Source organism: Salminus brasiliensis, chromosome 6 (assembly GCF_030463535.1).
Source record: "Salminus brasiliensis chromosome 6, fSalBra1.hap2, whole genome shotgun sequence".
Classification (NCBI taxonomy): domain Eukaryota; kingdom Metazoa; phylum Chordata; class Actinopteri; order Characiformes; family Bryconidae; genus Salminus; species Salminus brasiliensis.
Window position 1 is genome coordinate 5,368,991 of NC_132883.1, and position 71,240 is coordinate 5,440,230.

Here is a 71,240-nt window from a genome sequence, read left to right on the forward strand (position 1 = left end):
TATAAAATAACATAAAATCAACTAAACTAAAACAAACAAACAAACAAATAAACAAACAGCACCACAGCCAGGTAAATGTCAAACATAGGAGAATATTGCACTGGTTAGTTTAAAAACAAAAAATCTAAACCAAAATCCACATTTTAGATCTAGTACAGCCCTCAGATGCTGACCACTGGGTTCCAATGTACTAGAGTTTCAGAGTCATAACTACAAGTAACCTCCACAGACAAAAAAATGTTTATGGTGGCAGTGACTTCAGGCTCCTGCAGATGGCGCTGCACGAGAATGATCGGGCTATAAATGCCTGAGGGATGTGTGACAGGATTTACAGATTGAGAAAAGATAAAGTTAATGATTGGTTAATGACAGGAGTGATTGACTGCATTTACACGTGTAAAAGACCATAGAGTGAAGGATGTAGCTGAATCTGCAGTTGTATGGAAGCTTACGGTCGTACTGGTCTACCAGCAGCGGCAAAAATCCCAGTCTACAGGACATTCTCCTCAGGCAGGCACTGCTGGCAGGTTTCACAGCTTGTGAACGAAAATGGCTTCGCTTCCAGGCACAAATTGCTTCTAGAAGTCAGTGCAGGTTCTTTACCACCAATTTCTGAAAGAACACTCCGCAGGGAAGTGCAGACCATCAACATACAGCAATCATGAGGCCTTTACTCACTTCTGCTCAAGAATGAGGAGAATGTCCTGTAGACTGGGATTTCTGCCACTGCTGGTAGACCCGTATGACCGTATGCTTCCATACACCTGCAGATTCAGCTACTTCCTTCACTCTATGGTCTTTTACACGCCCAAATGCAGTCAATTACTCCTTTTAGCCAATCATTAACTGCATCTGCTTTGTGACCCATTTTCCACACATCCAACGAGACACTCACCACACAGTACCACCTCTTCTCAATCTATGAATCCCATCACACACCCTACAGGTATTTATAGCTTGATCATCTTTGTGCGGCGCCATCTGCAGGAGCCTGGAGTTCCTACCACCTTAAACACACAAAGTGACTCATTTTTTGTCTGGGCAGCTTATGTATTATAATCACAGGAAAAGCTCGGTAAATCCCTAATAATCTCCACCCTCCACCACTGTGATCAAACCCAACCACCCATTCTTAACACTCACACTTCAATACACACATTCGCACAGCAGAGCAGTCCAGCTAAAACACAACAGTCAACCCCATTATTATTATTATTGTTATTATTATTATTAATTATTATGATTATTAATTATTATTATTAATAATATTAGTAATAATAATGTTAAATTCTCTTTTTTTCTTAATCTTTTTCTTATCATTTCAACACATATATGCATAAACAATAAATCCAATAAACAAACTGCTGCTTAAATTCCCAGAAACTCCATCTTTTAATTTGTGAATAATCCCCCACTGCTGAGCCAGATTAGTTTCCATACTCTTCTCGACTGCCTCAGGATCACTATGAAGAAGGTAAGCACTTCTGCTAAACATTAGAGCATCATAATAAATGGAAGTAATGTCTGACAGATACATCAACATATATATTCATACTAAAACCATAATTGTTAAGGAAAAAAAATATTCTCAAAATAATCCAAAGCAATAATGAGGAGTAAACTAGAACCAGGGGTTCTTTAGTTCAATGCAATTCAAAGCAGCACGATCACTATGTTCTGCATACTACTGCATATATGCCTCTATGTGTGTGTATATATATACACCGATCAGCCATCGCATTAACACCACCTCCTAGTTTCTACACTCACTGTCTATTGCTTCAGCTCCACTTACCATATAGGAGCACTCTGAAGATCTATAAGTCCAGACTGTAGTCCATCTGTCCACCTGCATACTTATATATCAGCCTCCTTTCACCCTGTTGGTCAGGTCAGTGGTCAGGACACCACAGGACTGATCACCGCAGAGCAGGTAGTATTTGGGTGGTGGGTCATTCTCAGCACTGCAGTAACACGGATCAGACACAGCAGTGCTGCTGGAGTTTTTAAACACTATGTCCACTTACTGTCCACTCTATTAGAAAACACTTATGTAGTTGGTCCAGCTTGTAGATATAAAGTCAGAGACAGAAGCTCTGTATCTGTTCCTGCACAGTTTGTGTTGGTCATCCTCTAGTCCTTCATCAGTGCTCACAGGACGCTGCCCACAGGACGCTGCCCACAGGACGCTGTTGATGGATATTTATGGTTGGTTTACTATTCCCAGTACAGCATTGAATCTAATGTGTTTGTAACTCCAGCAGCACTGTTGTGTCTGATCCACTCACTGCAGTGTTGAGAATGACCCACCACCCAAATACTAACTGCTCTGTTGTGGTTCTGTGGGGTCCTGAGCATTGAAGAACAGGGTAAATGGAGGCTAATATATAAGTATGCAGATGGACAGATGGGCTACAGTCTGGACTTATAGAACTACAGAGTGCTCCTATATGGTGAGTGGAGCTGATAAAATGGACAGTGAGTGTAGAAACAAGGATGTTAATGTTAATGTTATGGCTAATCAGTGTATATATATGGCTAATATATATGTATGCAGTGTGTGTGTGTGAGCTGCAGTTGCATATGAGCAGGAGTTAAACATCAGGCAAGCTGTTATGATCTAAAGTGGTCCAAATTGGGCAGCTCCTGAGGAGGCCCGTTTATTTTTGGTTTGTAAAGCAAGCAATTAAATAGTAGCCATCACTTCTCATTTATGCGTCCTCCACTCTGCTGACGAAGGCAGACACACACTCAAGCACACACACACACATACAGACACACATCTTTACCCTCTGCACCTCCTTCCTATTCTTGATCTTTCTATCTCCTCGCTGCATTATCACTCCCCCACTCTCACTCACTCTTTTCACGGTCCTTCTATGCAACCCTCCCCCCCTGTTGTATCTCCCCTCTTATCTTTCTCTCGCTCTCTCTTCAGCAGTCCAGGCCGATGTAGTTGAGCAGAAGCTCGAGGGCGTGGAGTTTCTGGTTGGCTTCCTCTATGGCGCTGTATGTCTGAACGTTGCTGCTGATGTGGTAGCGGATTTCGTCCACCAGGGGGATAGAGTCCGTCTCCTGACGGGCAGCTACGCTCCCAGCATCCTCTCTGATCACCTCGGCAAACTCCGCCCTCTCTACCAGCTTAAATGTGCACACACACATACACAAGTGCAGGTCCAGGATCAAAGACAAAACACATACATGCACACACACACACACACACACACACACACACACACACACACACAAAACAACAGTCATTATCTACCATCTTATTAATTTTCATATTCAAAAGAGCAGCAAACCGGTTATGCTAACACACTAACACACACACACACACACACACACACACACACACACACACACCTCTAATATTAATTTCACATTAATATTCATGATCAGGCCTCTCCTGCCACAACATATTCACACTGTTCCTGCCCCGAAATTTCCCCTGCTTTAATTAACCCTTAACCCTTTAAAGCCATGTTTTTGAGAGCTCAGCAACATCAGTGTGATAATTATTACATTTATTTATATATATATATATATATATATATATATATATATATATATATGCTAAATAATTAAATAAAATAATAAATAAGAATGTTTTCTATGTAAAAGATATGCCCCCTGGTGGATTATCCGTGTACTGCATGAACCAGAAAAATAGATTTCTAAGTTTGAAATAACTTAAATTTTAAAGGCTACTCACAGTAAGAGTGTAAACACATTTTTGCTTTCTATATGTTTTAGTTTCTTTAGAAAACCTGCTATGAGCAATACATTCCTGATGTATCAAATGTTATACAAAATAAAAGTCACATCAGCTATGTGTTTTTTTGTCGTTGTTGTTTGTTTTTTTTGTTTTTTTAATTTGCCAGAAGGTCAAATAAACACTCCAGTCTAAGGCACACTCCAGGTACATTTATTTTGATGGCTCAGGCTTTAAAGGGTTAAAGGATGGTCTTATCAGGCACAATGTGGATCTCCAAGGCCAATACTACAAGGGACCATATGAGGATTCAATCAGTCTCTAGTTGGTGGTGGACTGAATCAGAGGCTCAGACAGAACTTTGGTAGGCGACGGACGTGTGTGTTACGCACCCTCTCAATGATCTTTGCCATGAACTCGGTGCACTGGTCCTCCAGGCGTGACAGGCTGAAGAGCTTGGCTGTTTTCCACATGTGCAGAACATTCTCTTCACTCAGCAGCGCCGCCAAGGTGCGCCCGCACAGCCGTTTCAGACCGGGCAGCAGGTACATATCAGCCACACACAACACCTCATACACGTTATCATGGGAGAGCTGGAACATAAACACACACGTAAATGCATATACACAGTGTTGGGAATATCAATCCACTGGATCTCATGTTAAAATAACCTGATCCCTTATACATACCTGTGTGTTATCACTGTATATGTAGTACAGGATTCTGGTGAAAAGCTCATGAGAAACATCATGCAAGGTGATAACAGGCACTCCAGGGAGAGACTGCAGGGTTTCTCCTTCACTGAAATGATCTTCCACTAATGCTTTAAAATAATCACTTCTGCCACAGAAAAATGCCTGCAGACACACACAGACATGCGGACAGAGCAAAACAAGAGGTTTATTTACTGTGGGAAAAAAAAAGCCAAATGTACCCTTAAACTATATATATTAACAATAATGATATCTGTAAAAATTATTAGACTAAGGGTTGCAATGCTGCTCTATAGTATACACTATATGTCCAAATATTTCTGGACACCCTTTCTTATGAATGCATCCAGCTAATTTAAGTAGCGCCCATTGCTGACACAGATGTGCAGATGCAGGTGCAGAAAAGTACTGCCAGTAGAATAGGACTCTCTGAAGCAGATAATCATGACACTATTTGCACCATGCTGCCTAATACCAGGCATGGGCTAGAGGGTTATAAGGCCCCGGCATTGAGCAGTGGAGCACTGCAATGATGGTGCTCCATCCAATATTTTTGGGATGAGCTGGTTTGAGGTTTGAGGTGGGGTGGGGTGGTAATCATCCCACGACCTCACTAACACAGATGTCGCTGAATGCAACCAAATCCACACAGCAATGCTCCTCCAAAATCTAGTAGAAACCCTTCTTCCCTGGACAGTAGAGACAGGATAAACTCTTTTACTACCCTTGATTTCGGAAAAAGCTATGAACAGATAGGTGTCCCAATACTTTTGTCCATATAGTGTATTATCTAACCTAATAAACAAATAAACAGCATTACGTGCTACTTGTAGGGTGGAATGCCCTCGTTAATTTTGTAATGTCTATGAACTAATAAAACAACTACAGCAGTTCCCTCCTGATGCTCACTCACCTTATGACACAGGAAGTCATAATTCTCCACCCGGAAGCAGACATCAGGGTAGCTCGGGAAGCTGTCAGTGAGATCGAAAGGGAGCTGCCCATAACCAACCTAAAAAAACAGAGCATGTATGGTTTACTCAGGCTGAATACAGAGTGGGGTGTAGTGCGTGTACAGCACTCAGACAGCTCTGGCATGCTTAGAAGTGGAAGGCCAGAATGCCCCCCCCCCCACACACACACAGGTGGGGAGTGCAATTCACTTTTACACCATTGCCGTAAATACAAAATTACAGTCAATGGAGCATCAGCATGATTCTGAAGCTGCTATTTTAAGGTAAAAATGTGAGGATGAGGAGGTAAAAAGGTGCCTCACCCTCAGTTCGGCTGGAAGAGCGCTATCTGCTAACAGAGCCATGCCATCCTGCAGCTGCCAATCATGAGGATCCAGTGTCAACACCTTCACGCATGTCCCCGGCTTATTGGATACTGAAGAGCAGAGAGAATGAGGAGGAGTGAAAAATAAAATGACAAAAAAAATAAAAAAAATTAGAAAACATCCAAGGTCGTGAATCAATGAGTGAGTGAATGTGTAGTGCATGCTTGTCACTACGTTAGACCTGTGTGGTGGACAGGAACAGCAGCGCCTCACCAAACTCTTGCACCTGCTTGCACTTGACCTCCAGCTCCTCGATCAACTCGCTGATTTTGCACTGCTTGGCCAGACGCTTGCAGTCCTCAACGTAGCTCATGTCTATATCCAGTCGACCTGAAACCACAGAGCGGACGAGCGCTTAAGCAATGCCACACTTCTGTCCAGTATGGCCTGCCCAAAAAAACTTTATCTCCCCTAACCCTTTTGGGGGGCTACCATAGCCTAAAAGTAACAAAAGTGGGCTTTGGGCAGCAAGGTCGCTGCCTCAATCCCTAGGACCGGCATTTATGGCAGAGGCTCCCCTAAGACAGGCATCCAACCCTCTATCTCTCCATGGGTGTGTGCTCTTACTGCCCTATTCACTGTGTGTGTGTGTGTGTGTGTGTGTGTGTGTGTTCAGGGCCGCAGAGGGGTTAAATGCAGATGTTGATAAAGCATGCTTATTCTTAGTCAATCGGCCAAGGTATGTTTTGCATTGGGGCTTCAAGGTTAATGACTCAAAACGTACACTATATGGACAAAAGTTTTGGGACACCTGCTCATTCATTGTTTCTTCTGAAATCAGGGTATTGAAAAAAATTGTTGGAGTAACTGTCTCTACTGTCCACAGAAGAAGGCTCTCCACTAGATTTTGGAGGAGCCTTGCTGTGGGGATCTGATTGCATTAGGTGACAAGACAAGACGCTGAATAATCACCACATACCTCGTCCCTAACTCATCCCAGAACTACTGAATGGAGCAGCACCATTCCAGAGAACCCAGCTCTTTCTCTGCTCCACACATGGTGCCAACAGGTTTTATGTTTATCTGCTCCAAATAGTCCTATTGTATTGTCAGTACATCTCTCCAGGGACTAGACAAGCTGTGTGTGTGTGTGCATTTTTATAGCAAATCTTTAAGAGATTTAGCCTGGTAGCCTGGAAGATACAAGCTTTTGTGATCTGTATCAACTATATTTGCATACATTTGCTGTTTGGATGAGCCATCACTTTAATAAATGATGCTCACCAGTGTAGAAGTACTGCAGGATGGCAGCGAATGCAGCAGGGTTCACCTAATGACACACACATAATCACAGACACAGCAACACATTAGCATCACAAGAAGTACAAGGTAAAGAAGCCTCACAGCCTTATCAGTGACTAAACCAGCCTCCCACCAGTCTTACACCAAACAACTGTTCAAGTGATTTCACTGTCGCAGACATGAGTCATCACATGACACATCACATGTCGCAGCTCGCTCCCCTCATCCTCTTTTTTCTCATCTTGATATTCCAATAAAATCAACCAAAGGTTTTAGTCTCAGCTCAGGCAGATTGTGAGTCCTTGCAAACTCCAATTCTATTAATTCATTAGAAGGGGTGTCCACAAACATTTGGACATATAGTGTAATTTTTGATTAAATCAATTTCTCACCTATATAACTGACATTAATTTCATACGTTATGAAGTAAGAACAAATGAACAGTAAGAGGCCTGCTGTTTAAGGGGTCGACACCAGAACCGAGACCCCTGTAACACTGTGGTAATGCATTCTGTGTGAAACAGCACTCACCAGTGGATGTTTGAGTGCTATCATGGGCTTCCCCCTCCACTTGGTCTCCAGCATGTGGGCAAAGTACTCAGAGCGGGCGCTGAGAACACAGCGGTGCGTCCGGAACATCTCACCATGCACCATGAACATCACATCACTGTACGAGCCCTGTTCCAACAGCCTGCGGCCGGACAGAAACATATCAGAGCGCCAATCAGGAGGAACAGTTTCTTCACTAAATTATTCATTTAATGAGAAGCAAAGCCTTGGCATAGAATTCAGGTTTGATAGTAATGAGAACCAAAATAAATAGTTTAACAGCTACAAACAATTGAAGCCAGTAGTGGGAAATCTGCACAGCATGTGATGCAAAACAAACCCAGTGATTAATGAGAATTAATGGGAATTTCCCCACTGCGGGACTAATAAAGGACTATCTTATCTTAATGTGCTGCCAATGTGCCACGGGTTAAAAAAACATACATTACAAACGCAGAGGACTGTGTTTTCCTGACAGAATTTAAAACATTGTATTAATTGGATCAATGTGTGAGAGACCAGCCCCCAATATTTCAATTATTTCTGCTGTTTGTCTCAAAAATGCCAGCTTTGCAGAAGAAGGGAAACCCTTCTCAACTCTTAATGAAAGTCAATATAAAAAGGTTTTATCCCAAGTTATTTTGGAGCATTTCCATTCGTCAGCAAATTTTGACACACAGCAAAGAACAGATATGTCAAAAAAAAAAATATTTTGTGTGACTATGTCAATATGTACGAAAATACAAACCTTTACTAGTCATTTTAATAAATCTATATTATATATAGCATGTACCACTTAGACTGAAGAGTTCAAAAGTTTGGATTCACTTGTTTACTAAAAACTTAGACAATGTCAATTTAAATACTTTAAACTAAATGCCATCAAATTATTTATTTTTATTTACTTTTTATTTTTGGCAATTTGGTGCTGCCAATTAACTTACCCGCTTGAAGCTTCCCTTAGTACTAGCAATGCTCTTGACACTAGGAGGATAAGGACTTAACACACATCTCCTCTGATATATGTAAAGTCAGCCACCGCCTTTTTTTAAATTGCTGCTGATGTGACATCATCGGGCGGCCGAACACGTTCGGAGGAAAGCTCCACAGCTCCTCAGCTCCACCACACCAGCTAACAGGCGTTTTCTCTGTTATTTTAGTCACCATTCTTTTGTTTCATTGCTTTACACCTTCTCCCTGATTATTGGAAACCCACACATACACATCACTTTCACTTTCTACTTTCTCTTTCTACTTTCTACTGCAACCAGACTGATTTTATATCTACATAAATAATCTATATCTTATAATCTATATGTCTTCTTATGTTGTTGATTTCTTGTCTTTATTATGTTGTTAATTTCTTGTCTTTATTAATTACTTATTGTGTAAAGCTGCTTTGTGAAACACCAGTTGTAAAACTATAATATTGTGCGCTATACAAATAAATTTGATTTGATATCACTGAAAACACTGATTCCAAACTTTTGAACGAAAGCGTACACAGTACAGTAATGACCTATATTATGCAGGCAGCATTGGCCTGGAACTGGCTGCTGAAAGTTTAGGTTTCTGTAAGTGTGTGTAATTGTGTAAGGGTGTGTGTGTGTGTGTGTGTGTGTGTGTGTGGGGTGATGTTACAGTCCAGGAATGTGGATCGTGAGCATGTGAGAGTGTGCCGGAGGGTGAGAGTGTAGAAGCTCAGTGTGTACTTGTGGGTAGAGTAATTAAATGTGGTGTAAGTGAAAGTTGATGGTGTGTGTGTGTGCGTGTGTGTGTGTGTGTGTGTTTTTGTCTCACGTCTGCAGGAAGTGCTCGTAGTAGTCTCTCTGCATTGCTTTAGCTGTGATGCGTTTGTACTCCTTCAGCAGGCGGCGGATGGAGTCGCTCAGAGCTCCGTACAGACAGCGCTCGCCATCAAACGTATTTGCCTCGCATTTCGCTCCTGCCAGGGGTTACACACATTTCAGTATCGCCGGTTAGACCCGCGGTTCAAACTACAGAACAAAAGGCTCCAAGGGCTCCAATGCATAAACCAGAGAGCACTTCAGTAGTAGCATCACCACAATTCTGCATTTTCCAATATTACTGTACATCATTCCAAACACTGAGAACCTGGACAGCATTTTGTCAGTTGACACAATATGGACAAAAGTATTGAGACACCTGCTTATTCATTGTTTCTTTCGAAATCAAGGGTACTAAAAAAAGAGGTTATCCTGGAGTAACTGTCTCTACTGTCCAGGGAAGGCTTTCACTAATAGATTGTGGAGCACTGTGAGGATTTGATTGCATTCAGAGGTGGGGGGGGGGTGGCTTTATGCCCCTCTAGCCCACACCTGGCATTAGGCAGCATGGTGCCAATAGGTTTGTGTTGATCTGCTTTAGAGAGTCCTATTGTATTGGCAGTACTTCTCTACATAGGCCAAACTGCTGTATGTGTACCCGGCTCCTGTGCCAGCAAATAATACTTAATAAGCGATGGGGGGGAGAGAGTGCCATCTACCCACCCGGAGAGAGCACAGAAAATTGATGGCACAGCGCTAAGGCTCGGAATTCGAACTTGCCAACCCCTGGGGGGCCGCATTAGACCGCCGAGCCGCTCAGAGCCCCAGAACACATTATTCTACTTCAAATTATGTACAATTATTAATTTAATTCATTAATTCATTCATTTAAACCAGACCCACTCTGATCAACTGTGATTACATCTCAATGACTGAATCATGCAAAGTGTAATCCCCCTTTAATAATGACTAAAAGCTAATGGGAAAATGCAAATATTTCACATATGAAATATCTGTGTTCTTATGATCATGTTAACTGGTTCCCAGTGATGAGAGATTCTCTTCATATCAGGCTTTGATAGTTACCGTTGGCCAGTAGGTACTGCACCAACTCCTCATGTCCACAGAGGCAGGCATAGTACCTTCACACACACACAAAGACAGGGTATTCAGGTGACATCCACAGCAGCTAGACTGGCATGTAACAAAGGGGTGCAAGTTCTGACTTACAGAGGTGTACTGTCCCACTTATCTCTAACGTTTAGCTCCACATCTCTCTGCTCGACCAGGTATCTGAGAGAGAAATGGAGAAAGAGAGAGAATTAATTAGGTAATTAAAATACATTATTAATTAAAATGTACTTAAATTGACAATATCTGTGTTTTTCTGAACCAAATAATTCATTTTCACCTCATCATTTTCCATCCTTGCTTTCCTATGCCTTGTTAACAGGTCTTGTAAAACACCCTGATATTACAGTTACTGGCTGCCCTAAAAGCAGCTGCCCTGCACTGTGGCTCAATCATAAACCAGTCCAGGCTGAAACACTCTTTATAGCATTCATTTAAATGGGATGGCATGAAAATAGATACTTGCATGTGTTGGTTCTTATGATTTTATGTATATTTATATATTTTTTAATGGGGCTGTTTTCTTTTTGCTGGAGTAAAGTAGGTCAAAGCAGTCAGAAAACTTCAACTGCTGATGGCCTGTTATCTGTCAATGTCAGCTGCTCGCATTTCTCATTACTTTGGCACAAATTTATATAGCAAATAAAAGACTGTATAACATACAGTACTGTGCAAATTTGTAAGGCAGCTGAGAAATTCACAACTTAACAGCTTTTTATCTGCTCAGTAAATCACTGATATTAGAATAAACACTTATAAAGGTAAAGGTGCACGTATTTGTCACTGTACAGTGTACAGCGAAATGTGTCCTCCGCATTTAACCCATCTGGTAGTGAACACACACACTCACACACACACACGTGTTAGGGGCAGTGAGTACACACACACACCCAGAGCAGCCAACTCCAGCGCCCGGGGAGCAGAGAGGGTAAAGGGCCTTGCTCAAGGGCCCAACAGTGGCAGCTTGCCAAGCCCGGGAATCAAACCCACAATCCCGGCGCTCTAACCGCTGAGCCACCACTTCCCCACATATATAATAATAACAATAATAACACTACTACAGAAGGTGGTGGTGGTTCTCCATCACTGTGTTCATCATTAGAACATCTCCAAAGTTCTCCTCTCTCATGGAGTCTAGTATTATTTAGAGTTCTCCTCAGATCAACACCTGGTTTGGTGGTAAATCAGGGCTTAATGATGGTAAATCAGGTGAGCTGCTGCTGCTGCTGCTGCTGCTGCTGCTGCTGATGGAGTTGAACACATCCTCCACGCTGTGCTGGCTGGACTGGGGGGCGTCCAGGAGAAACCTGGAGGAACCGAGCTCTGTTCTTCAGACTAGCTCACCGACAAGATCTCACTACTTTCTTTCTTCAGAATGAGAAGCTCTTGTTTCTCCTTTTTACTGGATTTATGTTTACCTGCATCTGTTCTAATTATTAATATATATATATATATATATATATATATATATATAGATAAATAGATAGATATAGTTTTTTTTACACCCTGTTTTTCTATTTCAGGAAGGTTTTATTAGTGGTTTAGTAATAGGGTGAAGGCCTGATCCTCTTTAATATTGAATGTTTTATCATTTATTATTTTTAATAACTTTTATTTTGTATCATATTTAATACATTCAGATTTTTTGGCTCAAAATCTAAATCATATTTAACTAAAACATGTTTACCCCTTTATTCTACTTTAGGATTTTACTTAAAACTCAAATTTAGAAATCTGTATCTAATCCACCAGGGTCCACCATGTCTTATTTAGGTAATTATAAACAATATTATTAATTGTTTATTAGTTATATGTTGTTGTTAGTAACAATATATTACTTAATCATTATTTAAGGTTAATAATTATGCAATTAACACACTGACAACTATCTGAGAGTGAAAATATGAGCTAAACAGCCCCAGATGTCCCTCCTTCCTTTCCTACAGCCTGGTAGGGAGCAGGGGTCCTCCTGCAGTTCTGCAGCTGACCTGCAGCTGACCTGCAGTCCTGCTGCTGACCGTGTCTCTGTGTTTATTCACAGATCCGCCTCTGCATTAAAAAGTGACCGACTCTGATCAACAACAGCCGGGCTGGCAGGTCCAGCACACATCGCTACATGAGCAGAAAACGAAGCCTGCAGAAGTTGGGGCTGAAAGCAGACCCAGCACAAACCTCACTCTCGCAACGTCGCCCTTCCTGCAGCTCGAAAACAAATCGTTTGCGTCCATAGCGGCGATAAAGCGGCTCTGAAATGCATTGAAGCGGCCTGCCTGAGCGACAGGGTGGAAGCGCAGGCGCTGGGCGGCGGGGGTTCCTGTTAAAAAGACGTCTGAAGCTCGAAGCTCTACTTCGGAGGCCGCAGTGCTCGCTGTCAGCGCGGTCCGCTGCTTTGCTGAAATTTCACCCAGACGTAAACAAGAGCCACCATCGAGTTTCCCAGCGCTGCTCTTTGTCGCCCCTCTCTGGTGGAATGGTGGTAATGCAGGGGCGCGTCTCAAACGGCGACGTACTTGCCTGCTGAGTGCACTACTGAGAAGGCACAAGTACTTCTTAAAGGTAAAGGTAAAGGTGCACGTATTTGTCACTGTACAGTGAAATGTGTCCTCCGCATTTAACCCATCTGGTAGTGAACACACACTCACACACACACATGTGTTAGGAGCAGTGAGTACACACACACACACACACACACACACACACACACACACACACACACACACACCCAGAGCAGTGGGCAGCCAACTCCAGCGGGGAGCAGAGAGGGTAAAGGGCCTTCCTCAAGGGCCCAACAGTGGCAGCTTGCCGAGCCTGGGAATCGAACCCACAACCTTGTTATCAATATCCCGGTGCTCTAACCGCTGAGCCACCACTGCCATTTAAATCCATGCAGCCCTTAATGGCCAGCACAGAATACAAAAGGTGAACAGTATGAATGCAATGCAATAAGAATCCTTATTATTTATTAACATATACCATAAATATGCTGCAATATAGCTCATATATTTACACTCAGATTTGTTGTTATTTGTCGTAGCCCTACTTTGATAGAGGCAGCGCCCGAAAAGTTATTAGTATTAGTATGATACTACATGCCTGGTATGCAAAATGCCCAGCGAGTGTGTAGGTGTGGGTCTTTTGTGTTTCTGGTACACAAATTAATAAACCAAATGAATAAATAATAATAAATATACAATTAAACAAAGCTCACTCCAGCCTTGCAAGAGTCAAAGAGCACCCTAATGACAGATGATGCAAGTGTTGATTATCCCTTTAATGTGAAGCAAGTATGGCAAGCATGGTCATAAATACAGTATAATCAGCTCTGCATGCATATTTGAAGGATAAGAGTCATGATGAAACAGAGGTGAAATCTCCCAAATCCCATTATTATTATTATTATTATTATTATTATTAACATTGTTATTATTTTCACCTTGGTGTGCACATGATATTGAATCTTCTCAGGCGGTATTTCACAGTATAGCTTACCTGCGGATATCACAAATTATTAAAAAGGCTTATCAATCCATCCTGAATTAAACTTTTTCTTAACTAAAGATTATTTATAATAATGTATGTCGTTTATTACATTAATATAGGCCAGGTTATAGGTCTATTAGGCCTCATTTATCCTAATAAAAGTCGCTATGTTGCAGTTCGATTAAGTGACCAGCAGAGGGAGTCTGATGCCAAAGTTCAGAGGCAATAAAATACAGACTGCAGTCAAATAAATAAAAATACAAAAATAACAAAAAACATGAATTATTCACAATACAGTTTATGTTATTTCTATCTCTTGTAAAAGTAATATGTTAGTGTATTGAATGCGGTATCTATCAGCTATGGTTAATCTCTTTATTAACTGTCATTGGAGCTTTATGTAGCGATATTTAGTTTTATTGAAGATCAAATATGTTAGAAGTGAAGTCTGTGAAGGGTTTTATAATCAGAATGAGTATGTTTTTGAAATTGTTAGCATTCTTAACATAGTTTTCAAGATGTTTCCAAAATTGTTCACATAATTACATGTCTGGAGCAGATAAAGTGTGCCAAGCTAGTTTCCTTTGAGGCCCAATCACTGCAGACTTCAGTTCATTCATACATTATTTGTTGTTTTTTCATCTGTGAACTAATTTGTATAAATTCAGACCTCATTCCTGACTGTAATATAAAAAAATCACTAGGTTGCAGTTCCTGAAATTCCTCTGACACAGCCTGAAGCTAGTTGGCGTGTGTTGGACTCACTGAGAGTGATATTTCTCTCTCAAACAGAAGACAATAATTTAAAAAATGATCAATAATTACACAGCATACAGTCATCATAATTACAGTGATTTTCTTTTTTCCATCCTGTGTTATGAGTAATATGGCAATGTGTTTATTGCTGCACGTGAGATATTTCCTTATTAATTGTAATTTCAGCTTTGCATAATGACTTTTTAAAATATAAAAAAATATCATAAAGTTTCTTCTGTTTTCTCTCACGCTGTAAACTGTGTAAACTAGTCGTGCTGACTAGAGAGAACCGCTCTGGGTTTCTTCGGCTCGCCACAATATTTTTCTGATTAAAACAAATTCCTGCATCTTGATCTCGCTCAAGGTCGCAGTGGGTCCAGATCCTACCTGGAATCATCACACACCCATTCACGCACATCTAGGAGACAATTTAGCAAGGCCTATTGACCATGGGGGGGGGACGGGACTGGGACACCCAGAGGAACCCCACAGGAATCTATGGGAAACACACCAAACTCTCTAGGCCCCAGGCCTGAGGCCCAGCAGTCTGGAGTTGTGCAGCACACATACACTACCTGCTAATGCCTAATGCCAGGTGAGGGCTAGAGGGGTTTAAAGCCCCCCAGCATTGGAGCTGTGGAGCAGTGGAAGAACTGTGTTCTCTGGAATGATGGTCCTCTGTACAATAAGGATTGGAATGAGTTGGAGAGTTGGGGAGTCTGGGATGAGGTGGGGTGGTGGTAATTCAACATCCTGGCCAATCGAATCCTCACAGCAATGCTCCTCCAAAATCTAGTAGAAAGTCTTCTTCCCTAAACAGTAGAGGCAGCTACTCTGACAAAAGCAGGATGTTTCATAAGAGACAATGAATGAGCAGGTGTCCCAATACTTTTGTCCATATGGTGTACAAACCAAATCATGGCAGCTCATAACAACAAAACTAATACAGGACAGCGTTTAACAATACTGAGATTACATCAGTGCTGAAACAGCTTCTAGACACACACTGTAAATGTGTGTGTGTGTGTGTGTGTGTGTGTGTGTGTGTGTGTGTGTGAGTGTAAAAGCATGCATCCTAGATGAATGCACAGTATGTGTGTGAGCTGTGCTATCTGTGGTTGAACTCGCTTTTCCATCTGAGGAATGTGCATACCTCCACACACACACCCCACTGTCTAAGCATAAAAGCTGGCAGTCCACGACTCCGCAGACCTCCTAAACCACCCTCCACAGTCCTCTTCTGCTCTGGAGCAGTCATGAGTAAGCGTGTCAACAGTGTTTCCACCGTGAGGAGCTTCAGCAGCCTCTCTCTGGGCTCATATCCCCGGGCCGGGGTGACCATCCCGCGCACGGGCACCTCATATTTTGGCTTTGGGGATGCTCCTGCACTGAGCCTGCCCGTTAGGGCTGTTACAGTGGACAGGAACCTGCTGACCCCGCTGCAGCTGGACCTGGACCCCGGCCTGCATGCTGTTAGACTGCAGGAGAAGGAGCAGATCAAAACACTCAACGACCAATTTGCCTCCTTCATTGACAAGGTGAGATGGCTAGGCAGCATGTTTCTGGTGTCCTCCACAGGGTACTTTAGAGCAATGAGTTGAGGAACCTCCTTAAAGTTCTCATTTTCTCGTATTTTAGGTCCACTTTTTTAAGTTATGTGGATTTTCCAACATCTCTTCATCCCTTAGAATTGGCTGTTAAGATTGGTATATGCAAATAACCTCTGTTCCGATTGGCTGCCATGTGTTGCGTCTCATTTGAAAAGCAGTCCAGACTGTAACAGCCTTTCACAGTGTGTTTGTGCCTCATCCAAATGCTACATCCAAATCTGCCATAACATTAAAACCATTAAAACAAGTGAAGTGAATAACATTGATTATCTGGTTCCAGTGGCTCCTGTCTGGGGTGGGATCTACTGATTAGGCAGCAAGTGTTGGAAGCTGAAAAAATGGGCAATTTGAGACACTTTAACAAGAACCAAATTGTGATGTCCAGAAAACTGGGTCAGAACATCTCCAAAACATCAGGCAGGTGTTGTGAGGTGGTCCCAGTATGTAGTGGTTAGTAAATACCAAATACCAAAAGTGGTCAAAGAAAGGACAACCAGTGAACCGGGGACAGGGTCATTGAAGGTCTCACCTTGCAACTTAATGTCTTCAGAGGTCTTGTAGAGACAATCTCTCGACAGGTCAGAGCTGTTCTGGTGGCAGGAGGGGAGATGCACTATATTAGGCAGGTGTTTTTAATGTTATGGCGAATTGCTGTCTGTAACTGACTGCACAGATAGCAAAGTGGCATGGAGTCTACGTCTATGTCTTCAAAAAACCTTATACTCAGGTCGCCAATTTGTTCTAAACGATATAAATAAAAACATGCATTCATTTTATTCATGATAGCTGATCACGAAAGCACCATCACCATCTGCACCAGCAGTAGTAGCAACACCAGTATCACTAACTGTTACACCAGAGCGGAGACCAGACCATCAATCCTTCCTCTGTCTGTTAACAGCTCCCACCTGTTCTCTCCCTCCTTCTGTCTTTCAGGTGCGCCACCTGGAGCAGCAGAATAAGTTATTGGAGACGAAGTGGAGGTTGCTGCAGGATGAGAAGTCCAAGGACTCCAAGTTGGAGCCAATGATGAAGGCCTACATCAGCAGCCTGCAGGCCCAACTGGATGGCCTAAAGAGAGACAAGGATCGGCTGGAGACTGAACTCCACAGCACCCTTCTGCAGGTGGATGAGAACAAACAGAGGTCAGGAACTCTGAGCAATCCACAGTGTGGTCCAAAAACCCTGCCAGCACAATATCATGATGTCAATTGATGTGTCAGTTTGAATGACAGAATTTAATGACCCTGTGTTTTCTGAGTACTGGTGCTATACTCCAATCTTGTGAGGTAAAGATTACACCATTCTCACGTCAGAAGCCGCCCTCATCACTTCAGTGTGATGCAGGGTATCTGTCAGCCGATGCATCAAAGCTGGGTACCCGGCGCTTACCTCTGAGCGCATTGGTTGACTTGTGAAATTGCTTTGGCGGCAGTTCAGAAAGAGGCGGTGGTTGGTTGTGGATGGATGTGCAAATGCACACACACAGCTTGTCTAGTCCCTGTAGAGAAGTATTGCTAATAGAAAATATGTGGGACTCTCTGGAGCACATAAACATGAACCTATTGGCACCATGCCAGGTTTAATGCCAGGCGTGGGATAAAGGTGTATAAAGCCCCCCAGTATTGAGCTGTGGAGCAGTGGAAGAACTGTGATCTCTGGACTGATGAGGCTCCATCCAGTACTTTTGGGATGAGCTGAGTGATCATCCAACATCCTGAAACCACTAACGCCTTTGTCACTGACACTGAATACAATCAAATCTCCACAGCAGTGCTCCATAATTAAGTAGAAATCTTCCCTGGGCAGTAGAAACAGTTACTCCAACAAAATTAATACCCTTGATCTCAGAAGAAACTATGACATGAGCTTTTGTCCAGATAGTGTATTACATGCTCACTATTTATCATGTATATTGCTCGAATATTGCTAAATGCAATAGGATAGCTGCTAAGCGCTAAAGCCAGGAACAGGAGAGTGCAGCTGAAGAGAGCTGCAGCACTGAAGCATGCTCACACCTGTTTCACCTGAGCAGCTAATTAGCAAAGCCCTAATGAGCACAACTAGCATTTGCTCAGACGTGTCATTTAAATACTGGTCAGAGCACTTTTTCTAAATGCCGCTCCAGCTGGTATTTGAAGAATCACCTGCATGCTGTGTCTCCCTATAAAAAAATATCTTGTTCCCTGGTGGTCTAGTTGTTAGGCTCACCGCCACGGCCCGGATTCGATTGGGACTATTGATAACAAGGTTGTGGGTTCGATTCCCGGGCTCGGCAAGCTGCCACTGTTGGGCCCTTGAGCAAGGCCCTTTACCCTCTCTGCTCCCCGGGCGCTGGAGTTGGCTGCCCACCGCTGTGTGTGTGTGTGTGTGTGTGTGTGTTCACTACCACAGAGCAAGGCCCTTTACCCTCTACCTTGAGCAAGGCCCTTTACCCTCTCTGCTCCCCGGGCGCTGGAGTTGGCTGCCCACCACTCTGGGTGTGTGTGTACTCACTGCCCCAAGTTCACTAGTGTGTGTGTGTGTGTTCACTACCACAGGGTTAAATGCAGAGGACACATTTCGCTGTACAGTGTACACAGTTGCACTTATTGCTGACAGCATTGAGCTGTGGAGCAGTGGAAGAACTGTGTTGAGTTGTGGAGTTGAGGATGAGATGGGTAGTGATCATCCAACATACTGAGGAAAAAAGCCGTCCCAGGACAGTAGAGACAGTTGCACCAACATAATTGAGCAGGTGTCCTAATACTTTTGTCCATTTCGTGTACCATATATAGTTGTATACCAGTATAGACATTGGTCCTTAATTGGTGCTTAGTTTTAGCTGTATGTAACACTGTACATGACAAAATCTCATTCAGTTGCATAGATGCCTTTGTAGCATCTAGTTTCTTGTATTCTGAGCCTGAATGGCATTACAGCGACCCTGCTCCCTAAATAATCTTCAGATCTAGACTTAAGCCCTATAGACTTTCGAGGAGAAACTGGATGTTTTTAAGAGCGTAAAAGCTTGATTGACAGTGCTAAAATACAATTTGACAAGTGAATCTAAAAGCTACACCTCAGTGAGCTCGCAAAATGCATGTTACTATAAAGCATGTAAGTACAGCATTCAGTGTCTGCATGACCGCATGCCAACTCCCTTCCCCGCAGGTACGAAGACGAGATTAATAAGAGAAACAACGCAGAAAATGATTTTGTGCATGTGAAGAAGGTATGATACTATTACAGCTTGCATGACTACCCCACACTCTCACACATTCAGATCCACCATCAGCACAAGCAATGAAAAGCTTCAGTGTTTTTTCAGTTTATGATTGGTCTGAATCTTCTTGTCTCAACAGGATGTTGATGTTGGATACATGGGAAGAACTGGACTGGAGGACAACGTGGCAGGACTTCTGGGAGACCTGAATTTCTTTAAGGCCTTTTATGAACAGGTGCATTCACATGCTCATGTGTCATATTTACAGCATTTAGCAGATGCTCTTATCCAGAGCTAGACTGGTGCCCTGTTCCAGGGGCATATTCCTGCCTTGCGCCCATATCATTCTTGGTAGGGATCCAGACCCACCATGACCTGACCAGGAAGAAGTGGATAAGAGAATAGATGGACGGATTAATTCAGAACCCAGAGTGCTTTGTTGTATATGAGGATATCTTGTCCTTATGCTAGTACAAATATGGCAGTGTAAAATATCATGTATTAAGAACTGTGTCCAAAAGTTTGTAGACACCTGCAAAACATTTTATTTGAAATCAATGGTATTAATGAGGTTTCACTTCTGTGCTGTAGAAACAGCCTCCAGACTTCGGGAAAGGCTCTAAACTAGATGTTGGAACATTGCTGTGAAGATTTGATTGCCTTCAGCCATAGGCGCATTAAATAGATCATGTTTTGATCTGTGTGTGGGTGTTTTTTGGGGTTTTTTTTGTTTTTTTGGTACTGCCAACCCACCCAGTCGTAACTAAACCTAGCACTAGCAATGTTCCAAACACTAGGAGGGTAAGGACCTAACACAGCTCCTCCGATGACGAAACCAGCCATCGCCGCTTGTCGAACTATCAAGCATGCAGCATTGCCGGGCATTCGACATGTTTGGAGGAAATGCTGGGTCCCCATCTCCACCACACCAGCTTCGTCATGCCAGATAATAGATGACTGTGCTGCCCAACATCACCCTTAAGAGTGATAAGGGCAGAAAGCGCCATCTACCCACCCGGAGTGAGCATGGGCAATTTTGCTCCTCTCTGGGCCATAGTGGTAGCGTATTAGACCGCTGAGCCACTCCTGATTTATCTGTTTAATTACTGATCACAGATCCCACTCCAGCTCCATCACTCCAGGAAACACAATTCATTGGCATGGTGGCCTTAGGCTCATCTGCAACTGCCCCAGAGCTTCCTATAAGTGTGTCAGCAATGTTTGCACCTTAAAGTAACTGAAGTGTCTGGATATTTTTGAACATATATTGCATTTGTCTGTGCAGGAGCTGCTGGAGCTGAAGGAGGAGTTGAAGGAGACCTCTGTGGTGGTTCAGATAGACAACAGCAGGCAGCTGAACATGCAGAAGATTGTGGCGGAGGTGAAAAGTCAGTACGAGGGGGTCTCGGCACGCAGCCGCCAGGAGGCTGAAACCTGGTACAAGAACAAAGTGAGCACACTTATATACCTGCTCATAAAGCTACACATAAAGAGCATATCCACCTACTTAGAGGTGGGTAAAGTAGATTAACCCCTTGTTCAAGAATGTTTTGTTCCTGTAGTGAAGAACTGGCTAACAAAAAATCACAATTCCACTAAAATAGGCCAAAGGCTAACATCATATATACCTACTTGCAGAGCTACACACAAATATCCACAGTAATTCACACCACTGTTCAAGCTCAAATATGTATCTGCATTCTTTACACATAAATACACAAACCTGCTGTTTAAGTACAGGAGCTGGTTACCCAACGTTCTGGTGAAACTCAAACAAACAAATCAATTACAGTAAAGGGCATCAGACATTCACACAACGAAGTAGAGCACTGTCCACAACATTAGTATGTTTCTATGTATGTTTGTGAGTTGTATAGTTGGGCACATGTGGGACATACTATCGTTACAAATAGGTGCTCGCATAGATACAATTTATATAGGACATTTTATTATTATTACACATAGGCTTTATATGACACATTATTACGTATCTGCATATGTACACTACGTAGGACGGTGTATACAAATATACATATACAAATAGGCACTTGTATATAATACATATGATACTATAATATTATTACATAGGTGCTTGCATATTTACATGTATGGGACATTATTATAATATTATAACATTTTAAATATGACTAAATATTATTACAAATAGGTACTTGGATATTAGATTAATGTAATACATATTGAGTATTTATAGGGCATTATTAATACATATAGATGTAGTACATATTACTATATGTATCTGTGCATGCAAATTTACATTTATGGACATTTATGATTATGTATAAGTGTAATAATATTACTAATAAATATACATAAATTTGCTTTTGTGTGAACATAATGTACTGTGCATGAGACATATTGAGACAAAATAGTTGCTTACAATGTGTCTATAATACATATGAAACACATTACCATTACATACTGTATCTGTACATATATTTAGGGTATATATATATATATATATATATATATATTACTATAGGTACATTCATACATATAACACAATTTTTACATATACATGTAATTTTACCAATATATACTAGTACTAGTACATAGGTACCTGCATATATGCAATATACTGTGTGAGACATTATTACGAGTAGGTGCTTACATGTGTATAATACATACACGAAATATTATCATACATACATAGTTACTTATATATAACACAAATTACATGTAATAAATTGCATATGTGTCTTTGTTTGGGTGTGTTATCATTATTCTAACATGATAAGCAATCTCTCCCCAGTATGAACTCAAGCTGTCTCAGGCCGAGCAGCGCAGCTCAGAGCTGAAGAACAGTAAGAGTGAACTCTCAGAGCTCAACAGACAAATCACTCGCCTGCAAACTGAAATCTCCTCCGCTAAACTACAGGTAACAGCCATGTCACAACGAAAACCAGACACAACCAGCTTCACTCGAACTCCCAGCAGAGGGTTTTAAACACAGGCCACTTTGTTGTAGCTTCAGCAAGAGGGGGGCTTTGATGTGTTTACATTTTAATTAGTGAAATCATTAAACATTAGAAAGGTTGCTTTGCTCTCCAGTACTTTACTGTAAAGTGACATTTAAGAGAGATGATGTAGTATAATCTTTTCACAGCACATTGTTTTATAGTTAGGTTAACTTTAATAAGCGTTTTTGAGTTAACCCCATTTAGTTTAGTAATTTACTTTGATTAACTGTTTGGTTAACAGTGCATTTTAATTAGAGCCTCAAAAACATTAGTAAATGAGCTTTTAGAATTTAAAGAGGTTAGGACCCTATCACATGACATCCCCAGATCCCCAGGAGGCTTTGGGCAGTGGAGCACTGAGCCCTTGCTGGGATTTTAACTTTTGATCTCCTCACAATTGATAAGCAGCAGTTAGACCATAGGGCCGGTCTAGAGCCATATTACACTACATGAAAACACAGTTCTGAGTAAATTTACCTTTCTGCTTTTTCTCAGACATGGAAATGTACATAACTTTACAGCTCTGGAGTGGAGCAACTGTCTAACTGCCTGCTTGTCAAGAGAGGCACGAGATCAAATCTTATTAACACCACAGCCCTCCATATTAAGGCGGTTCTGAGAATAGGAAGGCCTCCTTATTGTGATAGGGGGAGTTCCAACCTGCAGATTAATAAACATTAAGCAGAATAAGGGGGAGGAGCCACAGACGAAACATCACACCTAGCTGCAGCTCATTTACTACAATTTATATTGTTGATCAAACTGAGATGGAAAAGTGAAAAATGTGAGTTAGGAGAACTTTTGACCAAATCTGTAATCAGTTACTGCGTTATTTTACGTTGGCCTGACTTGTTGGTTTCTTTGTGTTGACCCCTGCAGCACGACACTGTGAATGGTCAGATTGTGGAGGCAGAGCGTCGTGGAGACGAGGCAGTGCGTGAGGCTCAGCAGCAGATCAGAGAGCTGGAGGTGGCATTGCAGAAGGCCAAGCAGGATATGGCCAAGCAGCTCCGCGAGTATCAAGAGCTAATGAATGTCAAACTGGCACTGGACATTGAGATCGCCACCTATAGGAAACTGCTGGAAGGAGAGGAGAACCGGTGAGAGAACTCTTAAAAGACCTGTTCAAGAAATGGGAATGAGTGTGTTAGCATTTTTGCTGATTAATATCTTAAGCTAGCCATAAAGACCACTGGGTCTACAAGTAAAAGTGTACACTTTTAAAGGGCTGAGATTTTTTAATTTGCTGCATAATTAAGAAGTAAGAGAAATATGATTGTTTAGATGAAACTGGCCATTTCAGAGCAGCTCACAATAGCAGTGATGCTGCTTTGAGTACTGGTGAATGAGCAAATTATACTTAAAATTTACAATGTGGTGGAATTCTCCTTGAAGTCAATTCCCCTCTTTGCTTTTCAACCATCAGAATTGAACACCAACCAGTTGTACGTGTCCAGATGGTGTCAAAAAACAGTGAGTATCAATAGACAGTATCAGTAAGTGTTAAGTCCTTAGTCCTCCGAGTTATGAATGAGTGGAATAGTATTATTATTATATTAAGGGTAAGCTCCTGGCAACCCTACTGCCAGTTCATAAAAAAAAAAAAAAACTTTGACAGTAAATGTTTTACAGTATGTCATGTTCATGTATCACAGACTGTTATATCAACTAAAATACATCTTTTTCCAGGCCATGCTGTGCCTCAGATGCCCAACTCTCATTCTAAAGTCCTCATTAAGATGGTCGAGACTCAGGACAACACTGTCTTCTCTGCTCAAAACTAAAATATCCCTTCAATATCTCACCAAAGCACAAGACAACACCTGCTCCTTTTGCCTTTGCCTTCGTTCATCTCTTTCATGTCAGATTTGTTTTGATTTCATCTTTTGGATCATCTTACTCTGATGCCGAACACGTACACATATCAATAAAGCTGGCTACTTCCCAATACTGAGCCATTTGTGTCTACTGTTTTTGCTTTATGCTAAGTGGTTGCAATAGTGTCCCAGGTGGTTGATAGGTTGTTGATTTGCAGTTGCTATGGTATTTCTGGTGGTTGCTAGGGTGTTGATACACAGTTACTTTGGTATTTATGATGGTTACTAAGGTGTCCAGGTGGTTCCCAAGGGGTGCTGCGGTTTTGCTAAGGTTGCTATGATATTCAGTCATACATCTGGTCTTTAGAAGCTCTTAAAAATAAGCAAATACAGCCTCAGATGAACAACAACATACAATTATTTCTCAATAGGAGAATTAAGAGGGTTAGTAACAGCCAGGTGCTGCTAATCAAATGCCTGTGATTAAAGACTACCTCTATAAAAGCAGACTTTTTGGCAGTTTGCTGGTCTGAAGTGTTCTCCAGCCTCTTCTTCCTAATAACACCCACAGCACGGCTTAAGTATGCAAAGTTGCATCTGAACAAACCAGAAGACGTCTTAAACATGTGCACAATGCACCAACCAAACACAGGGTATCAGCACAAACACCTCATACCAGCTGTCAAGCACCGAGTGGTGGAGGGGTAATGGTTTGGGCTTATTTTGTAGCCACATGGACCTGGGCACCTGGCAGTCTTTGGGTCGACCAATAACTTCTCAATGTACCAAAAAATTCTAGACTCTCACAGCTAAAGCTTTGCCATATTTGGGTCATGCAACAGGACAATGATCCCAAGCACAGCAGTGGCTCAGACCTTAAGATAGCTGTGCATAAACAAGTTCAAATTGCTGTTAAAGGGAGGTTCATTGATTCATGGGGTGTACTTAATTTTGTTCAATAAAGAATGACATAATTTAATCTGTTGTGTGTTGCTGTTCATCTGAGGGTGTATTTACCTAATTTCAAAACCAGATAAGGACCAAATGGACCAAAAGTCCTGAAATGTAAAACAATAGAATTAAAGAGGATGACTGAATCAGGGGGCTGCTAAGTCAGTTGATAAGATATTTCAGCTGGTTGCTAAGGTGTTACAGGTGGTTGCTGCAGCTTATCTATTAAAAGTATTAGATGGAGCTCCATCACTGTATGTGTGTGTTTAAGTTAGTCAAGATTAGTAAAAAGTGTAAATCTAGCCACCAGCTTACAGTACTGACTTTCTTGCAGCAGGGTGTATCTCCCCAATCAACATGCTCACATGGGTGGAACGTAGGCCAGGTGGGTTTAGGTGGGCATGGGCACTGAGTGGGTTTGTGCATGTGTTGTCACTGGGACCCAGTTGGGCTTTCCAAAACTGGCTCATTTATTACAGCCTACCTTAAACTCACCCATCTAGGCCCTGCATGCAGTGTACAATTCAGCAATGCAGATGTGACCCATGTTTATCCTTACCTGGTCCCATTACTGGTGGGCACCCATATGTGGGGCCAACGTGGAACCCGAGGACAACAATACGACCACTTTTATGGTATTACTTATATTATTTTTTACAGCATGAAATCCTGGCAGGCCCACAGTTACTGAGGACTGCTCAGGGGGCGGGGCATCATAACTTACACGTCTCTGGAATTTGGTTTTAATTGCCAGTACACCATGAAGTATTCTTAACCTTTCTAAAAGTGGTCATGCAAAAATCATCCTCACCGAAAATTATTAATGCTAATGATTTAAACTGCATTGTTCTCCTTATGTTGGCAGGCTGATCAGGCCACAGTGAATGCCACAGAAGAATGCAAAGAACTTTACATCTCAATCTAACCAGGCTGTGTGTTGATGATTATAATTGCAGCATAAGTGCAGCATTCCTACCTCTCCCAGACTATTATCTCACCTACAACCTTTTAAAGCCCAGCAGGTTATTTCGGTAGGAAATTCTGTTCTGAGAAAGAGAAACCGGCCTGATCAGATTCCAAGTCAAACTACTGGAGTGTAAGACAAAAATAGTCTGTGATGAAACTCATTCGTTCATCTACGAATACGCAGTTTGGTCAGCAATGCATAGAAAGTTGAGCCTTAAAGCCTGAAACTTATTAAACACTGTGTGAAATGTTTAGTCTGTGGCTCCGCCCCCTCAATCTGTTTACTGTTTATTTCCACCTGCAGGTCAGAACACTTCCTATCACATTGGGATTGGGGGAGGCCTTCCAATTTTCAGACTCTTTACCATGGAGGGTCGTGCAGTTAGACAGCTGCTCCACTCCAGAGGTGTGACATCATGTACATTTCTGTGTCTGAGAAAGAGCAGAAAGGTAAATTTACTCAGAACTGTGTTTTTATGTAGTGTAATTTCACAGCTCTAGACCGACCCTACGGTCTAACTGCTGCTCATCCAGTATGATGATCAGATCATAGAAGATCAGATCATAGATTTAGGGGGCGGAGTCACAGACTAAACATCTTCCACAGTATGTAATTAGTTTCAGCTGCAGCTCATTTACTGGTGTTTTTGATATGGATTGTTTGATCAACATGGATTGCCAGATGGACTAAGCTAAATTGACTTTACTCAAACAACGCTACTAACACATTACTGCATCGGTTTATGTTAGCCTGGCATTTTTACAGTGTGAAAAATTGAAGTACAGATCTAAAAATATCTGAAAAAGTGGAGCAGGTCAGATCTTAATTTAAAGTGTTTTTGTGTATATATATATATATTTAAAATATTACAAATATTGTTTAATGTTGTTTAATTGTAACATATTGTAAAACATTGCTTTTGTTTACAAAGCCTAGTTTCCTAAGCATTGTTTAGTCCAATGTACAACATATAGACTAGAAAGCTGCTGTGAGGATTTGATTGCATCCACCACCATTCCAGAGAACACAGTCCAATTGCACCACAGCCCAGTGCTGGGGGGCTTTATACCCCTCTAGACAATATCTGGCACAGTGACCTAAGGCTCATATATGGCTGTTTCAGAGAGGCAATGCTCTTCTATGGAGATTACATGACGCTGTGTGTGCACAACTGAAGAAGTGTGTCAGCAATGGGAGGACCTTAAAGGAACTGAATCCACTAATTATAAGAAACTCTCTTCACACTCAGAAGTAGTAAAGTGGACTATCTCGCCATCTACTGTTGTTCATGACAACTGCACCCACGGTACTTTGAATAGTCTTAAGTTCTACCAGATATTCAGGGCGTCAGACAGACACATTGCCAGATAGATAGACATACACTGATCTGCCAAAACATTAAAACTACTGGGGTTGGTTGGGGGGTAGTAAATGACACAGATTATCTGGTTACAATTGCACTTGTCAAAGATTGGGATATACGGTACATATTAGGTAACAAGATAACAGTCAGTTCTTGAAGTTCATGTGTTGGAAGCAAGAAAAATGGGCAAGAGTAAAAATCTTGGACACTTTGACAAGGGCCAACTTGTGATGGCTAGACAACCAGAGTCAGAGCTTCTCCAATGCCAATGGCAGTCAGGTGTTCCCTGTAAAGTGGTAAAGTGGAGAATTACAGGGTCAGGGGCCCAAGACTCATTGATTTGATACATGGAGGCCCTTGTCTCTTACAGGACTTACAGGACTCTTAAAGGATCTGCTGCTAGCATCCTGGTGCCAGACACCACTGGACATCTTCAGTCGTCTGTTTGCGAATGGCACAAAGGACCTGCTGATGCCAGAGGACACAGGACACTTTCAGACGTCTTGTGAAGCCCATTCAGGGGGACCCATACAACATCAGGCAGGTGGTTTTAATGTTATGGCTGTAATGTATTGCATATAATTTATTTATAATTTATTAAATTATACATATGCATTTATAATGTATTAATACAACGTAGCACATATATATTATTATATATTATATATATATAAACCAAAACAAACCGAAGCCACGCCCACTCGGACTTTAGCCCCGCCCCTTTTCTGTAAGGAAGTCATCATCAGAGGCTCTTCCTTCTTCCTGCGATATAATAATAATAATTTGCGGTGTTTCTGAGCTGGACCCTTTCGGATTTTCGCTGAATATTAAATGAATCATTATGGCCGCGACCAACGCTGGCGTGGCGACGGAGCCTCCGGGGCTGGAAACCCAGCGGAAAGAGATCGAGACGCTGCTGCGGGAAGAGGAGCTCCGGGTCGGGGAGAGCTGGTGAGAGTCCGGCTGCAATAAAACTCACCGGAGAGCTCAGTAAAGCAGCCTGGAGGCGCCTAATGCTCCCATTTGCTCTCAGATGTTCCTGTTTGTGCTCATTAGCTCATCAACACACATGAAAAACAGTCTTAATGAAATGAGAAGATGTAAATACAGCGGCTGGATGGAGTTGGCTTGGGCTTTAGCTGTTAGCTGGGTAGCTTTGGTGGCGTTTGGTGGTTTTGCACTAGCTAGCCAACATCATCCAGAGAGGAAAGCCATGGATGTGGGTATTGTGGAGTTGGAGCTGCTAGAGACAGTTCCTGATTAACTTGCCTCCAGAGTTTGGCTTTTTTTTAGGAACAGAAAGAAGCAGCCTAGCCAAGTTAAGCCCTGCTTTTCACTGATTTGGGCACTGAAGAGGGCTCAAATGAACCATCCCTGCCCTAGCTAGGGCAGGGATGGTTCATTTGAGCCCTCTTCAGTGCCCAAATCAGCCTAGCCTGCCCATGATGTGGTGTCCTTCCTGAAAGCGTCTGGCTGATTGCAGATTTGTCATTCCCAGGTTTCACTTTAGAGTTTGTGCTTCAGTCCGCCGCCCTGTTCAGATCAGTTTCGCTTTGAGCACAAGGTTTCGAGGAGAAGGGAAAATGACAGACCGGCTGGTTTTGTAATGACCCTGTGGAGTTGTGGTGTTCACCATGGTTTCGATTGTCAGCTATGGCTGTTACCACCACATGTTTATGACTGATGCTCTCAGAGATGCTCTCAGTGACTTTAAACCAGAACTGCCTGGATTGTGAACACCTTAAGCTGCAACTTGGACTTGGAGAACATTCAAAATTCAAGTGCTCTATCTGGAGCAAAAAGAGTCCTTAGGACCATCACTAAGGGGCATTTTGGTATAAGTTTGCCCCTCCTTGTAAATTCAAGATGAGCTCTGGAAGATCAGGAAAAGTATCTGAGAGAACTGCTGGTACGCTGGTAAGACAAGGCAAATCAAACCCCTCATATGACCGCCAAGAACCTGCATGAGAGTTTAGTTGAGTCCGGGCGGTGCACTGTTCTACTGTGCAGCGTTGCTTGCACAACCATAATTAGTTAAATCATATTACCCCACATGACAATATTGATTGCTTTTGAACCACTGAACTGTGACTTCTATGTACACTTTCATTCATTTTCCATTTCCATTTACGGCATTTAGCTGATGCTCTTATCCAGAGCGACCGGGAATCGAACCCCGGTCTTCCATGTGGTAAGGGAGCAGGTAGTGGTGTTATCTGTTGCGCCACACCAACCTCTACTCGGACATATTTGGGAGTATAGCATGTTCTCAGGGAGGTCTTTGAATTAGTGTTTTTACTGACCAGTGAGGGGTAGGAGGGGAAAGTGAAACATGATAATATAATATAATAATGTTTTAATGTTTTTTCCAATTTGTTTTTAAATCAATTTAATAAATTCAAAAGACGTTTTACAGACAGCAAAATCATTCAATTACGGTCATGATCATTATGATATGTGGGGCTATGTATTGGCAAGAACCTGACCATGCATATTATGATACCACTTTACAATTCAATATATTGCAATATATTGAGATACTGTAAGCTAGACGATATATTGATTTATCAAAATTATTTTTTTTTCTCCCAAAGTTTATGAAAAGCTTACCTGTTATGCTATGTTCATGACAATATTGATGGCTTTTGGGCACACAATAAAGCATACTGTAAACACAGAGATATTAGAACCACCAAACATTAATAATTAATAATATAATGAATTTTTTCAAACTTTTTTTCAAAATAAAAGTTCATGCAAACATTGCTTAAGGGTCAGAATGTACCATTTATACCCCAATAATTAATTGTTTTTTTATGATAATTGTCTCAAAACCAAAATATTTACATACCTTCCTGTTTAGCCTGCAGGAGTTTAACCCCAGCTCATTCACATTTGAGGTTTTAAAGTCGTTCATCCTGGGTTGCTTTGTTGAATGTGGCAGAATACAGGGCTGCCAATCAAAGCAGAGGTCATTTTCATGAATACATGTGTTGTTGTAAAAGGGACAGTAGCAGACACAACCCGTTCAATGGCCACATATAAGGATAGGTCGGAAAATTGTTGCTAAAACCACACAAACGTTATAAGTGGACCTCAGGGAAAGACATGTCCTTATTCAAAGATCTTACCTTTCAAACTGTTCTGTAACGAAGTCGTTTAGGCTTTTCTACCTTTTTTGTCCAAATCACACAAGTTGAATTTAACTACCCTTTACTGTCTTGCAGGTATCTGGTGGAAAGTCGATGGTTTGAGTCGTGGAAGGAGTATGTGAAGACCGGAGACCAGAACTCTCCTACGTTTCCTGGACAGATTGATAACGCTGAGCTCTTTGAGAGTAAGTTTTGTCTTACTTTTGAACGAAATTTCAGTTTAAAGGAACAATATGTAAATTTTTAAGCACTTTTATTGGGATTGTTAAAAAAAACTCGTAAAAGAGAATCGTAACACATTTTTATTCATACTGTGACATAGAGGTGTAACGGTACATGTATTATTTGATGAACGTAATGCAGAACTAAATTTCACCAGCACAAGTTCCACCCGGAAACATTAAACTATAAACCGTTAGCAAGTTAGCAACATGTCATGCTAAACCTCAAGCTGATTGGCATCTGACTGCAATACAGGAACCAGATCATCCTGCTTCTTTCAAATCAACAAGGGGTGTTTCTTTTGCCTGTTCTTTGGGAGGATTGGACTTAAGCTTTGAATGTTTAACTAGAGCCTAAGTGGAACAAACTGATAAACATATTCTTTCATAATTTTCTGTTTATTATTATATATTAAATTACATTATTTATTTATTTATTTATTTAAATCAGCCCTACATCGAAAAATATCAAACCTGCCAGACTGTATGTCCTCTATTTACTGTTTACTGCTAATTACACTGCAGAACTGTGACTTCTATATACGCTTTCACCTCTACTCTGACATATTTGGGAGTATAGCATGTTCTCAAGGAGGTCCTTGAATTAGCAGAGTGTTTTTACTGACTAGTGAGGGATGGGAGGGGTAAGTGAAAGATGATAATATTGGTAACAAAAAAAATTCGCACCCACTGGTGCATGGTGAGGTAATCAATTTAATATGTTAAAAAAGTGTTTTTTTAAATCAATTTAATAAATTCAAAAGACGTTTTACAGACAGCAAAATTATTCCATTACGGTCATGATCATAATGATATGTGGGGCTGTGCATTGGCAAGAACCTGACCATGCGTGTCATGATACCGCTTTCTGATTCAATATATTGCAATATATTGCGATACTGTAATTTATATATAAGTTGTAATACTGTAAAGTATAACAACACACCACCATATGCATAAAATCTGACTAAAACAAAAGCTGACCTGTTATGCTATCAGAACAGGGACGGCTGGTGGTCTGAGTTTAAACGCTACACAAAATGAACCACTGTCTGCCAACAATCTTTACATGTAAACTACTATTTAAAAAAAAAAAAAAAGATAGTGTTTAAGAATCGGTACAGTACTGCAGAACATATCACAACACTTCAATTTCTCTGTATTTATCAATATTTTACAGCAATATATCTAACACCCCTAATGATATGATGAATCATGCTTGAATGAATCTGTAGCAGCCTCCTAATTAAGCATGATGCCACAGATTCATTCAAGCATGATTCATCATGCTTCATTAGGATGCCCTGTTTTCTCTCATTATTTGCTTAAAGTAATGAAAGAAATGGCTAAAAAAAAAAAGATATATATATAATGTGCCAAATCTACTGCATGAGACCTTTTACTGTTAAACAGAAGAATTAAAAATGAGCTTGAAGTTTAACTAGGTGCTGTGTAGCAGATATTATTCCTCTACTCGTTTTGAGGCAGTGTTTTAGTGCTCTATTAAAATTAGGAAGTTTCAGGCAGTAAGGTGTGGCTTTACATTCGGAAATGCTGACCTAATTGCTGACACTGAAATAAGGAAACAGTTGATCTTAATGGAACATACTTCACGTAGCAGTGGGCAGTTGGACACACACACACACACACGGGCATTCTGGACATGTGTGTGTGTGTGAAGTGGTGTAATTTGTCTTTGTTCTTCTGTAAGTTGAAGGCTCTGGTTCGACTGGTGTGTTAAAATGATCCTTTATGTGTTTGAGTCCATTTAACTTCTAGTTTTGTTTCATGTTAGTAAAAAAAACAGTGACCAACCATTTAGCTTCAGTCTGTTAAAGATATCAGTGCCACCCAGTCCTGACCTTCCAGGAGACATTAACATGGATAAGGCCATGTGAGGAAAATTAGGACACTTCTTGAACACCATTGTCTTTTTGAACATATTTAAACATCTGGACATTTGAACAATACTGAGAGCACCCCCACGTCTAGTACTACTTCAAATGCCTAAAATTTGAATCAGGTGCAGCACACTGCTGAACGTACAAGCTCCTCAAAGAACTTTTGGACGTTATTTGGTTTAAAACTGTGGAAAAGCCTCTTAAGGTTCTTTAAGGAAGCTTCAGTAAAGGTTTTTTAGAGGGACATATTTTTAAGGATGAAAGCCTTTGCAAAGTGCACAAATTTATTCTAGTGAGAGACCTCATAATTCAATCCGAATCCAAATAAAGTAGCCTAAAGATCCTCTAGGAATTCAAATGGGCTCTTGGAGCAAACAGATCCCAGTGAGAAATTCCAAACATTCTTATAGGCACCTTTCAGCGCATTGAGGAATGTTTGAGTTCTTGGAGTAACCAAGAGATGCTTCAAGGAACTACTCATTTTTGCAGTGCACATTAGCTGCAGGTCATTAGAACATGGTTCGAGAGGATTTTTGAAGAAGCTGGTCTTCTTTAAACCTCAGACAACATCCGAGCTCTCTGATGCCTTCTGGAAATGAGTCTGGACAGGGAAGATCTTGGAGCAGTTGGAAATTAGCTGTTCCACTGTCATCATGGGACCTACAGGTAGTTCTTGACACAGTTGATGTCAAAGTACAGCATCTACCACTTTTTCACATGACTGTACATTCATAGTAAGGGAAAACGCAGAACTGTGTAGTTCACATGTAATCCAGGATCTGTACTAGTAAATAGTAAACTGGTCTTAAAATTTTCAGTATTCATGGACACTGTGAAGTCTTGATAGCACTCTTTTTTTGATTGGTCTCTGTTTGTGATGTGTTCTAGAATATATTCTAGCCACGTAATGTACAAGAATGAAAGAATGAGGCAGGGTTCAAGAAGGGATTTGTGTTGTTTAGTAAATGGCTCCCCTGTGCACAGTTGGTCAGAACCACAGCATGGGCCAAAACATTCTTCAGCCTCCAATATAGCTGCTTGCTTGAGGCTCGGGACATTTCTCAGACACAAATTAAGCCTAGGCTTTAACTAAATTTTGCAGGGTAGTATCTGCACCCTTAACATTCTGCTTCTGAAGGTGCTTTAGACCAGGTTAAGGTCCATAAGGTCTATTAAAAGGTTCTTCACACTCAAACAACTCCTTTATAGAACTAGTTCTTTAGTGAATGCCATTGATCGGATAACCATTTGAAGCACACATTATTTTTAAGAGTGTATATATAAGCTTCTCTGACAAAAAAAATAAAAAATCACCTTGGTGGCAGTATGGAGCTATGAATACCTGTTGGATGTGTGATAGGATTCATAAATGGAGAAGAGGTGGTACAGTGCAGTGAGCGTCTTGTGATTGCGTTTGGGCATGTCCAAAGACCACAGTGTAAAGGAAGTAGCTGAATCTTCAGGTGTATGGAAGCTTACGGTCATACTGGTCTACCAGCAGTGGCAGAAATCCCAGTCTACAGGAAATTCTCCCTATTCTTGAGCAGTTATGAGCAAAGGCCTTTTGTGCGCCACTCTGCTCCATATGCTGATGGTATGCAGTTCCCTGCGAAGTGTTCTTTCAGAAATTACTGGTGAGGGACCTATGTTGAAAAATTGCATTTTGATTGACAAACCGTAAAAAAAATGCAGGCTGGCCCAGTTCTGTCAGTTCTGTCTTTCGGCCACAATTCTGGTGAGAATTCTTTGTAGACTGGGATTTCTGTCACTGCTGGTAGACTCGTATGACCGCACTCTTCCATACACCTGCAGATTCAACTACATTACCATCTGTATGCAACACATTTTCCACACATCCAACGTGACGCTTACGGCCCTGTACCTGTACTGCACCTCTTCTCAATCTATGAGTCCCGTTATAGCCCGACCATCCTTGTGCAGCGTCCTCTTCAGGAGTCTGAAGTTCTTATCACCTTAAACACTGAAGGTGACGCATTTTTTGTCTGGGGTGCTTATATTCGAGTGTGTGTGTGTCTGTAGGGCTGTGTTTTGTAAGTTTTCTTTTTGTTGTGAGCAGGTTTAGACTCATACCGTCTGAAGGAGAGGCTAGTGGAGAATGAAGACTTTGTCCTGGTTCCAGCAGAAGCCTGGCATAAACTGCTGTCCTGGTACGGCATGACTGTTGACCAGCCCGCCCTGGAGAGAAAGGTAAGCCCCTTTCACACTTGCACTATATGACACAAGTATTGGGACACCTGCTTATTCTTCTGAAAGCAAGGGTATTAAAAAGAGTCTATCTAGCTTTTGTTGGAGTAACTAGCTCTACTGTTCAGGGAAGAAGGCTACTAGATTTTGGAGCATTGCTGTAAGGATTTGATTGCATTCAGCGACAAGAATGCAGAGTAAGCGGGATCAGGATGTTGTATTATCCCCACCCCACCTCATCATCCCCAACTTATTTCAAAAGTATTGGATGCAGCACCATCATTCCTTCTTTATACCCCTGTAGTCCACTCCTGGCATTGGCAGAACCAATATGTTCATGTTTATCTGCTCCTGAGAGTCCTATTCTATTGCCAGTACTTCTCGACAGGGACTAGACACGCTGCACATATATGTCAGCAATGTCCAGTAGCTGAATGCATTAATTAGAAGGGGTGTCCACAAACATTTGGACATATAATGTATGTCCATATTGATAGGTAATATTTGCGAGATAAATGGAGTTGGAATTTGTGTGCTAAAATCTGAGTTGTGAATGTTCTCTTTTCCAGGTTATTGACCTTCCCAGCACTGTCAAAGTTGAGATATACCCTGTGGAAATCTTCCTCTGTCTCCATAGCAACATGGATGATGTTCTGACAGCCCAGTTTAGCCGAACAGACACCATATGTGCGTAAATCAGCTCTTTTTGGAAACCGTGTTCTTTTTTTTGATGGGTTTTCAAACAAATTGGGTACAATGAGTACCTCATTAAGCCTCTTACATTTAGCTTATGCATTCATTCAAAGCTTTTAATATGAAGCTTTGACCTTCTCCTTCCTTAATGAATGAGGGACTGATGCTCCAAAAATAATTGTTACAGAGGCACCCGGTTGTGCTAACATGGCATGGCTAGCTTTGCTAGTTTTGCTGCAGGGTCCTTCAATTCTGGTCCTGGACATCTGGGTTGAACACAGTTTGGTGATTTCCCACCTCACACACCCACCCAACTTGCAGCTAATGAGCTAAAACTAGATTTGAGCAGGGCAATGGCCAGACTGCTGCCATTACACTTATAAGCACCTGTATAGTACCTCGAAATTCTAAGTTTTTAAAAATCCCAGCGTTAAAGGTCAGGGTAAAGGGTCAGTCAGGCTATGGTGCCCCTGAGCAGAGAGTGTTAAATGGATTGTTCAAGAGCTTAACAGTGACAGTTTTTCAGATGTGGGTATTGAACCCACAACCTTGTGATAAGTAACCCGGAGCCACCACACCACATCACTGTTAGTTGAGCAGAGAGACAGCTTATAGCACAGGGTGGAAAAATAGAAATAGGTGTCTCAGTGATTAGAGTGCTGAGTTATTGGTCACAAGGTTGTAGGTTTGAATCACGGTCCACTAAGCTGCCCCTTGAGCAAGGCTCTTAACCTTCTCTGAGCATGAGAAGAATATCATTGGTCTGTACCAGTGTATATATGACAATAAAAGCTAATTATTATTTAAAACTACAAAAATAAATGATTGTTTTATTAATATTAACTTAATAATTATGGAAATGACATGCTTTGCCTTGTGTGTAGATATATTATTCAAGCTAGGATGAATGAGATTTAACAGTCACTGCTGGTGGGCTCTGTGTTAGGCAGGATATTTCAGAATAACCCCCTTTCAAAAATAGCATCTAATTAGGGTCCACAAATTAGGTGAGAGGCCTCTCAGGCCAGTCGCAGGGCTTCTGGGAACACTGTGTCTGACACTTCTGTGTTGTAACTCGTGTGTGTGTGTGTGTGTGTGTGTGTGTGTGTGTGTGTGTGTGTGTGTGTGATACAGATACTATTCAGAAGGTGATGCAGAAACAGTTTGAGGTCGAGGAGGATGCAGAACCCCGACTGTGGATGAAGAGTTCTGAATCCAGCTGTGAGAGGTTACGAAATGTCCACATGACTGTCCTGGACTCCTGCCTTGCTACCGGCATGGTAACATCACACACATACACGGATACACTATATGGACAATTATTTGTGGACACCCCTTCTAATAAAATCCTTAGATAACAAAGCATTATTGAGGTCAGGATGTTTGATAATGACCACCCCGTCTCACCCCCAACTCCCCAACTCATTCTAAAAGTACTGAATGGAGCACCATCCATCATTCCAGAGAACACCATTCCACGTCTCCATGGCTCAATGCTTATACCCCTCTAGCCCACACCTGGCATTAGGCATGATGCCAACAGATTAATGTTTATCTGCTCCTGTTAGAGTCCTATTCTATTTACAGTACTTCTCTACATGCACTTGACAAGCTGTTTGTGTGTTTACATTTGCATGTTTGTGTCAGCAATGGGTGCAACTTAAAGTAGCTAAATGCATTCATTATAAGGGGCTGGATATATAGCGCATTGTATACCCCAAATATGTTGTCCCATTTAACCAGGAATTCCCATTTTGTCCCATTTGAACTAATTCCAAAGAGAAAATATTTTATATTTATATAAAATATAATAATTAACCAATTAAATCAACTTTTTATTTTGTTTTAATGTTTTAATGAATGTTTTAATGTTATGAACAAGTAAACAAATACTATGATGAGTTTTAATATTCATATATTCAGAGAGCTTCGGCTCCACCCTCCCCCACAGTGTTTGTTTCGGTGTTCGGTGGGAAACCGGGAGAACTGTAGTTTTGTTGTCATTGGTGTGTGTGTGTGTGTGTGTGTGTGTGTGTGTGTGTGTGTGTGTGTGTGTGTGTGTGTGTGTGTGTTTTATATAATGTGTGAGGGTCTGGGTGAACGTGTAAAGGCCTGTTTGGTTGTGGGTGTGTTGTGACTTGCTATGCTCGCTCTGCTCCCTCTACAGACAGTGATTATGGAGTTAAGGAATGCTGACGGCACCTGGCCCAGCTCCAGACCCCAGATCATGTAAGTGAATTTAAACCACTGTGGACACCCAGTGAAAAAATCTGTGAGCAGTCAGGGACACCACAGATTCAGTGCTGTCAGTCATTCGGTGCTTGTAGAACACATGCACTGTATTACACTGGTTGCCAGTTCTGGGAGGTGTTTCACAAAGCAGGAGGTCTCAGTAAGCGTGACTTTGGCCTTTTGTTATCTGACTAGCTGAGAAACCTAGCTTTGTGAAATACCCCTTACGTATCAAGTACAGTTGCAAGAAAATGTAAGTGAACCCTTTAGCATTTCCTGGAGTACCGCACTGATTACAACAAAAAGAATGTGGTCTGATAGTTATCTAAGTCCCAGTTCTAGACAAACACAATCAGAAAAACTTCTCTAATAACACACAAGCAGTTGTGTTGTTTGTGTCTTTTGTTGAGCACATTGAGTGAACATCCACGGTGCAGGATAGAAAAGTAAGTGAACCCCTGTAGCAGTAGTCACCTCCACTAAACATTTCCTGTAGCTGCAAATAAGATTTGCACGCTGCTGAGGAGGGATTTTGGACCCTTCCACCCTGCAGATGTTTCACTTTATCAGAATTTCAGGAATTTTTCAGCACGGCCCTCTTCAGGTCAGGACCCTGACTCTTAAAAGACAGGTCTTCTTCTTCAATAGTTTATGGTTGATTCACTTGTGTGCTTTTGGTCATTGTCTTGTTGCATTACCCATGTGTTACACATGTCTCTCACACGTCATCAACTTCTGCCTGAGACAACCCCAAAAGCAGCCCCAAATCCTCAGAACCCATTTTATTGATAATCAGTTCTGAAATTCAGGTAATTCCAAAGGATACACATATTTTTTTCATGCAATGACTATAATTATCAAGCCGTTATGACATGAATTTACTGCATTCTTTGAGTTTGTGTGTGTGTGTGTGTGTGTGTGTGTGTGTGTGTGTGTGTGTGTGTGTGTGTGTGTGTGTGTGTGTGTGTGTGAGGGAGAGAGAGAGAGAGAGAGAGGGAGTGTGTGTGTGTGTGAGGTTGTTAATCTCTGTTTTTGTTCCTTCAGGAGAAATTCTATGGAGGAGCAGGACACGTATAAAGGGCAGCCTGGAGTATGTGGTCTTACTAACCTCGGCAACACCTGCTTCATGAACTCTGCACTGCAGGTCAGATGTTACTGGTCGTGCCCTCTTTGCAATAGAGATTACACTGATAGTTACACTATTTATATTTCTGTAGTTATGGATTATGGCAAAATAACCTAATTGTGATATCCCTACTTTGAAATAGTATTACTGTAAATATTGCTGAATTGAAATCTCTTTTCACATATTTAGTGTCTGAGCAACACGCCGCCCCTGACTGAGTATTTCCTGAGGAATTTGTATCTGGGCGAACTGAACTTTACAAATCCTCTCGGCATGAAGGGCGAGATTGCAGAGGCCTATGCAGACGTCATCAAGCAGATGTGGTCAGGCAGGCACTACTCTGTCGTCCCGCGTATCTTTAAGGTGGGTATTATTATTTTTTTATTTTAACATTAAAAATATTTAGTACTGTGAAGAGGTTTAAGGATTTAAGACCATTTATCTCTGCAACAAGGATCTCATGCAGATGCAGGTAAACATAAATCCAGTAAAAAGGATTTCTTTCTTCATTCTGAAGAAAGAAAGTAGTGAACTAAAGAACTAAATTTATCACAATAACAATAAATCAGTGTCACATTGCCCACTTTGATCTTTAAAAAAATATATATCTTCTGTGTTTTTTTTGTGTCTTTGTGGTTGAGAAGACAAAGGTGGGCCATTTTGCATCCCAGTTTTTAGGCTACCAGCAGCATGACTCCCAGGAGCTTCTGTCCTTTCTGCTGGACGGCCTACATGAGGACCTTAACCGTGTCAAAAACAAGGAGTACATTGAGCTCAGGGACGCTGATGGCAGGCCAGACCAGGTACTGACGTCAGGACATGAATATAGACGTACATACACACACCTGCTGAACACAAACATGTAGTGCAAACTTGGGATGGTCAGAAGTCATAAAGTGGAGAAAATGCGTAATTTAGAGTTTAAACTGTTTGAACATGACTAGAGCAAATGCTGAGAGTAGACCACTCAGCATCTCTCATTTCTGAGTGTATTTTCTGGAGTGATCGCATTCTGTGTTACGTTACGTTCAGCATTGTAACATATTACCTATAACCTATAATCACATAATAAACAATACACTGGAATCAGTCAACTTACCAAACATTTGTTTGCCAGGGCATTCACATTTGTGTTTGTATGCGACTCATATCTCTCATTAGTGTGAACGCACCTCTCTCTGCCCTGATAGGATATGTGCTCACTAAATGTGCCCACATGTGAAAGACATTGGATCATGACAACAATGCATAATAATAATAATAATAATAATACTTTTGTATAATACTAAGGTTATAGCTATAAAAGTGCTAAAATTGTTTAAGAAAAGATAAAAGTAAAATGAAAATGCAGTTATATTAATATTTGCTAATATTAACAAAAATCTAAAAAAAACATTAATTCAGTTTGGCTCTTTTTTACTGTTCTGTCATATGACAGAGTACTGACTATCTGATGTAGAACCATAGGTGGTTCTTATTTCAGTTTGTGAAATTATATAAAATCCATTTATTTTACTTTTGGGGCAAAATAAAAATGCTCAATTACAAACCTGTTTACCACCCTGTTATTTTCCCTCAAAACGAAACACACAGATTTTTTATATAGAGGAATCGAAGAAATCATAAAAAGCAATAAAAATATATATAAAGAAATAGAAAAGTCATATTAAATGAAAGGACAGCCTAATAAAAATATACCTAAAAATACAGTTCCAGCTTAAAAAACATATTTCATATTTCATGAATGATAAAACTGAAAATGCAGTATTATTAATATTAGATAATATTAGCACACTAAAAAATACATGAATTGTTTCTGGGACATTATTAAAGAGAATATGAGCAGTGAATCCTGCTGTGTCTAAACCTGCTAGACACCACTATATCCAGATGTCTGCGTGCTAACAGGAAATGTAACCTTGACAGGAAGTGGCAGAGGAGGCGTGGCGTAACCACAGGCGACGGAATGACTCTGTGATCGTGGACACCTTCCACGGGCTATTTAAGTCCACGCTGGTCTGCCCAGAGTGCCGCAAGGTGTCTGTGACGTTTGACCCTTTCTGCTACCTGAGTGTACCCCTGCCTGTCAGCAAGGAGAGGGTCATGGAGGTGTTCTTCGTTTCCCTCGACCCTTTGTCCAAACCTGTGCAGGTAAACATACTCCGATAGATGCTGGTTCAGAGACTGGTTCACAAGCAAGTGGGTGCAGGTTAGCATGCTCAACCAGCCTAGTTAGCTTCTGTTTTGGTTAATTTGGTAAACACTCCCTTAAAAACCCTTAACATTTAAAATGGCTCCAATGCTTTTACAGTGGTTCTCAGTCATTGATGGGCAGTGCATTGTGGTAGTGGTATATTTCACAAATGAAGAGAAGCACTAAGCTAAGAAATCTGGAGCCAATGTGAAGTTTGCCCAGTTGGGACATCTCTTATCTCTCTTCCTTCTGGGCTTTGTATTAAGGAACTGGACTGCACACAACATCAATAATCCTGACCCTCTGACTCTTTCTAGCACCGAGTGGTCGTCCCTAAAGCTGGCAAAGTGATTGACTTGTGCACGGCCCTGTCTCAAGCAACAGACATCCCGGCTAACCAGGTGAGAGCACACAATTGTCTTGTCTTGTCAAGTTAAGAGACTTTCTTGTCATTTCTATATACAACTATATACAGCGTACACAGTGCACCATGGTCCTCCTCATAAGATGTGCGTACTATTTAAAGAATAGAGTGCAGTAGAGTGCAGCCCAGGTTAGTGCGGTACTCTAGCAGCTATTTTTAAAATTGTACAAAAAGCATCAGCTGTTTCACAGGTGTGGATGAAGTGCTGTACCATTCGTCCATCAATCCCTGGTCATGGCTTTAAAGGTGCCAAAAAATGCTTATATTGAATAATTAAATTGCTGACTGATGTTAAAATAATACGTGAGAGACTTTAGTTGGGGGTGAAATAATGCTTAGATGCACTTTTGCCAATATATTTATGTAGTTATTTTGGTTTATTTAGTTATCTGGTTTACAACACCAGCAACAGCTCACAGAACCACATATTCTTTTAACACTTTAACAGAAACACTATAGTTATTCTTCAGTGTTACCAGATTTTGCCAGGTAGCTTTTAGCCTTTCCCCCACTCTGATGTGTGTTTAGCTCCAGTTTGGTTAATCTGAGAAAATCTGGTAAAAGCCATATGGCTAACATTAGCTTGTAGCCTATCTCTGATCCCCATTCGCTCCCCCTGGTTTTCACTCTGTTGCGTGCCGAGTCTGAGCACCCTTCTGCGGATTCTTGCACAGGAAAAGTCATGGTCATGAGGCCTTGTTCCCAGAGCAAAGCGTATTCACATAACTAACAGATGGATTTGAGGGAAGAGCTGCTGTTTAGTATCAGCAAAACTATATTCTCCCAAAGTCTGAAGTTTGATTTTGGTGTATGTTTGATGTAACTCATCATAAATGTCTTTCTTCCTCTGCTCTATCAGATGGTAGTGGCGGATGTGTTTAACCATCGCTTCTACAAGATCTACCAAGTTGATGAGTCTCTGAGCTGCATACTGGACAGAGATGACATCTTTGTGTAAGCTTGCATCAATCTGTTGAGCTAGCACACTTAGCCTAACAGGAAACACCACCAAGTCTTTTAACTGTGGTAGTAATTTTCATTGTTGTTGCTGATCTGGGCATATATAAATATATATATAAATGTGTGTGTGTGTGTGTGTGTGTGTATATCCGGATGTTTATGACTTAATAGACTTAATTTAAATGGCATCTAATAACTAAGACCATCTTGGTTGGCTCTTTAACCACTTAAATCCTTAAAACCCTGTGTGTAGGCCCATACTTCATTAGTATTAATACTTACACCACTTTAATAGGCCCTGCAATTGAACCCTGTGGCACTCCACAGCAAGTAAATGTTAATTATAATAGTTTTAGGATTAGTAACTGAAACATTAAGAAGTGAAAGCGGGGTTAAGGAGCTACTCTAAACAAACCGCATGAAAACACTGAATACAAGCTAATGTTGATCAGTTAGCATGTCCTCTTTAATTGCCTTAACTGAATTGTTCTAGTTCACCTTTTCAAATCCAGTAGCCAGTATCTTTGTTTATGTTCCTGCAGGTATGAACTAAGCAACAGCTGTGTGGACGAGGAGGAAGAGGAGGTGCTTCTGGCTGTCTATATGCGCGAGCGCTCCCACTACCGAGACTATGGTTCAGGGGGCAGCAACTACAGCACGTCGTTGTTTGGCCACCCTCTGCTCATGGCGCTGCCTCGGTCTCAATGCGCAAGAGATGCCCTGTACCACATCTTCCTGCAGCGACTGGCGTGAGTGCTCATCCTTAGGCCTAGTTTATTGGTTTGTGTTTCTTGGAAATGCTGAACCAGAGAGAAATCAAAGCAATGCTTAAAAAGAATGGTTAAAGTAAGTTTAAGTTCACTGTTGTGCACTGTTATAGTACTGATATAATCATTGATATGCTTAGCAGAGAGCACAGGTCAGGGATTGTAGTGTTTCTTATAGTGTATTTGCCCAGTCTCTCAGTGTGAAGGCAGTGTTGTTACCTACTACTACTCCAAATTGTCAGCCAGGATACGTTTGGGATCCAAAGGTTTTATTGTAATGTATGCATGATGATTTCGCCATGCAGTCTGCAGTATTAAACTAGCGGCTGTAGACGTCTAATATTACATCTGGTGTCCTCAGTGTACCATTAATGGACATTATTCCCAGCCTGCGGAAGCAGTGCAATAACAAAAGAGTGGAGGTTCTGCAGTGTGGAGCTATTTTACAGTAGAACATGATAACAGACCATAAAACCTGAACCTTTATAAAAGTCTCACTGAAACGCTCTGTTTTACCAGCGGGAGAACTGCTCGCCTTTCTCTGTTTCTAAACCAGCAATAAAGAGCCCATTCAGAACCGAGTTGAGGCTAACGCTAATGCTAACACACACACGCTATAGAAACCCCAATCACACACAGCACATTCACCCACTATAAACCAGTTATTACACACCAGTAGACCAACAACAACAGATATCAGTCCAGAGTGTGTACCACTACACACACACACACACACAGGAAGTGATTAGACTGCAGTGTTGTAAAGGAGCTGGGAGCTGATTGGTCAGGGAGGAGATTAGACTGGATTATAAGATATTAAACACTATAAAACAGTCATTTTAACAAAAGTCTCGACTAAACTAAATCAGTCAGTCCAGATTGTCCGATTATAGAAACTGATACTGAAAATAAAGGGATTTCACTGAATGGATTAATCAGCAGCGTCTGATCTAAACTGTGGGGCTGGATTGATTATACAAACACAAATTGGATATACATCAGCCGATACTCAGCATTTACAGAAACACTTGCATTGGATCGGTATCGGACGATAGTCAGCATTAAGAGGATCGGATCAGGGGGTTAAAAAAACCTTTATCGGGACATCCGTCTTTCATCCTTTTGCAGGCGGTACGTCCGTCAACCAGACCCAGCTGAGGAAGTGGAAGAAGAAGAAGAAGAAGAGGAGGAGGAGGAAGAAGAGGAAAATGGTGAAGAGAATGATGAAGAGGAGGAATTGTACAAGAATCAGACCAATGGAGTGAGTGGAGGTAATGTGCTCCTGTCCCAGTCCTGGACCAAAAGTTATTTGTTTAGTGTGATCTTATCTGCAGCTATTGATTTATAATCTATAATTGGGCAACTTACTGACTCGTATTCAATTATGAGGTTTTTTACATCATAGGCTTCATATCCAGATAGTATACTCTGTAATACTGCCAACTGTGGTCGATCGTCTGCCGCTAAATAAGCACTTCACTACCATGCAGATGATGGTGAGGAAGACTCTGAGAAGGCAGGCCCATCCAAGAGAGAAGAGGAGTCCCAGGAGAACACTCACGATGAAGGACAAAACAATGTCCAAGCCAAGGCCGGTCCCAGCAGTGAAGGGAATGAGGGAGCAGAGGAGGAGTCAAGTAGTGAACCAGACCGGGGCAGCAGCACGGAGGAGGGCCAGTCAGCTTGCGGCAGCACAGACACCAACTCCCAAGAGGCTGCTGATGGGGAGCAAGGTGCTGCAGAGGCTTCTGGGAAAGAGGAGGATGAGGAAGAGAGAGAGGATGCTGAGTCTGTAGCTCAGGTGAATAAGAAGGCGGTGAGTAGACGGCGCTGTGCAGAAAAGAGGAGGAAGCCACTCTTCACTATCCAAGCAGTGAATTCCAATGGCACCACGGAACGAGGGATGGCAGACGGAGGCAACACTCTCTCTTTCAGCTGTGAGTCTCAGGTTAAAGAGCCCATATCATTGGAAAAAGATGTTGGTTTTTGACAGCATGATGCACTTTAAACAGTGTTAGCTTTGAAGCTTAATGTTCACTCCCAGTATAATCAGTCCACTAAGGAAACTAAGGTTGAAAAACATCCCGTTTTGAATTTTTCACAGTTGTGATGTCGCAGTCGTCATCATATTTACATATGACCACCCATTTTCACCATAACCTGCTAGTTTAAAGTAATATGTAAATATGGATCTAGTATAAAACTTACCATTCATATTTTCTGAGGTCCCCACAACTAACTGCCTTTTTGGCCTGCCATTGTTTAGCCCCACCCATTTTTGTTTAATGAGGCACAATACAGAGCAGCCAATTGGTTATTTCAGCACAGTGTCAAAAGCAGTGTATTTACTTCTAAGCGGTGAAGCTTGAAAAATGGTCATGGAAAAACTCATTCTGACCATATCTGGAGCATAAAGCTGCCAAAAAGTTGGAAGTGGACCTTTAAAGGAAAAATATAAAATATGAGTAATGTAATATACAGGCCTTGTTATTCTGAGTGAGATCATTTGGGAATATTCGAGATGGCACTGATTTACTTGTGGCATCTTTTTACAGCTCCACTGTACGTGGCCATTGACTGGGACCCTGACATGAAAAAGAAGTACTACAATGAGAACGAGGCAGAGGTAAGTGTGTATAGGATACAGGGTTTCCTCCATTGTTTATGGAGTCTACTATATTTACAGCCTTGGAGTCATGACATTTTGGCTGTTTAGGAAAGTTAGTGAAACATAAAACATACATAAAGTTTCTATATTATGCATAACACCGGTAAAGGCAGACAACTTGGGTGTGCATCAGTATTGCATAAGTTCTCATCTGGACTTGATTACTTCCTTTACTACTTTTTTTTGTCGTCCATGAAATTATCAAATTATCAAAGTGCTTCACATACATTCCGTATCCCGGTCCACAGACCCATAAGTCCTGTGAGTCCTCTGTGCTATTTAAATTTGTTGAACCACAGTTTGTGGTTATTCACCAATAAAGAAGAGGGATATCTTACCCAACAATAAAAATAAATACATTTTGTATATACTCTCTCTCTGTAACTGTTCTCACAACATTGCACTGCTTGGCAGTATTTAACTCTGACTCTAAAGCAAGATTAGATGCATTCAGTGAATTAACCCTTCAGGAGCTTCTGAACAGTGGATAAGGAAAGCTGTAGTAAAGCTCAGCAAATAAAGAATTCCCTAATGGACTCTTAACTATCTGCCACTACTAATATCACCACTATTAACTATCATTACTCTCATTACTCTGACCATCACTGCCATGGCTCATATTAAATTCTACTACACCATGATTAATATATTATGATTATGATCAGAGCAGTTCAACAGTATAGATGGTTTGGTAACTGTTAGCAATAATTTATAAATAGTTCTGACCAGAGGAGGATGGGTCGGGTCCCCCTTGTGAGTCTTGGTTCCTGGCAGGGTTTCTTCCTCCAGCTCTAAGGGAGTTTTTCCTTGCCACTGTCGCCATTGCCTTGCTAGATTTTTCATGTCTTTTGTTATTGTTATTTATTTTATTTTTTTTCTGTCTTTTACTAATTACTGATTATGTAGAGCTGCTTTGTGACAACAACAGTTGTAAAAAGCACCATACAAATAAATTGGACTTGACATAATCAATCCCTTTTATTATGTGGTAGTTGTCCATTATCTTCTGATACCCTGTTTGTCTCCAAACCTTAGATCACACTTATCACAGTTCTTCATGCACCTGCCCTCTATACTTCATGTGTTCTGAATTTCTTTACGTGCAGAAATATGTGAAGGACCAAAGCATGGAGGTCCCCCAACAGCACACCACAGTGCAGCTGCAAGAGTGCATCGAGCTCTTCACCACAGTGGAGACGCTAGAAGAGGAAAACCCGTGGTAACCTACTTAGCCCCTTACACGCTAGTTTAAAAAAAATATTATTCTTGTTTCTGGTAACTGACTTAACCCCTTATAGAGTAGTCTTACCGGTAACCTGTTGTTTCTATCGAATTATAGTGTCATATACATATACTAGTATTCATCCCCTTGAATATTTTATTTAAGTAGAATTATAAGTTGTTGTTAGTTATATAATATAATTGCATAGATTGCAAGATTCACCCCCTTTAAAGTATCGGACCTAGTAGTCTCACAGTTAGTGAAGTGGAGATCACCTGAGTGCAGTGAATGTGTCTTCAGTGATTGGACTTTCCAGACAGGTGACCAGAGAAATCAGGCTCAGAGAAAAGCTATTAAAGAGTAAGTCAGGGTGTGGGTACAAATAAATATCCAAGTCACTGAACATCCCCTGGAGTTTAGTTAAATCAATCAGTAAGCAATGGAAGCAATATGGCACCTGTGTAAATCTGCCTAGAGCAGGCCGTCCTCATGAACTGAGAGACCGTGAAGAAGGAGACTAGTAAGGGTGGCCACCGAACTAGCCTAGGACAGTTTGGTCATTTCCCTACTATATTTGCAGCATATCAAGGAATTGTGTTAACAACCTGCTTTGGAAAGCAAAGGGCTTAATAGGACGGAATAACGTGACAACCCTATGTTAAAGATTTTTGCATTAAAATAATGTGTGAACTAATGATTACGTAACTAAACGCAGTGGTGTTCTTCAGGTATTGCCCGACATGTAAGAAGCACCAGCTGGCCACTAAGAAGCTGGACTTGTGGTCTCTTCCTGAGGTCTTAATCATCCACTTGAAACGGTTCTCCTACACCAAGTACTCTCGCGAGAAACTGGACACTATCGTCGACTTCCCTTTACGGTGAGTGGGTTTGTTCTTCATCCTGTTGGAGATGTGAAGTCTGTGTAAGTCTTGATAATTCATTCACCACGCATTTTACATGCTGGTTCAAATAAACAACAGAAGACTAACGCAAGCAGTGGGCAAAATAGTGGAATTACACAGGGTGTTGTGGGTAAAGGTTCATGGTGTAAGAAAAGTAACTGTGGCTGTTGTAAGCTAATGTCCTGTCATGCTTTGCAGATGTCTGGACTTTTCCGACTTTCTCCTGAGGAAAATAGGGACTGACTCTGAACCTCCCAGCAGATATGACCTGATCGCTGTGTCAAACCACTATGGTGGCCTCCGAGATGGACACTGTATGTTTCACTTTGTTTAAAAGATGCCCTTTTAACAGGATCATTAAGAACTACATGATTCAGTCTGAGTTAATCCAATTAGTGTTTGAATTAATGTTCCCATGTAACTGTTTATAGAGGAGTACAAAAAGTAAAGTGTCAAAACACTGATTGTTGTGGGTTATTTATTTATTTAAATTTTTAATTTCATTCTTTCCATCCAGATACCAGCTATGCCCGGAACAAGGACAATGGTCAGTGGTATTATTTCGACGATAGCAAAGTGACCTGTGCAAAAGAGGAACAAATTGTGGTAAGAATGATTTTAAACCCTGTTTCAGCTGAATTCATTTAACTGGGGCATGTGCTCTTAATTTGATATATTGACTGATGGGATCTGTGAGATTTTAATCCAGCACAAATCCTCCACAGCCATAGTGTTTATAGTGCCGCATTAATAATCGGATGGAATGGCTTTCTGTAATTGGCTGTACTTGAAACTTCCTCAGTAATGGTAGTTCTGTTTAAACTGACCTCTTGGTGACGTAATTAAAAATGCTAACAGACACGGCTGTGCACTGTGTTGCTATTTATTATTGATTGACGCATCAGTCACATAACAAAGAACATTAATCCATCTTGAACCAACTTTGATTTTCACACAGCTGTTTTAATTTGAGCACCATCACAGCTCACAGAAAAGGCTGTGGTGCTAATCTTTCACAGTCTAATCCCCAACATGTAATATATTTAACCATTAACGCATACATGGACATATGAGATTTTGGTAACAATGGTTACATATGAGATCTTAAACTGAGATTTGTGCTTTAATATATTAAATTATTGTAATAAGTTACTTACTTGCTGTAGAAGAACTGTGTACTTTGGACTTTTGGTGATAAGTTGAGGAATATTGGATGATGAGGTGGATTGGTGATTATCCAACATCCTGACTTCACTAACACCCTGGTCACTGAATGCAATCAAATCCTCACAGCAGTGCTCCTCCAAAATCTAGTAGTTCTAGTTCTTTCCTGGACAGTAGAGACAGTTATTTCAACAAAAGCAGGATTAACTTTTACTAATAGCCTTGATTTAGAAGAAACAATGAATGAGCAGGTGTCCCAATACTTTTGTCCATATAGTGTATTTCACATTGAACCTTATACAGTACTGTGTGCAGCTCTACCTAAACGAGATCACTCACTTTCCGTCTGTTTCTTCCTAGACCAACGCTGCCTACCTTCTGTTCTACCAGCGGCAAGACAAGATCTGCTATCCGACGCTTCCTCCACCTGATAATCACATCACTTCCTCTAACCACGACGGAGGGTCTGGAGCCATGGAGATAGACTGAACCAGCCCCACTGATGTTTATGTTTGGTTTTCTTGCCTTCCTGCCGTCTCCCTCTGTATTTGTGTTCTCTCCCACTCTCAGGTTAATCAGGGAGGGTTTTTTTGTTTGTTTATTGTTTTGTCTTTTTCTTTGTTTTTAAAGAAAAAAAAAACTTGAACCTTCTGCCTCTTCTCCAACCGAACCCGGAAGGTGGGAGGCAGAGGCTACTCTCTCAGGCAGGTGCAGAGGCATCATGGTAGGGGACTCGTCATTATTCCTTCTTCGCGAGAAGCGCACAGGAACCGATGGAGGCAGACTGGGATGCCGCATGGTTTGTTTGCGCTGCTCCATTTTTTTTTCCTTTTGTATTGTTTTGTTATTCTTGCGGGTTTTAAAATCCTTGCAGGCTCTGGGTGCCATTCAGACATGATTGCTTGAGGTTGACCTGTGGTAAAGCCAGATAAGCTGCTTTGCTTTCGGCCAGTGTCCTGGGCCTGTGCTCGTAACTATTTGGGGCTGATCTAGATCTGCTACCCTTAGTCACCTAATGGGTGCAGATTCAGCCAGCATGCTCATGTTGGGGCTCACATGGGTGGAGCCTGGGCTAGATGGTTCCCAAGTGGGGATGGGCTCTGAGTGGGTTTGTTACTGGAACCCTGTTGGGCTTCCCAAATGGGCCATATCGTTGCAGCCCACCCTAATCTCACACGGGTCCCATTTAGGCCCCATGTGCAGTGTGCAACCCAGATGGGGCCCATGTTTGACCCCTGGTCCTGCCACTGACCCCGACCCAGCATATGTGGAGCCAACATAGGTCCCATGGACAAAATGCTCTGGTTCCTAGCTGGGCAACCCATACAGGCCCCACAGGGCCATGGTATCTGGGGAATTCTAACATGCAACCTCAGAAGCAAGGGACTGTGCACTGCAGAAATGATATTTTAGCAAGTGAAATGGTTTTGAATCCTAAATTTTGTCTCTAATACTCAAATAAGGCACTTTCACTAGATAAAATAAACAAGTTTAAAACAAGTCAAAAACTTGAAACAGATTAATCTTATAATATTTGGACAACAATTTACAATGACGAATATTAATTTGGCTAGGTTTAAGATTATTTCACTTGACGAATGATCATTTTGCAGTGTATAAAGCTACATTCGTGGTTTGGAAAGTTACCTGTAGACACACTGAGCCTTGCCTTAGATTGAGATGCACTGTATATACACTAGTCTGAAGCTAAGCTTAATCTGACAACACTGCAACACAACACTGCAAATAATTTTGGTCTGCAATTTTATTATTATTATTATTATTATTATGTTTTACTTATTTTTAGGAGGGGTTTAATACAAACTCTCCTTAAACAAGTATACTCAACCAGCCACTTCATTAAAACCAGCTCCTTGTTTGTTTGTTTTTTACACTCATTGTCTATTCCATCAGCTCCTCTTTACCATACAGGAGCACTCTGTAGTTCTATAAGTCCAGACTGTAGTCAGTCTGCCCATCTTCATACTTATATATTAGCCTCCTTTCAACCTGTTCATCAATGGTTAAGACCCCACAGGACTGACCACCGCCGCAGGTAGTATTTGGGTGGTGGGTCACTCTCAGCACTGCAGTGACCCTGACTGACATGGTGGTGGTGAGTGTGTTGGTGTGTATAGCGCTGCTGGTACAAGTGGATCAGACACAGCAGTGCTGAGCACTCACTGTCCACTCGTGTAGATGTAAAGTCAGAGGCAGAAGCTCTGTTTCTGCTGCTGCGCAGTTTGTGTTGGTCATTCTCAATGCTGTGTCTGATCCACTCATACCAGCGCAACACACTACTAACACACCACCACCACAATGTCAGTCTGTCACTGCATTGCTGAGAATGACCCACCACCTAAATACTACCTGCTCTGTGGGGTCCTGACCATTGAAGAACAGGGTGAAAGGAGGCTACAGGAGGAAACAGATAGAGAACTACAGTCTGTGATTATAGAACTGTAAAGAGGTGGTTATAATGAAGTGACCTAATAATAAAAATGGAATAATCTAAAGCCAAGATTATGTTTTGCAATATAGAGTTTAGGTTCTAGAGCAGGGGTGGGCAATTCCTGCCCTGGGGGCTTGAATTCCTGCACAGTTTTGGGCTTTTCCATCTCAAGCCCACCTGATTCAGCTCACCTGTTAACTGCCAGGTTTAGCAAGTCTGTTACAGCATGGAAATTTGCAGACTGTGCTGGACTCCAGCCCCTGTTTATCCACTTCCTGTTATAGAGGCTTTCCAAACCATGAATCCAGTTTCACATTGCATCCCTTTAACCTCAATGCTGTGCTCTTTTGTTTTTTGGATTGTTTCTCAGATGGCTTAAAGTAATCTTTCACACAGACACGTGTGCTAACATCAGTAATATATGAAAGCTAGTGAGCAACAGTTAGCATAACAGTGCTAATCCAGACTGTTCTATGCTAACAATTATTCATAATCATTATTTTTTCTTATTTTTATTAGCAAGATAAATTCTTGGTTGAAATACTGCTGTAATGATAATCTGACAAAAAAAACCAACATAAAAGCTGCAGAATTTAATGCAGGGTCTAGGAAATGAGGGACAGGGCCCGGCATAGTTTGGTGCTAATGGGTTCAATTAGGGGTGTTTGGGCAGGAAAATCACCGGACTGTGCAGAAATCCATCCCTTCAGGACTGTAGTTCCTGACCCTTGGTCTAAGACTGGGCTCATCTGTCTTGATACTGACTTCATTATCTGTGTTCGTAATTTGGCTGCAAAAAAGAAACGTTTCCAGAAACATCCGGTCAGAGCTTTTGATTGTTCGCTGTTGTGTCCCATCCGAGGGTTGTGGACAGACTGTTATTTTTTCCTATAAATGCTGACATTGCTAATACCAAATGAAAGGCAGATGAAATGACCGGAAGTCTTGTGCTTGTGAGGGATATGCTAAGCAATGCTATGGTAGCTAATAGCCTTCATTTGGTGTCAGTCATGTTAGCATTGTTGGTTAAATTGTCCCTTTATGGGTTGCATCTTTTTGTTTGTGTTTGTTTGTTTTTTTGTTTCCTCTCACTTATATCAGGGACAGAGCAGTCAGAAATGTAACTGTTGCAATACGATTCCTGTGAACCTCTAAAGACTTAGCAGAGGGGCAGACTATTTTAGGTGATGGTGTAAAATAGCTTCGTATGCGCTCACTCATCAGCTATTTATTTTCTTAACTGCCAGATGCAGAAAACGAGTGAGTTTTAATTCCACTTCTAGCACATCCATGTCTCTGCACAAGGCCGCAATCAACACGCTTCGGGATCTTCCACGACCCCTCACTTTTTCCACTGGGAAAGACACTCTTTTGCAGGACACAAACGGGGACACATTTTTCAGCAAGAATTTGTATTTTTATCTTTAAGGAAAGGGTTAAGAAAACAAAGGAGGTTATAAATATTACGTTCTCTTTTTCATTTATTGTTTGCAATTTATAATGATCTGAGCGATGAGAATATTTCAGTAAAGTGCTTTCTGGATAGAGCTCTTAATGATTTTTAAAAAGGCATCTGTACAGTATTTTTGTATTGTAATAAATATCTTTGATCAAATAGATCAGATGCTGGGGGCGGGTGAGCTTTCATTTTTATTTTGTTAATAGATGGACTATATAATTGTATACTCATGTTTTGATATGAATAAATGACAGTATGTAGTATTGTTGTAGATTTTACGCTTTGTTTGACATATTTGATTTCCAGCAACTTATCTGAACTGGAATTTAGGTTCGAAATCTTCCCTGGAAAAATAACTGGTCACATACGCTGATGTCTAGCTACTGTCTCTGGCGTGTTTATGCTGTCTGGTCACTTGAAGGAGGAAAACCTTCAAGTGTTAGCATAACAAATAACTGATATCCCGGCAAGACGAGGCAATGTGCCACACCGCTAACTTGTTCACTTCTTAGCTTCTTCCTGTTCAGGATCCACAGAGTACACAGAAAAACTGGTTGCAGGTGCAAGGCAGGAATATCTCCTGGTCATGGCACCAGTCCATCACAGGGTACCACCCACACCCAGTTTATTTCTGGTTTTTGGGAGGTGGAAAGGAAACCATAGTACCTAGAAGAAATCCACCCAGACACAGACTAACCCATAAACGAGGCCCCTGGAGCTGTGTGACAGATGCACTGTTCATTACACCACTGTACAACCTTGTCACATGTTTAATTATGTGAAATTCAGGCATGATTTGGACTTCCAGGTGGCGCAACTGCCTAAGCGTTGGCCTTGTTTTTTGAGACTGAGAGTTTGATCCCTGGTGATTCCTGACTTTCCCTTTCCCCCATCACTCAGATGCTTGTTAGCCGCTATAACAGAATGGGCAGTTGGTGTTCGCCTCAAAAAGTGTTGAGCACTAATAATGTTGGATTAGTGGTCATTAAAAAAAAACTAATTTAGCTAGCTTTAATTGATTTGAATGACATCAGATTAAAGGACAATGGCTTTAATCAGGTGATGCTAGGTGAAGCTAGCAGGGGGTGGGAATGTGTGGAGAACAACCTAACCTCTACGATGGTAGTAGATCATAAATGCCTGAATTTAACCTCATGACCAATAACTCTGACATCTTTATGTCATTAATATCTGTGACATCTTTCATCGTCTTGATGCAATAGCTGTAAGCAGTCAGGATAACATTACCAACAACATCAGTGTATGACCTGCCTGCATGTGAGCATTTCTGTTAATCAAATGAAATCAAATGTATTTGAATGGCGCTTTTTACAACTGGTGTTGTCACAGAGCAGCTTTACACAATCAGTAATTAGTAAAAAGACAAGAAATCAATAACATAAGTAGATATGAAAAATCTAAGACCCCCAGTGAGCAACCAAAGGCCACAAGGGCAAGGAAAAACTCCCTCAGAGCTGGAGGGAGAAAGCTTGGGAGGAACCAAGACTCACAGGGGGAACTGACCCATCCTCCTCTGATCAGAACTATTTATAAATGATTGATAAAAGTCACCGGACCACCCAAACTGTTGTACTGTTCAGGTGTGCAACATAATCATAATATCATAATCATGGTGTAGTATAACATAATATAGTCATGGCAGTGATGGTCACAGTAATGATAGTACTGATGGTTAATAGTGGTGATATTAATAGTGGCAGATAATTAAGAGTCCATGTAGGTTTAAACATGATTATTAGGCAGGTAGCAGTGGAAGGAGGGTGTGCAGCTGGTCTGGCATGGGTGGGTGGGCTGCAGCTGGTCTGACGCAGGTAGAAGGGACCCCAGCGGTCAGTCGTCCAGCAGGTTGGGCTGGATGAGTTGGCATCCATTAGCCACAGTTCCTCTGTACCAAATGTTTCCTCATCCATTTGGACACAGACTGTATTATCATTTATTTTTACCACCCATAGGTTAGTCACTCGGGTATGCAGGTTCTTTACTTGACCTGTCCCTCAGTCATCACGTTCACCGTTTAAGAAAAGAAACATCTAGCACTTAGACGTGACAGCATTTTTGCGTACTGATTAAGTTAAGGAGCATGAATTAAGCCGAAGAGCACCAGTCCTCGCTATCTCATCGTTCCCATATTAAGCTTCATAGAGTAAATAAATTGCATGTACAGTACTGTGGAAAAGGCAGAGGCTGTCATGACATTTGTCAGCAGTGTCAGTAATGAGTGTGTTTACCCTGTATACCAGTCAGTGGTCAGTGGTTAGAAGAAATCAGATTTAGGTTGCTGATCATCTCTGTGAACAAAAGACATTGTAGGGATTTGTTCATTTCCACCCGCAGCTCACCAGATCTACTTAAACGAAAGCCTGATTAGAGAAATTACATGTGGACTGAAACTAGGAATACTGGCTTTCCTCAGGAGTGTTTGGAAAACTTGACCCACTCAAACATCAATACAATACCCTGCTACAACACAGTACCACCCCGTCACATAGTTCATTACGTGAAATCTATGCATGATTTGGGCTCCCAGGTGGCGCAACTGTCTAAGTGCTGGGCGATTGTGAGTTTGATACCTAGTGATGAAACAATCACCCATGGCCAGAAGTCCACAATTAGTATTACTAGGCAAAAACAGCTGCCCTGGAAGACTTTTCCACAGCCCAAAGGTTAGAGAAGCAGGTTTGGGAGAAAAGGGTCACTGGTTTGATCCCCAGGACAGGTGGGCAGCAGGGGAAGCGAAAAAAAAGTCATTTCAACATTCATGACTAAGGTGCCCTTGTGTAAGGCACCTAACCCCCAACAGCTCCAAACCATGCTCCTCGAGGACCCACTGCCCACACATTTTAGTGGGTGTGTCCCAATTGCATACTAATTCGTTAAACTCAAAAATCCACACTGGATTCTTGGATCTGGTTGGTTTTGGAGTATGAATTCAACGGCTGGCCGTGCTAGCACAGGCATATGTTGGCTGGAGCGTGTCGGCTGCCCAGTTATGCCACATAGGCAGCAGTTGGAAAAGAGGCTGTGGCTGGCTTTGCATGTATCAGAGGAGATGTGTGTTAAGTCCCTCCTAATGTCGGAAGCATTGCTAGTGCTAGGGGGAGATATGAACGGGTGGGTGCCAAGTTGGAAGGAAAAGGGACAAAATTGATAAAATAAAGAAAAACAAAAGGAGCTTGCCAGCTGATCTGTCGACACCTCGATAAGCCATTCTGTATAGAAAGTATACGATATTAATGATTTGTATAATTATGTATTATTAGCGTGTTAAGTGCCTTCCTGTAGACTCAAAACAAGATAAGCACTGAACCTTTGACAAACAAATGACGAGGCTTCTTTCCTTGTGAAAACTGAATAATTTTTCTGCAGTTGTGATTCATTTCTGTACCCATCAGCAGAGGAAGTGCGTGCGTGGTGAACCGTGTCCGCCGCCAACACTTAACCACCTTCATCATGCAACGGTCATGAACTCATTCCCACATCACCAAAGGAGGCCATCATTTTCTTCATGAAATTACTTTATTTTGTCGTCAGTGAAAGTTCTGACTCATAGGCAGTGATCAGAATCAATTCTGCATTCAGGGTCTCATTATACAAGCAGAAGGCAGTTCAAGGAAGACTTTCAGAAAGGAAGGCATGGGTGGTATAAGCAAACAATACTAACTGATAAACACACACATAGGCACACACACACCTGAATTAAAATCTGTCTTCAAGACACCATTAAGGCAATACTGAGGATGAGGTATAACGCTTCATACTTCCCACGATCAACAGGTAAGAGTTCATTCCAGTATCTCCCAAAATCAGTTCCCCATTTCACTACTAAGCATTTACACAAGCGATCATTCCAGAATTTACAGGGCCTGTACCATATGCTGTCTTCAGTGTAATGTCTTCCTTCAGACATCAGAACAACCATTAAGACGTTTCAGCCAAACAGAACAATGGATCAGGAGTCGAATCGGCTTCTATTCATAAGGAAATAAAGACAAACTGAACACTAAGAAGAACGGTTGTGGGTTGTGTTCGTAACAGTGCATCAACTACCATCAGATTCCGCTTTAATCACTGGGTCACTGCTACCCTCCGTCAGAACGCTTTTCTTTTGGGATCCTGACTGAAGAGTCCTCGGAAGTTCAGGTCTTGGGACATCAGTTCCTCCTCCACGTTCTCTAGAGCCCACTTGTGCTCAACGATCTCCAGGGCTTCCCATTCGCTCTGAAACACACCAGTGTACCCATTATAAGGAGAGGACTTGGCTGTCTCTCTCACACACGGGTCTTTCTCTCTTATACTGGTCACTTCATTTATCTCTCGTCTCATTTATCCCCACTCTTGTCTCGCTCACACACACTTGTCTCCATCCCTCTCGCACACTTACACTTACACTTGTCTCCCTCTCTCTCTCAAGTAGTTTCTTTCTCTCCAATTAGTGACTAATTTGCTTGTTGCTCTTACATGTTCCTCCCTCACTCGTGTCCCTCTTTCTCTCTCTCTCAATGTCTCCTTCACACTTCTCTCACAACAGCTCTCTCATCAGTGTCTCTCACTCGTTGGTGTCTCACTCATTTGTTTTTCACAGTGGTTTCTGTCATTAGTGTCTCTCACTTGCCTCTTTCTTCCCTCAGACTTCTGTCTTTCAATTGTCTCTTTGTTACACATCTGGCTCTTTCTGTCTTTATATATCAATCTGAATCATTCCTCACCTTAAAGGCCTTGTTGGGGTCCGGTGGCATAGCCATGGCTGCTCCGGTCATTTGATCTTGCATAATTCTGGACTGGTCCGCAGCTGTAAATAAGTAGAGTGTTTAGTTTAGGCATAGCTGTGGAAACTGCTACAATCATCAGGAATGTCTAATATTATAAGGTTATGAAGAACTGCTAATACTCTGATCAAGTTTAAATACAAGCACTGAACCAGCTCTAAACACACACACACACACACACACACACACACCTTGTTCTCATTGTTATCTAGAAATGAACTATTCTGCTCACCGTTGTCCTGCCCGAGTATCAGAGAGTACATGCTCCGCAGCCCGAAGACATTGAGGAAGTACCAAGATGCTGAACTTACCCTGCAAAAAGCACCAGATGTCACAGACTGCACAGACTTTTTTTACGCTAATGTAACTAAAATAAAAAAAAATGTAGTGGTTTAGGGAACTGGTTTACATTTACTGGCAAAAAAATTAACATATTGTCGCTGTTACCCAAAACCTCATCTCTAAAACAGCAACTTTAGAGGACAAGGAAAAAACCTTCTTAACTTTTAATGGAAGTCAATGTAAAAAGATTCAAACGTAAAAAGATTTTATTATAAGTAATTTTGGATCTTTTCTATTGGTTAATTCATCATTAAAGCCGTAAAATTGGAGAAACAAGGTTTTTGCATAACAAAAGTTTAACAAACGAACATCTACTGAGAATGGAAAGTGATAGTAATAGTTTCAACACTACCAGGACGCATCCAGCGACAGCAGTTCAATCCCTCTCTGCAGCATCGGTTTAAACCTCAGAGTCAGTGGAAAGGGAACCTTAGCTGTGGGTGGAAAAGACAACAATTATAAATCTAATCCAATCCAATAAAAACTCAGAATTTCACATGAACTTCACTCTTAAAATCCTCCTGATGAAATGCTACTTTAGCAGTTCAACTGAAGATCAGTAAGGATCCCAAGGTCATTTAAGGTCATGAAAACTGAAAAGGAGTTCAAGTCATTACAAAGTTTACAAAGCAGTGGTTTGTAACCCTAGTCTTGGAAAAAAAACCCAGCCCTGCAAATTTTAGTGTTCTCTCAGGCCCCCTACATCAACCTAATCCAGCTAATCAGATAATTAACAAGCCCTTAATGAACCTCTAAAATATGCAGGGCAGGGGGTCCTCCAGGATCAGGGTTGGGATATAGGCCCGTCACGATAAAACCTCTCACACATTTTTCAGCCAGTCATGCAATGACCAATGCATCAATAACAGCACCTCACACAGAGCAGACTGCGACAGGTGACAATGTTATTTATTTATTTACTTACTTACTTATAATTTTAAAAAGATTATATCCATATAACTTATATATCCCAAATAAAATAAGTACAATAATATTAAATAACAAATATTACATAAAATTCATTCTTTAATGGGTGTACTTACTTTATTATGCTAGTTATTATTTATTATGTTATGATAATATCAGTAAAATAAAACTGCCAAAAATAAAATTATTGTCTTAAATTGACAATACTGTTTATCTCAATAATCTCTGGAACAATACATCATCCAAAAATATAGTTATCATGAGAGGCCTGTTGAGATCCACGGTTTTAGAGCATCAGGAGACTCAGGATGACCAGTTGTACTCACTAGTGACAAACCCAGAGAAAGCCCAGTTGATCCATCCACCGATTACAATCATTGGCAGCACGTTGGTGAGATTGCCTTTCATCATGTCAGTCAACATGCTGGTATCTGAAGAGAGACATTAGATAATCTTTGTAAAAATAATTATTCTCAGGCATGACCCCTTATCACAGCACCTAATCAATGTTCACATTATCAGCCCTTACCGGTCATGGGATTTTTGGGCACCACTTTCCTCTTGACCTTCTTGAAGAAACCCGTTTCAGCATTGTTGAAGAAATGTTTTCGCATAGCAAACGACTGGGGATCAATCAGAGATTAACAATGATGAACAGAAGCTAAAACAGGGCTGGATTTCCCAAAAGCATCTTAGCTCAAAGACCTTCAGGCTGAATGGTTGAACGAGCATCGCACTAAACTCTAAACACTAAGGGTATTTTACACACCTGGACCGTTTAGTCCTGTGAAATCAGACTTGGCATGAATCCTTTGGGCAGGTGTGAATACAGTAATCGCACTCTGGTGCAGACTAAAACAAACGCACCAAGACCCTTGAGAAAAGGTGGTCTCCGCCCGGTCCCAAACAAATTTTGAAGTGGGTTGTTTGTGGTGAGAACATGATCCGACCTTGATCTGACCCAACTATCAGGTGTACTCTGCAAGCTTGAGCTAAACGGCTCCCGTAGCCAGGTCCTGCATTTACTTTCTCGCTCCTGCAGCAGACAGGTCTGACCAATAAGTAGAGGATGTTCTCACAGGGTTTAACAGGTGTGGAAACACCCTAAGACACTTTTGGGAAACTGGGCCCAGACTCCTCGTGTTAAAAACAGGCCATGATAATCTGATTAAAGATGCTTCAATTGATAAGATAATCAGAATCAGACAACCTCAATTTCACCCTCTACACAATTTATATACAATTTTAGCCTTTAGGTGACCTCCTGTGTGTAATACGGACATATTGACCACTGATGAAAATGAGGCTGATTGAGGTAAAACAGTGGTTATACTGTCAAAATGTGAAAATTACCTGTTTAGGGATGTACTTTCCATTCTCTCTGAGAATGCGGCTACGTATTAACACCTGGCTGAAAAACACATGAATGAATGAATTAATTAATTAATGTATGATTGAGTATATATATATTAATAAAAATTAAAAAAAAGCAGAAGACTGAGCGATACATAATCTATATAGGAATACCAAGATAATGATCATTGTATCCATGATAAAATATGAAAAAATAAAGCATCATCATTATCAAGCACTTTGTTTATGGCTTTTTTAATTCCATTTAGTATGATTTACTAATAATATTCAACAAAATAGTGTTTTGTTTTAGAAAATCTTTAGAAAAACTAGAAAGATTGTCCTCCTGTCGGTCTTCTTAACATATCCGAATACTGCACAAGGTTGTATCTGAGACAATTTTAAAATAAAAAGGGCAAAACAGTCCATTTAAGACAAGCTATGCACAGATTACAGGGTGGTAAGACATTTGCTGATGACAGCAGCAGTACATTAGAAAGACTAGAAAGAAGTAGGTCAGGACACATCCACCTTGCATCCACCTTAGTTGTGGCCAAGGTAGCCTAAGATCATCAAATCCCATGATAGTGAACTCACCCAGACATGACTGTTGAGTCCAGCACTGTCTTAATGAACTAGTTTTGAGTTTAGGGTGGAGGTTGGAGGATTTAGAGGTTCTCTCACCTGTCAGACACTTGTTCCAGATCCACTTTTTTATCACTTTGTAAAAGCTGGGTCACATAATGACGCAAAACTCCAACAAAAAACGTGATGAACACTATGGGCAGAACAACCCACATACGGATATTGGAGTCCAGCAGCAGCTCAGGTCCAGCCATGTTTGGGGAAAAGTTAATATCAACTAACTGACCAACCTAATTATAAAACACGGCCAAGTCAGCAAACTTCACTGTCTATCAAAACAACATTTATTCTACTTCTACTTCACAGAGCTTATAGCATATATAAATCATTACTCGGTCTTTTAAATATAGGAATCTAAAGGAGCTCCATGAAGCCTCATGACTGAGCTAGCTAACGTTATCTACTTATGGTCTAGGACATGACTTCAATGCTACAGTGCTAGCTAGCTAACTCCGTACGCTGGAGACGCATGGCCCGGCTAACATAGCTAGCACATAGCTAGCCTGCTATATTTAACTCGGTTTAAAAGAAGTAAGAAAGTCCTGTCATTCAACCATTTGCAAGCCACGATAGCAAGCAATTAATCACCTTTTTAGGATATTTGAGTTTTCTTTTCTTTTAGATTTAAACCACGGTTTCAGCCACTACGCTAAACGGTAAGCTAATGCTACGGAAATGGTTAATGTTTGCCCTTTGAACTGAAGACTTTTATTATGAAACCAGCTGAGCGTAATGTTTTGGGACTGATAATTAATGTTTAATAATTTTTATACACAGAATATTTTGTTATTTACAGTAATGATAAATTGTATTTTTGGCTTTAAAAAATAATTGGAGGTTAAATGATAGTTTGAACGTTAACTTGAGCTAACTAGTTCTATATATTTCTTTGTATTTAATGAAAATATAATGTCTCTATCTTGTTAGAAAACACAATAAAGCACTATAAAAATATTTCTGTTCTTCATATATTGCTTTAATACATTTTTAAATATAAAAATACATATATATGATACATTGCTTAACCAGTTGTATTTCAATAGTAACGAAATTTCCATCTAACGACATTATAAACATATGGCAAACAGAGACGATAAATGTCGTATATTTTTTCTATAGGTTTTAAAATTATACAAATAAATAAATATGTATTTTAAAAGTAAGAAATAATTTGAAACCGCATCATCATCATCTTCATCATTTCCTGCGGCTTGTCATGGTTGTTTCCTGTATCTTTTATAAACAGGTCGGTTACTCTCACATGGCGCAGGTTTAAACGCTTCTAATAGAATAATATTAGATATTTGCCGTGCAGAAAATATCTGAATTCCCAGGCATATGTGTTATATGAGTGAGGAACATCTCCTGTGAAGTATATCGTCCCCGAATTTAGTGCTATCTAGCCTGTTAGCAGGCTCCGGCAGTCTCCAGCAGTCTCCAGCAGTCTCCAGCAGGCTCCAGCAGTCTCCAGGAGGCTCCAGTAGTCTCCAGCAGTCTCCAGCAGGCTCCAGTAGTCTCCAGCAGTCTCCAGCAGGCTCCAGCAGGCTCCAGCAGTCTCCAGGAGGCTCCAGCAGTCTCCAGCAGTCTCCAGCAGGCTCCAGCAGGCTCCAGCAGTCTCCAGCAGTCTCCAGCAGGCTCCAGCAGTCTCCAGCAGGCTCCAGCAGGCTCCAGCAGGCTCCAGCAGGCTCCAGTAGTCTCCAGTAGTCTCCAGCAGTCTCCAGCAGTCTCCAGCTCCTTCCTACAGACGAGTTGGTGGTTCGTTGTTTTAATGAGGTTCTCTGATACAGCTGGTCTTCTACAGCACTTTATCCTGTGGGAACTGCGACTGTAACTGCTTTGCAGGATGACTTCTGGTAACCTCAATGTCGACGACAAGGTTCTGCAGTATGAGGCTTTTATCACTGATGTGCTGAAGAGAGATTTACAGTGAGTAGCTGCACACTGACGTGAGGTCACATAGGAAAGGACATGTGTGTGTGTGTGTGTGTGTGTGTGTGTGTTTGGCTTTTTCTATATGCAGATACATATTTAAACACATGGACATTTGATCAAAATCTTTTAAACAATATTAAAATATGTGGGTGATTATATAATCTAAACACATACAGCTGAAGAAATGTGTTTGCAAAATGTTTTGTTTTTTATTTATGAGGAAAAGGTTAGGATACCCCACATTTATTACTACTAAAGTGCCTAAAGTTAGAATCAGGTGCAGAACATCAGCTGCAGACAATTAAAACACGGTTAGAGAGGATTCTGGAGGAGCCTGTCCTATTTAAACCTCAGGCATTTAGTTGAATGTGCTCTTGATTGTTGAAGAGTGGTGAAGATCACCATGGCCAGACCCAAAGAGCTCTCCAGAACCTTCAGAAAGAAGGTCGAAGGTCTAAGAAGATCTCGGAATAACTAGAAATCTGCTGTTCCACTGTCCACAGTAATGTACAAGTGAAACAACTGACCAACATGCGCAGGTCAGGCTGTCAAGTTCAGCCCAAGAGCAGAGTGAAAGATGCGTAACATAAAATCCTTACAAAAAAATCAGGGGCATCAGGGGACCTACAAATAGCTCTCGCCACAGAGGAAGTCAAAGTACATCATCTCACCATCAGAAAGATACCAAAGAAGTGTGACTTCCATGGTGGGTGTGCAAAGAGAAAACCCCTACTGTCAAAAAAATAGAATATGATATAATAATAATAATAATAATAATAATAATAAAATAAGACCAGCTCCTCCAAAATATTCTCCAACTGATCATCTGCAGTACATTTGCATTTATGGCATTTAGCTGACGCTCTTATCCAGAGCGACTTACAAGGTTACTCATATTACAGAGGTGGACCAATGCAGTGTTGGGAGTCTTGCCCAAGTACTCTTATTGGTGTAGCGCAGCACAGTCACCCAGACCGGGAATCGAACCCCAGTGGTGTGGTAGCTCATTGGCAGGTAGTGGTTTTATCTGTTGCGCCACACCAATCACATGTGCTGCACCTTCCAATTTTATTTTACATGATAATGATTAAAGACATTTCCTCAGTTGTTTTTATGTGTTTAGTTACCTCTATCTCTCAATACTGTTTAAATTATGGTCAAATACCCATATGTTTAAATATGTTAAAAAGACAAACGTGTCCATGGGATGTCCTGTTTTGTTTTGTTTTTTGTTGTTGTTGTTGTTGTTGTTGTTGTTTTTTAAATCCCTCTTTTTCTTGTCATATGACTGTGTCTGTGTGTATAAATATCAGTTTGTTTTACCAGGAGAGTGTTGGAGCAGAGAGATGATGTGTATGAAAAGATTTCACAATACCTCCAGCTGAAGAATACCATTAAAAGTATACAGGTAAAATTAGCTTATTTGTTTTTACCTCTTTCTCCCTTTTCTTCCTTTGCTAACCTTACATCTGTACTCAAATCAGTCTCAAAACATCAGCATCGTCATCACAGTGTGTAAATGCACAGTAGTCACAAGGCCAGTTGTGCAATGCCATACAGATATTCCTTTTTTCTTTCTTTCATAGCTTGTGTAAAATCTATCACTTGGTTTGTGTGATTACCACTTCAGACTTTTGCCTTTTTGCCTTTCTCAGGAAACAGACAGCAAAGAACTTAAGACAGATGTAGACCTCGGCTGCAATTTCTATGTTCAGGCTCATGTGTAAGTGGTTTCTTTGGTTTCTCTGTCAGTGCTTTGTGTCGCCTGCATCTCCGGGCTTGACTGATGTTTCTTTCTTTCTCTTTCAGACCTGACGCTTCTAAAATCTTTGTTGCAGTTGGGTATGGGTTTTTTGTTGAGTTGACGCTCCCTGAGGCGTTGAAGTTCATTGAAAAGAAGACCAAACAGCTTACAGAGTAAGACCTTCTTAGACACAGATACAGTTAACATGTTGCTGAATCCCAGTGTAGAAAAAAAATTGCACTGGCAAATCAAACAAGCCAGCGAAGCTCGTCAGAATCATAAAAACATGTTAATCGTTTATATACTGCTTGTACAATCTCCAATCATGCTTCAGTACCAGAAAGCGGGTAAGGAGAGATAGGAAATATAAAAAAAAAAACAAAAAAAACAACACATTCAATAGACATAGCTCATAGCTGTGAGAAGCACTTTTGATTCCATAAAAATAATATATTGTGATATTTAAAGACAGTTTTCAGTTAAGACAGCACTAACAATATCATCAATATGCTTCGAAAAGCATATTTTTATCACAATAACAAAATTTACCACGATATGATAAAATATCGTCATATTGCCCAGCTCTGCTTTATATTGTCTTCTTTAAGCCATTAAAAAGTTCTTCACACATGTATCTCTTTTACAAAATGGGTCTGAATGGAACCAAAAATGGTTCTTTTATGGCATGTGTGCTCTTTATGTTAGCTGTTACTATAGTTGCATCTGGTAAATTTCAACAAAATCTTATTTTTTAAGTAATTTATCAAATTGTTCACTTTTTTTCCCAGTTCATTTTTCTGCCAGTTAACCCTGCCATTCATTACTCTCCCTATCACTAGCAATTTTCCCAACAGGAGGGTGAGCTAACGCGTCTCCTCCGTCCGGTACATGTTAAGCCAGCCACCGCCTCTTTTCAAACTGTTGCTGAAGCAGCATTACCGGGCAGCCAGCATGCCTGGAGGATAGCACAGAGTCCCCAGCTCCACCTCCCAGCTCCACCTCCCAGCTCCACCTCCCAGCTCCACCTCCCAGCTCCACCTCCCAGCTCCACCTCCCAGCTCCACCTCCCCAGTTAAGAGAGGCCTGTGCCGACCTACATTGCTTTTAAGAGTGCTGAGGGGAAAAGGCACAGCCTCCCTCGGACTCGGGCCGCTCATGGCAAAGCAGCATGGTTCGGGATTTGAACTTGTGACCCTAATTCGATGCTGGATTTTGCTCACAAGAGTTGTTTTGGTATTAATGCTGGAAATTTGTGAATGATGGGAAAATCAACTTGCTGTTGGTTTGTTAAAAGAAAAAAAATCTGACCACCCAGTGGGTTTTTTTAGTAGCCAGAATGTGGAATATTGTGGCCATGAGCACTAAGCAATAGGAGATGTTGACCTCTAGCTTAATCAGTCCAGTTTATTGTTCTTTCTTTGTCTCTTCCAGGTACACCGAGGTTCTTACCAAAGATGCAGCAAAAATTAAAGCAAACATCCGCTTGGTTTTAGAGGTAATCATTCTTATTCATCAGTAATTGTGTTGCTTCTTACTTTTTTCAGTATGGATGGAGCCGTTTTGCAGTTTAGAACATGTGCACTTTCTTATCTACAGGGTTTAAGAGAACTACAGGGTTTGAAAGATCTTCCTGAAACCACAAGGAGAGAGGTGTTTTAAATACATCTTATTTTCAACGTTGGAACCCCACTGTCATACTCTTTGCTTTAGTTTTTTGAGAGATTATGTATGACTGGGACTGGAGGGCATTAGGCTTCAAGAGTAGCTATTGTTACTATTATATAAAACAATGTGATTCAAGGTGGACTTGGATTCTTAAAAGGTTGTGCTGTTAATGCTGTGAAATGGATTTAATAAAATGCATCTTATTTTGAATAGTGCTGAGCACTGTAATGGTTTTTAGTGATGGTGCCTGAGACGGTGACTAATGTTTTCTTGCAAATGTGTGACTCATGCCTCCTCGCTCTTTAAGTAGTCACTAGATTGTTTGTTTGCAATTCATGAGTTTCATTGGTCACACCACTTCCAATAGCTTTGATGATTAATCACTGCATTATGTCTTTGTTTTCAGTGAGAACACATGAATTTGGTTAATTAAAATATTCTACTACAGGAGATGAGCTGCATCTCATTTGATGCTTTTAATACATAGATGTGGAATGAGTAGAAACTAAGAAAATTGGATGTGAAAGAATAACTGCAAGCGTTTACATCCAAAGCCGTCTTGGATGATGGAAATAACCAATGCAACCTCCCATTAAACTTAAACACATTTAAATAATTCCATTCAGTGCAACACAACAGTCTGGTTTCTTGGTCTGACAAGCACACAACACTACACCTTGTTCAAGACTCCTAACACTACATTCTTCTACCGGGGTACCATGATTCAAGTGTATGTAACTCTGTATAAGAACGTCAGAAAAATACAGACTTTTTGCTACGACTGGGTGTGCTATGGAAGCCTGTTTCCATCACTTAAAATAAAATTGAGAATCAGCATTTTTTCATTATTTGGGGAATTGCGGTTTTTGAAATACTGTCATTTAGTCTAATTTTGAGATACTAAGTCCATATTTTTATTATTTTTGAGATATTCATTATTTCATGATCTCATTATATGATACAGTAGAATTTAAGTAGTTATAATAATAAATATACCTTATATATTTATGTGAATGTTTTCAGACTTATTGTGTTAATGTAGTCTGCTAACTGTCTTAAGAGTGAATTATGTTATTTTAAATAAGAGATTTGCTGTGAGAAGAGATTTCACGTTGCTAAACTAGAATAGCTGTGCTATGGTCTGAAAGGCTGTCCCAGCTCTGAAGACCCAAGACAGAAGTCATGCTAATTGCAGCAGTATCTGTGCACAATATTTTAGTTCCTTACTGGCTTTAAACAAATGTATAAATGAGAGACTGCGTACACTGTCTACAGTCAGTCAGGAGATTACATTATTATCTTCTGTGAATTGCTGTTTCTGTTAAGCAACATATCAAGCTTGCTAATTGCTAAGTTAGCTATTGACCTGACACAAATCAACCTGACCACAATCAACCATGGCAGATTTGGACAATTTTAATCTCATTATTGTGATATGATATGAGATATTAAGTCATTATTTTAAGATGCTATCTCATTATTTTTGAGATGCTGAGATAGGATCTCAAAATAAACACTTAATATAATAATTGTTTTGAGACTCGAAAGTCATTATTTTAAGATATTTATTCAAATTAAAATTTATTATTATCATTATTTCATTATTTTCATCTAATTTTGAGATGCAATGTAATATTAAGGCATTTTTTTTATTCTAAAAGATTCTAAGTAATTTCATTATCTTGATCCAATTATGGTCAGAAGTTATTAGATATGTCTTTATTTTGAGATACTTTCTAATTGTAAGATTCTAAAGTCATTATTGTCATATAAGTCACATTATTGTGATATACCATGTCATTATTTCATTATTTTGAAATAATATCCCCTTATTTTCATAAGCTATATGGTATTAAGTCATTATTTTGAGATACTTTCTAATTATGTGGTTCTAAGTCATTAATTCATTATTTTGAGATACCTTCCCATTATTTTCAGGCGTTATACAATATTAAGTCATTATTTTGAGATACTTTCTAATTATGAGATTCTAAAGTCATTATTTTGAGATCTTAAGTCATTGTTTTGAGATACTTTCTCAGTATTTTGAGATGCTATCTCATTATTTTGAGATCTTAAGTCATTGTTTTGAGATACTTTCTCAGTATTTTGAGATGCAGAGTGTGCAGGCTTCTATAGTGTGCAACACTGCTCTATATAATTATATTCACTTTTAGTTTTTACTGTTTATAGTTGACGGGTTTGCTAATTGCCTCAAAATGAAGGATTTTTATATGTGGTCAATCTTCCAGTCTAGCCATGGTTTGCCCATTTCACTGTAAACTACATATGTTTTAATGTGACTGCAGCTTAATGCTCAAACTAATGTTAAGCCTATGTTAGCCACAAGGTAGCACCGTAGTCACAAAACACTACAATACATAGTCATGTGATTAATGAAATACTACAAAAAGCTCTACAAGGTCGGCTTCTGGGTGCTGCACATTTGAAAGGCGTCAGTAGAGAGAACTGAAGGTGGTGCAGTCTTTGCTCTTGGTCTCATGTGGGTTCATGTGGAGTAATAAAATGTTTATTACAGCCATTTGGTACATTACCTCTGTACAGCTGTTTATTTACCCAGAGACGTGAGTTGGTGATTTTGCTGCAGTTCATGAGCTTTAATATGATCAGCTTGGAACAATGTGCCAGTCATTTCTTGTTCCCTTGCTTTACAGTGGTGCAGTAGCTTAGTCACAGGTCCATTAGTGAAAGTGGCAGTGACTTGTAGTGATTTAGTTCTTAATAAACATGATCAGGTCAAGTGCACACATTTCAGTGAGGATTCTGGTTATAGGATACCAAACAACTGACCCTCGAGCAGAGTCCCTAAGAGTCATAGGCCCTCATATGTAAAGCTGTGTAAACTGCAGCCAGTAATTAAATAGACTAATTTGTTCATTTAATTAATCAAAGTTAAAGTAAGCTCAGGTTACATTGAGAGAAATTTGCATTATTAGTGTGCTTAAGTGCCACAGAGATGTGGCACTCAAAAAGTGAATAGTGAAATGAAAAAATATACATATAATAAATATATAAATAAATATAAATATACATATCATAAATATAAATATAATATACAACTACAATAAAATATGTAACAATTAAAGGGTTTTTTTTTTTTTATCTCTTTGCATAATTAAATGTTGAAGATGTAAACAAAGTCGTTCAGAGTGGCCTGGCGTGAAATGCGTCAGAATGAGTCAGAACTGCTCACAGTGGTGGTGAATGGAACCAGACACCTGAAGAGTTCAATGCATCTTTAAAAGCTCCCTCACAGCTATTAAATGAACTGATTATGGATATTGTTGTCTTATGTCTGAGACAATATTTCACACTGTAGTCTTAAGAAGGCTCTGGCCTAAAATGTATTTTTAACACATGTAGAGCATTAAAAATCAAAAAGGTCTATAAAGACCACCATCAGCATTACATATAACCCCCAGGAGACACGTGTAGATGGGTGGTTTTAGATGGTAAACAGAATTGCCACTGCTGCACTGGTGACCCTGTGACCCCTGGTGTTTATTAGCACCACTGTAGAGTAACCTAACCCATATATTTCTCTCCCATGAGACATTTCCTAGCAAACCTACTCTGAATGACATCGCTTACACCTCAACCAAAAAACCCTGCAGAAATGGAAAATAATTGGTGGAATTGGGAAAGCAATCAAAACAAACAAAGATTAACGCAGTTACAAGTTTTTGCAAAAGTGCACAAAAATGACATGGTTTAAAATACTAGCGCACTCTACGTACTGTATATTTCACTAGTGACAAAAAACAAAGAGGTTTACTGGGTGACTTTGAGTCGCCTGTAACTGACAGCTTATTAGCTGATCATTAGCTGAACTTTTAATTCGTTAAGTTGATAAGGGGAATGCGTGCTTATACCTCCGCTTCTTCAGCATCACTGTGACGGATACCCTGTCACACGAGTAACTAGTTGCCATGGAAACTGGATGTTGAATTGTGGCAGCAGTGTAAGACCTGCTTCCTGAAATAGATTTATTTTTCTTTGTACAAAGACGCACTGCCACAAATGGACTCATGGCATAACCATGTGCATCACACGCTCAGTACGATGTGCCTTGTTCCAGGGCTATGACTGGCGCAAACTGACTCAGGGCATAACCATGTGCATCACAAACACACTAATGCACTTAATACGGTGTGCCACGTTTAGAATACAGTGACAAAAGTATTTGGATGTTGACAAGATTTGTAGTCATTGTACCTCTATACACCACCACAGCCTGGATGCCTCTATTTATACAGGCAAAAAGTAATTGGACAGTTGACTCATAAGCAATGTCATGGCCAGGCCTATTCCTTTGTTATTTCACTAAGGACGAATTAAGGAGATATAAGATCTGGTGTTGAGTCTAAGTGTCAAATTTGCATTTGGTAGCCTGTGTAAAGTCTCAATATGTGGTGCAAAGAGCTGACAGTGTGAATGAGCAGTGAGGCCATCAGCTGAACAGCCATATCAGAGAGATAG

The 71,240-nt window shown here is 40.8% G+C and overlaps 5 protein-coding genes across 5 annotated transcripts; 3 read left to right on the forward strand and 2 right to left on the reverse strand.

Moving 5' to 3' along the window:
• Positions 1-1,867: 1,867 nt before the first annotated feature.
• Positions 1,868-12,914, reverse strand: abtb1 (ankyrin repeat and BTB (POZ) domain containing 1). The gene is made up of 12 exons (XM_072681430.1): positions 12,649-12,914; positions 10,576-10,638; positions 10,432-10,487; positions 9,359-9,503; positions 7,541-7,700; positions 6,992-7,037; positions 5,981-6,097; positions 5,705-5,817; positions 5,342-5,440; positions 4,405-4,572; positions 4,108-4,308; positions 1,868-3,141 (listed from the first exon to the last, which is right to left on the reverse strand). The coding sequence occupies exons 1-12, from the start codon at positions 12,702-12,704 to the stop codon at positions 2,935-2,937; spliced, it is 1,431 nt and encodes a 476-aa protein (XP_072537531.1). The 5' UTR covers positions 12,705-12,914; the 3' UTR covers positions 1,868-2,934.
• Positions 12,915-14,897: 1,983 nt separating this feature from the next.
• On the forward strand, positions 14,898-24,437 carry LOC140557199 (keratin, type II cytoskeletal cochleal). Its single transcript, XM_072681429.1, has 9 exons — positions 14,898-16,250; positions 17,259-17,467; positions 19,476-19,536; positions 19,667-19,762; positions 20,813-20,977; positions 22,298-22,423; positions 23,385-23,605; positions 23,932-23,978; positions 24,195-24,437. Exons 1-9 carry the CDS (start codon positions 15,792-15,794, stop codon positions 24,287-24,289), a joined length of 1,479 nt encoding a protein of 492 aa, XP_072537530.1. The 5' UTR covers positions 14,898-15,791; the 3' UTR covers positions 24,290-24,437.
• Positions 24,438-28,362: 3,925 nt separating this feature from the next.
• On the forward strand, positions 28,363-53,618 carry usp11 (ubiquitin specific peptidase 11). Its single transcript, XM_072681428.1, has 21 exons — positions 28,363-28,554; positions 30,831-30,940; positions 34,955-35,085; positions 35,652-35,769; positions 36,910-37,055; positions 37,943-38,004; positions 39,052-39,151; positions 39,323-39,496; positions 39,778-39,936; positions 41,060-41,284; positions 41,645-41,728; positions 42,611-42,705; positions 43,254-43,460; positions 44,607-44,749; positions 44,969-45,415; positions 46,034-46,104; positions 47,253-47,365; positions 48,097-48,246; positions 48,469-48,584; positions 48,788-48,876; positions 49,795-53,618. The coding sequence occupies exons 1-21, from the start codon at positions 28,445-28,447 to the stop codon at positions 49,921-49,923; spliced, it is 2,979 nt and encodes a 992-aa protein (XP_072537529.1). The 5' UTR covers positions 28,363-28,444; the 3' UTR covers positions 49,924-53,618.
• Positions 53,619-56,863: 3,245 nt separating this feature from the next.
• LOC140556745 (ER membrane protein complex subunit 3) lies at positions 56,864-62,067 on the reverse strand. Its single transcript, XM_072680809.1, has 8 exons — positions 61,439-62,067; positions 60,755-60,812; positions 59,931-60,024; positions 59,728-59,832; positions 58,827-58,908; positions 58,365-58,444; positions 58,073-58,155; positions 56,864-57,584 (listed from the first exon to the last, which is right to left on the reverse strand). The coding sequence occupies exons 1-8, from the start codon at positions 61,591-61,593 to the stop codon at positions 57,456-57,458; spliced, it is 786 nt and encodes a 261-aa protein (XP_072536910.1). The 5' UTR covers positions 61,594-62,067; the 3' UTR covers positions 56,864-57,455.
• A 520-nt stretch (positions 62,068-62,587) lies between these two features.
• Positions 62,588-67,608, forward strand: uxt (ubiquitously-expressed, prefoldin-like chaperone). Its single transcript, XM_072680810.1, has 6 exons — positions 62,588-63,325; positions 64,658-64,739; positions 64,987-65,054; positions 65,141-65,248; positions 66,507-66,570; positions 66,672-67,608. The coding sequence occupies exons 1-6, from the start codon at positions 63,243-63,245 to the stop codon at positions 66,732-66,734; spliced, it is 468 nt and encodes a 155-aa protein (XP_072536911.1). The 5' UTR covers positions 62,588-63,242; the 3' UTR covers positions 66,735-67,608.
• The last annotated feature ends 3,632 nt before the right edge of the window (positions 67,609-71,240 follow it).

Coding starts and splice junctions, on each gene's coding strand:
- abtb1 (XM_072681430.1), bottom strand. CDS start 12,704: ATGGACGCAAACGATTTGTTTTCGAGCTGCAGGAAGGGCGACGTTGCG. Junction 10,639..12,648: donor GGCGACGTTGCGAGAGTGAG/GTTTGTGCTGGG, acceptor TTTCTCTCTCAG/ATACCTGGTCGAGCAGAGAG. Junction 7,701..9,358: donor TACGAGCACTTCCTGCAGAC/GTGAGACAAAAA, acceptor GTCCGGCCGCAG/GCTGTTGGAACAGGGCTCGT.
- LOC140557199 (XM_072681429.1), top strand. CDS start 15,792: ATGAATGCACAGTATGTGTGTGAGCTGTGCTATCTGTGGTTGAACTCG. Junction 19,537..19,666: donor ATTTTGTGCATGTGAAGAAG/GTATGATACTAT, acceptor TTGTCTCAACAG/GATGTTGATGTTGGATACAT. Junction 19,763..20,812: donor TTAAGGCCTTTTATGAACAG/GTGCATTCACAT, acceptor TTGTCTGTGCAG/GAGCTGCTGGAGCTGAAGGA.
- usp11 (XM_072681428.1), top strand. CDS start 28,445: ATGGCCGCGACCAACGCTGGCGTGGCGACGGAGCCTCCGGGGCTGGAA. Junction 42,706..43,253: donor GACAGAGATGACATCTTTGT/GTAAGCTTGCAT, acceptor ATGTTCCTGCAG/GTATGAACTAAGCAACAGCT. Junction 46,105..47,252: donor ACAATGAGAACGAGGCAGAG/GTAAGTGTGTAT, acceptor CTTTACGTGCAG/AAATATGTGAAGGACCAAAG.
- LOC140556745 (XM_072680809.1), bottom strand. CDS start 61,593: ATGGCTGGACCTGAGCTGCTGCTGGACTCCAATATCCGTATGTGGGTT. Junction 59,833..59,930: donor GCCCAAAAATCCCATGACCG/GTAAGGGCTGAT, acceptor GTCTCTCTTCAG/ATACCAGCATGTTGACTGAC. Junction 58,445..58,826: donor CTGTCGCTGGATGCGTCCTG/GTAGTGTTGAAA, acceptor TGCTTTTTGCAG/GGTAAGTTCAGCATCTTGGT.
- uxt (XM_072680810.1), top strand. CDS start 63,243: ATGACTTCTGGTAACCTCAATGTCGACGACAAGGTTCTGCAGTATGAG. Junction 63,326..64,657: donor GTGCTGAAGAGAGATTTACA/GTGAGTAGCTGC, acceptor TTGTTTTACCAG/GAGAGTGTTGGAGCAGAGAG. Junction 65,249..66,506: donor AAGACCAAACAGCTTACAGA/GTAAGACCTTCT, acceptor TGTCTCTTCCAG/GTACACCGAGGTTCTTACCA.